The sequence below is a fragment of the Pristiophorus japonicus genome, chromosome 29 (genome assembly GCF_044704955.1).
Source record: "Pristiophorus japonicus isolate sPriJap1 chromosome 29, sPriJap1.hap1, whole genome shotgun sequence".
Lineage (NCBI taxonomy): Eukaryota > Metazoa > Chordata > Chondrichthyes > Pristiophoridae > Pristiophorus > Pristiophorus japonicus.
The window spans coordinates 731853-803941 of record NC_092005.1 but is presented as its reverse complement, the minus strand read 5'-3'; the positions used below and the strand labels follow the sequence as shown (position 1 = coordinate 803941).

The 72089-nt window shown below is 44.2% G+C and overlaps 1 protein-coding gene across 1 annotated transcript; it reads right to left on the bottom strand.

Annotated features, from left to right (window-relative positions):
* Window positions 1–37037: 37037 nt before the first annotated feature.
* LOC139239979 (probable G-protein coupled receptor 139) lies at window positions 37038–47839 on the bottom strand. The gene is given in 3 exon segments (XM_070868434.1): window positions 37038–37237; window positions 37240–37938; window positions 47773–47839. Coding segments are annotated over 3 exon segments (966 nt in total).
* Window positions 47840–72089: the final 24250 nt, after the last annotated feature.

Genomic DNA, 72089 nt, shown 5'->3' with positions numbered 1-72089 from the left:
TTCGCTGCAATCCCTCAATAGCAAGAACGTCCTTCCTCATGTTCGGAGATCAAAACTTTTCACAATATTCCAGTTGTGGCCTCACCAAGGCCCTGTACAACTGCAGTGACACCTCCCTTCCCCTGTACTTAAATCCTCTCGCTATGAAGGCCAACATGCCATTTGCTTTCTTAAAAACCTGCTGTACCTGCATGCCAACCATGAATGACGGATGTATCATGACACGCAGGTCTCGTTGCCCCTCCCCTTTTCCTAATCTGTCACCATTCAGATAATAGTCTGTCTCTCTGTTTTTACCACCAAAGTGGATAAACTCACATTTATCCACATTATACTTCATCTGCCATGCATTTGCCCACTCACCTCAGTTATCCAAGTCACTCTGCAGCCTCATAGCATCCTCCTCGCAGTTCACGCTGCCATCCAACTCAGTGTCATCTGCAAATTTGGTGATATTACATTTAATCCCCTCGTCTTAATCATTAATGTACAACGTAGAAAGCTGGGGCCCCAGCACAGAACCTTGCGGTACCTCGCTAGTCATTGCCTGCCATTCTGATAAGTAGCCATTTACACCTACTCTTTGCTTCCTGTCTGACAACCAGTTCTCATTCCACGTCAGCACACTACCCCCAATCCCATGTGCTTTAACTTTGCACATTAATCTCTTGTGTGGGACATTGTCGAAAATCTTCTGAAAGTCCAAATACACCACATCAACTAGTTGCCCCTTGTCCACTCTACTGGAAGCATACTCAAAAAATTCCAGTCGGAGTGAGGTCATAATCTGATCCCCCTCAATTAGCAGTTTGTTCATACCGCTCTCTCCATTTCTTATTCTCGGCTTCTGTCCCCTTACTTTTCTCTACTAATTGTTTGATTTTACTTTGTAACACACATAACTGATATACTAAAAGTACTCCGACTTTCTTTGCCTTTTTCTGTTTCTGTTTCTCCCACCAATTCTTTTGCTCCTGGGGGACAGCCAAGGGATCCCACCCGCCTTTAATCATTTTATTTATTAAGCCCTTCTGGTCGTCTGCATAGAACCTACTAAGAACCCTCCCGGCCTCCATTCAAGATCTTCCCCCGAGGCCATTATGTGATCTGACCATCCCTCGCTTCCTCTGTGAATGAGTCTCTTGTTCTACTCCGTCACTTATTTACTGAGATGGGATTATCCCTGAACTCTCTCACCAGTTCATGCGTATCACACAGTCACTCAAAGGTTTCCGCCGTCACTTTGTGCTCCCGGTGTTCCCTTCGACCTTAATCCTTGACCATTACGTGGGGCATTTACCCTCTTAATTCCGGCTCAAGTTAGGTGATTGAGATAGTGTGTGACAATTGATGAGAAGGGGACACTCGTTTCTCTTGCACACCACTTATCTTACTTATATTCTGCTTTATTTCTACTCACTCTGTCTGTTATCAAACCTCTCCGAGTCTCACTTGTTCGTTCGTAGTCCGGCAGCCTCACGCCTGCAGGTTGACGTTCCTATTTCTGGGATGTTGTGAAATCCGACCTTTTCCCCGTACATTCGATCCTCAGTCAGGAGGGCTTAACGTACAACTTGCTCACAGCGGTAAAACGTTTTGGGGAAAACCGCGAGGCAGAAATAAATCTACTCCGAGACTCGGTTAGAGAGTTTGAAAACACACACAGTTTATTAATACAAGGTACCTGGGAGTTTTATAGGCTGCAACTCAATTTGGGTTCACAAAAAATGAGTATTTAATGTCGTAAATCGCATAAGTCACATGTCACTGCTTCTACATCTGTCATTGCCATAAGTGTCGAGGCAAGGAGTTCATTTTCGTCTTTGTCGCACTTACTTCCACATCTTCCGCCAGCGTCTGGTGTGATTGGTTTCTTTCTTGCTCCGCGTCTTGTGACCTTTTTGCAATTGCTTATCTCATTCGGTCATGGTACATTTTCTAAAGCACAGCAATTTTGCACTAACGCGATAAACCCTTCAGGTTGTGACAGTATGAGTGAGGTCAGTGATGTACCTGAATGGGTAGAGACAATAAGAGTGACATCAGTCTTGTATCGAGATGGGCAGTAAAAGTTGTTGTGAGGTCCTGATGTGCGTGGATGGGCAATGAAGTACCAGTGACGTCAGTGATCTACCTGGAAGTGTAGTGTCAGTATGGGTGAGGTAAGTGATTTATCTGGATGGGTAGTGTCAGTATGAGTGAGGTCAGTGCTGTATCTGGATGGGTAGTGTCGGCATGAATGAGATCAGTGATGTATCTGGACCGTTAGTGAAAGTATGAGTGAGGTCAGTGTTGTATCTAGATGGGTAGCGATAGTATGACTGATGTCAGTGATGTACCTGGCTGGGCAGTGACAGTATGACTTAGGTCAGTGATGTATCTGGATGGTTAGTGAGAGTATGAGAGAGGTAAGTGATTTAACTGGATGGGCAGTGACAGTACGAGTGATATCAGTGATGTATCTGAATGGGTAGTGATAGTATGAGTGAGGTCAGTGATGTATCTGGATTGGTGGTGACAGTATGAGCTAGGCCAGTGATGTATCTGGATGGGTAGTGACAGTATGAATGAGATGAGTGATGTAACTGGATGTATTTTGAGTGTATGCTTAAGAGCAACCATAAACATTGAATGGTCTGTAACTGTTGATATTTTTCAGTGATATATCCAAATAGCCACAAAATCTTACCACTTCTTCTCTGTGAAGCGATAATTTGGTGTTGCAAATTCCAGCGAGTCTTTCAGATTAGATCACCATATTAATGCAGGTCGGTTGCACACAACAGCATCAGAAATTATTCCCGGTCATTTTATGAAATAACTGAATTTATTTAAGTACAGATATCGAGAAGGGGCAATCAGAATATTCCAATTCACCCAAAGATCAGTGTCTGAATACACCACATTTCCTAAAATAGTATGATTGTTAAATCGTACTGGACCAGATAATGTTAGTTGTGATCTGACTGGCACCATGGATCATGGACCGTCCTGAGTGAAACCTAATCATTATGATGTTCTGTCCCAGTGAATGTTAGTTATGAACTGACTTGCACCATAGTTCAAGGACCGACATTGTTACATTGGATGGACAGTCGCTGAAATGGCATGATTAAAATTTATGACCGAAATTCCCTAAAATCTCCCTGAAAATCTGCTCTCGGTACCCGCCAGTGCTATCAGAATGTAGTTCCCACATGCGCTACACTTCTCAGTAGGTAGTGAAATAGATGGATAGGCAATGGCAAACTTTTAAAGATCATATGACAGTGACAGGATCAGTCCAAGTCAACAATTGTACATCCCTGTCTGCAGTAAAAATAAAAGTGGGAAGATGGCTGAACCGTGGCTGACAAGGGAAATTAAGCATAGTGTTAAATCCAAGGAAGAGGCATTTAAATTGGCCAGAAAAAGCAGCAAACCTGAGGACAGGGAGATGTTTATAATTAATCAGAGGAGGACAAAGGATTTAATTAGGAGCGGGGAAATAGGGTATTTGAGGAAGCGTGCTTGGATCATAACAACTGACTGCAAAAGCATCTATAGATATGTGAAGAGAAAAAGATTAGTGAATACAAACGTAGTTCCCTTGCAGTCAGATTCAGGTGAATTCATTACAGGGAACAAAAAATTTGCGTTGCAGTTACACAAATTCTTTTGTTCTGACTTCACGAAGGAAGACACAAATAACTTACCAGAAAGACTAGGGGACTGAGAGTCGAGTGAGAAAGAGGAACTGAAGCAAATCTTTATTAGGTGGTGAAATTGTGTTAGGAAACTGATGGGATTGAAGACCGATAAATCACAGGGGCCTGATATTCTGTATCCCAGAGTACTTAAGGAAGTGGCCCGAGAAATAGTGGCTGCATTGGTGAACATTTTCCAACAGTCTATCGACTCTAGATCAGTTCCTATTGACTGGAGGGTAGCTAATGTAACACCATTTTTGAAGAAAGGAGGGAGAGTGAAAACAGGTAATTATAGACCCGTTAGTCTGACATCAATAGTGGGCAAAATGTCGGAAATAATTATTACAAATGTAATAGCAGCACATTTGGAAATCAATGACAGGACCGATCCAAGTCAGCATGGATTTATGAAAAGGAAATAATTTTTGACAAATCTTCTAGAATTTTTTGAGGATATAACAGATAGAGTGGACAAGGGAGAATCAGTGGATGTGGTTTATTTGGACATTGAAAAGGCTTTTGACAAGGTCCCTCACAAGAAATTGCTGAGCAAAGTCAAAGCACATGGTATTGGAGGTAATGTACTGACGTGGATAGAGAACTGGTTGGCAGACAGGAAGCAGAGAGTCGAAATAAATGGGTCCTTTTCAGAATGGCAGGCAGTGACTAGTGGGGTGCCGCAGGGCTCAGTGCTGGGATCCCAGCTGTTTACAATATACATTAATGATTTAGATGAAGGAATTAAATGTAATATCTGCAAGTTTGCAGATGACACAAAGTTTAGTGCCAGTGTGAGCTGTGAAGAGGACACTATAAGCTGCAGGTCGAATTGGACAGTTCAGGTGAGTTGTCAAATGCATTGCAGAAGCAGTATAATGTGGATAAATGTTAGGTTATCCACGTTGGTGACAAAAACACGAAGGCAGAATATTATCTCAATGGTGGCAGATTAGGAAAAGGGGAGGTGCAAGTGGACCTGGGTGTCATGGTTCATCAGTCACTGAAAGTGGGCATGCAGGCACAGCAGGCGGTAAAGAAGGCAAATGGTATGTTGGCCTTCATAGCTGGGGGATTTGAATATTGGAGTAGGGAGGTCTTACTGCCGTTGGACAGGGCCTTAGTGAGGCCTCATCTGGAATATTATGTTCAGTTTTGGTCTCCTAATCTGAAGAAGGATGTTCTTGCTATTGAGGGAGTGCAGCTAAGGTTCACCAGACTGATTCCCGGGATGGCAGTACTGACATATGAGGAGAGACTGGATCAACTGGGCCTTTATTCACTGGGGTTTAGAAGGGTGAGATTGGATCTCATAGAAACGTGTAAGATTCTGACGGGACGGGACAGGTTAGATGCAGGAAGAATATTCCCGATGTTGGGGAAGTCCAGAACCAGGGGACACAATCTTGGATAAGGGATAGGCCAATTAGGACCGAGATGAGGACAAACTTCTTCACTCAGAGAGTTGTTAACCTGTGGAATTCCCTGCCACAGAGAGTTGATGATGCCAGCTCTTTGGATACATTCAAGAGGGAGTTAGATATGGCACTTATGGCTAAAGGGATCAAGGGGTATGGAGAGAAAGCAGGAAACGGGTAATGTGGGAATGATCAGCCTTTATCATATTGAATGGCGGTGCAGGCTCGAAGTGCCGAATAGCCTGCTCCTGCTCCTATTTTCTCTTTTTCTGTGCTTGGAGCATCCTCCTTGCCAAATTGCATAGCCTCCCTAATTATATGCATATATATTGTATACCTTCTGTTTTATATGTAAAATGCCGGACCAGAACGGGTTAATATCCCCCTGTGCAATGACTATAATTAATACTAATTTCCATGGGAACTTATTATTGATATTAATTCCAGTCAGGAGAACACAGCAGGTCCATGCAGTATACTTCTTCATGCTTGTTATTTTGGAAAATATTTACAACATATTTCAGATCTGCATGTTGCTCACAGCAATAAATCAATTCCTATCTTTTAATCATTAAAACGCTGACTGTAAAGCACCAAGCGATTTTCATCTCACTCATTGAGGTTGCTTTGTGGGAATTGGGGTCAGTGTGCAGGATTGAATGTACAGACCTTGTGTGAGACTATTCGAGCCATGAACTCATTGAGTGGCCGTGCAGGTTCGAAGGGCCGAATGGCCTACTCCTGCACCGATTTTCCATGTTTCTATGATTAATAGCAGGAACTTCAAAATACAGTAACAGATTCTCCCATTGCAAACAACAGCGTTCATTGTTTCACTGTTCATCTTTATAATGTCAGTCTAAAGTGCATCAATTTGGAAATCCCAACCCTCCTAAAAAGGCAGGAACCACACAACACAAACAGTCCCTCATTGCGGGGAGGGAGATTGAGCTGAACGTTTGCCTACAATGGTGAGAATCTGGATCATATATTTTAATGCTCTGGTCCTGAACGAAAACTGTCCCACATAAGATCAATTTGATATTTCAAACACGAAGAGTCATGCTGAATTCCAGCAATAAACACGTCAGGTTACTTAACCGACCAGATGAGGATGGGTAGTGAAAGTTTGAGTGAGTTCAGTGATGCTCCTGAATGGGTAGTGACAGTATGAATGAGCTCAGTGATGTACCTGGATGGGTCGTGACAGTATGAGTGAGGTCAGTGATGTATCTTGATGGTAGTCACAGTATGAGTGAGGTCTGTGTTGTCTCTGGATGGGTAGTGACAGCATGAGTGTGGTCAGTGATGTACCTGGATGGGTTGAGACAATATGAGTGACATCAGTGTTGTATCTAGATGGGCAGTGAAAGTTTTTGTGAGGTCCTGATGTGTGTGGATGGGCAATGAAATACCAGTGAGGTCAGTGATCCACCTGGAAGTGTAGTGACAGTATGGATGAGGTTAGTGATGTTGCTGAATGGGTAGTGAGAGTAGGAGTGAGGTCAGTGATTTATCTGGATGGGTGATGACAGTATGAATGAGATCAGTGCTGTATCTGGATGGGTAGTGACAGTTTGAATGAGGTCAGTGATGTATCTGGATGTGTAGTGACAGTATGAGTGAGATCAGTGATGTATCTGGATGGGTAGTGACAGTATGAGTGAGGTCAGTGACTTATCTGAATGGGTAGTGACAGTATGAGTGAGGTCAGTGATGTATCTGGATGAGTAATGAGAGTATGAATGTGGTCAGTGATGTATCTGGATGGGTAGTGACAGTATGAGTGAGGTCAGTGATGTATTCGGATGAGTAGTGACAGTATGAGTGAAGACAATGATGTATCTTGATGGGTAGTGAAAGTATGAGTGAGGTCAGTGATGTATTCGGATGAGTAGTGACAGTATGAGTGTGGTCATTGACGTATCTGGAATGGTAGTGACAGTATGTGTGAAGACAATGATGTATCTTGATGGGTAGTGACAATATGAGTGAGGTCAGTGATGTATGTGGATGAGTAGTGACAGTATGAGTGTGGTCAGTGATATATCTGGATGGGTAGTGACAGTATGTGTGAAGACAATGATGTATCTGGATGGGTAGTGACAGTATGAGTGAGGTCAGTGATGTATCTGGATGGGTAGTGACAGTATCAGTGAGGTCAGTGATGTATCTGGATGGGTAATGACAGTATGAGTGAGATCAGTGATGTATCTGGATGGGTAGTGACAGTATGAGTGAGATCAGTGATGTCTCTGGATGGGTATTCCACCACAAATGTTGCAGCTGCGTGTTGATCTGGATATTTCCCCACACCCGGATTTGTATGTCGTGCCATCAGCCTGCACTGGCTTCAACACGCAGGCACACATTACAATCATATCCCACAGGCTCGGAGCTCACACCTGCTGGAGCAAACTTCGGTGCGAGCGGGCTGGTCCTATTTCGGACCCTGTTATCTGGAAACCGCTACAGGCCGGAGCCCTGTGCCACTGAGTATAAGAAAAGCACCCAAATGCAGATACTGTGCTGTGAATTGTGGCTTGAAAGAGGGTGCTCTTATAAAGCGCGTTGGCACACTGAACGCTTTAAGCCCTAGAATATCAGATGCAGTGGTGGAGAGAGAGTGGGAGAGAGAAAATGTTGGATATTGAGTTTGGGCAATTCGAGAGTGGGGAGAGAGATAGAGTGGGAGAGAATGAGATTGTGGAGAGAAAGTGGGAGAGATTGAGAGACAAATTTTGGGGAGTGAGAGATACTGGAGTGAGCATGGCTGAGGGAAATCGAGAGAGGGGCTCGAGATTGGGGGAAAGAGAGGGGAGAGAGAGAGGGAGCAGTGGACAGAGAGATAGTGGTTTGAGTGGGAGAGAGACTGAGAGAAACAGTGACAGAGACACAGACAGACATACAGTGAAAGATAGAGCGGGGGACAGAGAGATAGTGGTGTGAGTGAGAGAGAGACTGATAGAAACAGTGACAGAGACACAGACAGACATAAAGTGACAGGAGAGAGGGAGAGGGACAGATAGACAGTGGTGTGACAGAGAGAGACTGAGCGAAACAGACATCAGAGACACAGAAAGACATACAGAGATAGAGAGATAGCGGGGTTCATAGAGATAGTGGTGTGAGTGATAGAGAGACTGAGAGAAACAGTGACAGAGACACAGAGAGGCATACAGTGACAGAGAGAGATGGGAGAGGGACAGAGAGATAGCGGTGTGAGTGAGAGAGAGACTGAGAGAAACAGAGACAGAGGCACAGACAGACATACAATGACAGAGAGAGAGAGGGACAGAGAGATAGTGGTGTGAGTGAGAGAGAGACAGAGAGAAACAGAGACAGAGACACAGACAGACATACAATGATAGAGAGAGAGAGGGACAGAGAGATAGTGGTGTGAGTGAGAGAGAGACTGAGAGAAACAGTGACAGAGACACAGACAGACATAAAGTGACGGAGAGAGAGAGGGTCAGAGAGATAGTGGTGTGAGTGAGAGAGAGACTGAGAGAAACAATGCAGAGACACAGACAGACATACAGTGACAGAGAGAGCGGGGGACAGAGAGGTAGTGGTGTGAGTGAGAGAGAGACTGAGAGAAACAGTGCAGAGACACAGACAGACAAAGTGACAGAGAGGGAGAGGGACAGAGAGATAGTGGTGTGCGTGAGAGAGAGACTGAGAGAAACAGAGACAGAGAGACAGACAGACATAAAGTGACAGAGAGAGAGGGAGAGGGACAGATAGATAATGGCGTGAGCTAGAGGGAGACTGAGTGAAACAGAGACATAAACACAGACAGACATACAGTGACAAAGCAAGAGAGAGGGACAGAGACATCGTGGTGTGAGTTAGAGAGTGTCTTAGAGATACAGAGACAGAGACACAGACAGAAATACAGTGATAGTAAGAGAGAGAGGGAGAGGGACAGAGAGATAGGGGGGTGAGTAAGAGAGAGGAGAGAGAATGAGAGAAATTGTGACAGAGACACAGACAGACATACAGTGACAGAGAGAGAGATGGACAGAAAGGTAATGGTATGAGTGAGAGAGAGACTGAGAGAAACAGTGACAGAGACATAGAGAGACATACTGTAACAGAGAGAGAGGGAGAGGGACAGAGAGATAGTGGTGTGATTGAGAGAGAGACTGAGAAGTACAGAGACACAAAAAGACATACCGTGACAGAGAGAGGGACAGAGATGTAATGGTGTGAGTGACAGAGAAACTGAGAGAAACAGTGACCGAGACGCAGAAGACATACAGTGACAGAAAGAGAGTGGGACAGAGAGATAGTGCTGTGAGTGAGAGAGAGACTGATAGAAACAGTGACAGATCACAGACAGAAATACAATGACAGAGAGAGAGAGGGACAGAGAGATAGTGGTGTGAGTGAGAACAGACTGAGAGAAACAGTGACAGGGACACATACTGATATACAGTGACAGGTAGAAAGAGGGAGAGAGAGATAGTGGTGTGAGTGAGAGAGAGACTGACAGAAACAGTGACAGAGACATAGACAGACATAAATTGACAGAGAGAGAGAGGGACAGATTCATAGTGGTGAGAGTGAGAGAGAGACAGAGCGAAACATACATCAGAGACACAGACAGACATACAGAGATAGAGAGATAGCGGGGGTCAGAGAGATAGTGGTGTGAGTGAAGAGAGACTGTGAGAAACAGTGACAGAGACACAGAGATGCATACAGTGACAGAGAGAGAGTGGGAGAGGGACAGAGAGATAGCGGTGTGAGTGAGAGAGAGACTGAGAGAAATAGAGACAGAGACACAGACAGACATACAATGAAAAAGAGAGAGAGGGACAGAGAGATAGTTGTGTGAGTGAGAGAGAGACTGAGAGAAACAGTGACAGAGACACAGACAGACATAAAGTGACGGAGAGAGAGAGGGGCAGAAAGATAGTGGTGTGAGTGAGAGAGAGAATGAGAGAAACAGAGACTGAGATACAGACAGACATACAGTGAAAGAGAGAGAGGGAGAGGGACAGAGAGATAGTGGTGTGAATGAGAGGGAGACTGAGAGAAATAGAGACATAAACACAGACAGACATACAGTGACCAAACAAGATAGAGGGACAGAGAGATAGTGGTGTGAGTTAGAGAGTGTCTTAGAGATACAGAGACAGAGAGACAGACAGAAATACAGTGATAGAGAGAGAGAGAGGCAGAGGGACAGAGAGATAGGTGTGTGAGTAAGAGAGAGGAGAGAGAATGAGACAAACTGTGACATAGACACAGACAGACAAACAGTGACAGAAAGAGAGAGAGAGGGAGAGGGACAGAGAGATAGTGGTGTGAGTGAGAGAGAGTCTGAGAGAAACAGTGTCAGAGACACAGACAGACATATAGTGACAGAGAGAGAGAGGGACAGAGAGATAGTGGTGTGAGTGAGAGAGATTATGAGAGAAACAGTGACAGAGACACAGACAGACATACAGTGACAGAGAGAGAGATAGAGGGACAGAGAGATAGTGGTGTGAGTAGAGAGACTGAGAGAAACGGTGACAGAGACACAGACAGAGATACAGTGACAGAGAGAGAGAGGGACAGAGAGATAGTGGTGTGAGTGAGAGAGAGAATGAGAGAAACAGTGACAGAGACACAGACAGACATACAGTGACAGAGAGCGAGAGAGAGATGGACAGAAAGATAGTGGTGTGAGTGAGCGAGAGAATGAGAGAAATAGTGAGACACAGACAGACATTCAGTGACAGAGAGAGAGAGCGACAGAGAGATAGTGGTGTCAGTGAGTGAGAGATTGAGAGAAACAGTGACAGAGACACAGACAGACATAACTTGATAGAGAGAGAGAGGAACAGATTAATAGTGGTTAGAGTGAGCGAGAGACTGAGCGAAACAGAGACAGAGATACAGACAGAAATACAGTGACAGAGAGAGAGAGGGACAGACAGATAGTGGTGTGAGTGAGAACAGACTGAGAGAAACAGTGACAGGGACACAGACAGACATGCAGTGACAGGGAGATAGAGGGAGAGAGAGATAGTGCTGTGAGTGAGAGAGAGACTGAGAGGAACAGTGACAGAGACGGACAGACATACAGTGACAGGGAGAGAGAGGGAGCGAGAGATAGTGGTGTGTGTGTGAGAGAGACTGATAGAAACAGAATCAGAGACACAGACAGACATACAGTGACAGAGAGAGAGCGGGGGACAGAGAAATAGTGGTGTGCGTGAGAGAGAGACAGAGAGAAACAGTGACAGAGGCACAGACATACATACAGTGACGTAGAGAGAGAGGGACAGAGAGATAGTGGTGTGAGTGAGCGGGAGACTGAGAAAAAAAATGTCAGAGACACAGACAGACATACAGAGAAAGAGAGCGAGATAGACAGATTGCAGTGGTGAGAGTGAGAGAGAGACTGAGCGAAACAGAGACAGAGACACAGACAGACATACAGTGATAGAGAGAGAGCGGTGGTCAGAAAGATAGGGGTGTGAGTGAGAGACTGACTGAGAGAAATAGTGACAGAGACACAGAGAGGCATACAGTGACAGAGAGAGAGTGGGAATGGGACAGAGAGATTGCGGTGTGAGTGAGAGAGAGACTGAGAGAAACAGAGACAGAGACACAGACAGATATACAATGACAGAGAGAGAGAGGGACAGAGAGATAGTGGTGTGAGTGAGAGAGAGACTGAGAGTAACAGAGACAGAGACACAGACAGACATACAATGACAGAGAGAGAGAGGGACAGAGAGATAGTGGTGTGAGTGAGAGAGAAACTGTGAGAAACAGAGACAGTGACACAGACAGACATACAATGGCAGAGAGAGAGAGGGACAGAGAGATAGTGGTGTGAGTGATTGACAGACTGAGAGAAACAGTGACAGAGACGCAGAAGACATACAATGACAGGGAGAGAGGGAGAGGGACAGAGAAATAGTGGTGTGAGTGAGAGAGAGACTGAGATAAACAGTGACATAAACAAAGACAGACATACAGTGACAGAGAGAGAGAGGGACAGAGTAATAGTGGTGTGAGTGAGAGAGAGACTGAGAGAAACAGAGACAGAGACACAGAATGAGATACAGTGACAGAGAGAGAGTGGGGGACAGAGAGCTAGCGGTGTGTGTGAGAGAGAGAGACAGAGAAGCAGTGACAGAGACACTGACAGACATACAGTGACAGAGAGAGAGAGGGACAGAGAGATAGTGCTGTGAGTGAGTCAGAGAATGAGAGAAACAGAGACACAGACAGACATACAGTGACAGAGAGAGAGCAGCGGACAGAGAGATAATGGTGTGAGTGAGAGAGAGAATGAGAGAAACAGTGATAGAGACACAGACAGGCATACAGTGACAGAGAGAGGGAGAGAGGGACAGAGAGATAGTGGTGTGAGTGAGAGAGAGACTGAGAGAAACAGTGACTGAGACACAGACAGACATACAGTGACAGGGACAGAGACTGGGAGGGTCAGACAGAGCTAGGGAGACTGCGAGACAGTGTCACGCGTAAATGGAGAGAGAAAGATAGACAGCAAAAGAGGGTTAAAGAGAGAGAGAGAGAGAGTGAGAGAGTGAGAGAGGGAGCGGGACAGATTAATAGTGGCGAGAGCGAGAGATAGACTGAGCGAAACAGAGACAGAGACACAGACAGACATACAGTGACAGAGAGAGAGAGGGACATAAAAATACTGGTGTGAGTGAGGGAGAGACTGAGCGAAACAGTGACAGAGACACAGACAGACATACAGTGACAGAGAGAGAGAGAGGGACAGAGAGATAGTGGTGAGAGTGAGAGAGAAACTGTGAGAAACAGAGACAGTGACACAGACAGACATACAATGGCAGAGAGAGAGAGGGGGACAGAGAGATAGTGGTGTGAGTGAGAGAGAAACTGTGAGAAACAGAGACAGTGACACAGACAGACATACAATGGCAGAGAGAGAGAGGGACAGAGAGATAGTGGTGTGAGTGAGAGACAGACTGAGAGAAACAGTGACAGAGACGCAGAAGACATACAGTGACAGGGAGAGAGGGAGAGGGACAGAGAAATAGTGGTGTGAGTGAGAGAGAGACTGAGAGAAACAGTGACAGGGACACAGAGAGACATACAGTGACAGAGAGAGAGTGGGAGAGGGACAGAGAGATTGCGGTGTGTGTGAGAGAGAGACTGAGAGAAACAGAGACAGAGACACAGACAGATATACAATGACAGAGAGAGAGAGGGACAGAGAGATAGTGGTGTGAGTGAGAGAGAGACTGAGAGAAACAGAGACAGAGACACAGACAGACATACAATGACAGAGAGAGAGAGGGACAGAGAGATAGTTGTGTGAGTGAGAGAGAAACTGTGAGAAACAGAGACAGTGACACAGACAGACATACAATGGCAGAGAGAGAGAGGGACAGAGAGATAGTGGTGTGAGTGAGAGACAGACTGAGAGAAACAGTGACAGAGACGCAGAAGACATACAGTGACAGGGAGAGAGGGAGAGGGACAGAGAAATAGTGGTGTGAGTGAGAGAGAGACTGAGATAAACAGTGACATAAACAAAGACAGACATACAGTGACAGAGAGAGAGAGGGACAGAGTAATAGTGGTGTGAGTGAGAGAGAGACTGAGAGAAACAGAGACAGAGACACAGAAAGACATACAGTGACAGAGAGAGAGCGGGGGACAGAGAGCTAGCGGTGTGTGTGAGAGAGAGACTGAGAGAAGCAGTGACAGAGACACAGACAACATACCATGAAAGAGAGACAGGGAGAGGGAGAGAGAGATAGTGGTGTGAGTGAGAGAGAGAATGAGAGAAACATTGACAGAGACACAGACAGACATACAGTGACAGAGAGAGAGAGGGACAGAAAGATAGTGGTGTTAGTGAGAGACAGACTGAGAGAAATAGTGACAGAGTCACAGACAGACATACAGTGAAAGAGATGGAGAGAGGGACAGTGAGATAAAAGTGTGGGAGACTGAGAGAAACAATGACAGAGACGCAGAAGACATACAGTGACAGAGAGAGAGGGAGAGGGACAGAGAAATAGTGGTGTGAGTGAGAGAGAGACTGAGAGAAACAGTGAGCGAGACACAGACAGACATAAAATGACAGGGACAGAGAGCGGGAGGGTCAGACAGAGCGACGGAGACTGCGAGACAGTGTCACACGGAAATGGAGAGAGAGAGAGAGACAGCAAAAGAGGGGGAGAAAGAGAGAGAGAGAGAGAGAAAGGGACAGAGCAATAGTGGTGTGAGTGAGAGAGAGACTGAGAGAAACAGAGACAGAGACTCAGACAGACATAACTTGACATAGAGAGCGGGGGACAGAGTGCTAGCGGTGTGTGTGAGAGAGAGTCTGAGAGAAGCAGTGAGAGAGACACAGACAACATACCATGACAGAGAGACAGGGAGAGGGACAGATAGATAGTAGTGTGAGTGAGAGAGAGAATGAGATAAACATTGAGAGAGACGCAGACAGACATACAGTGACAGAGAGAGAGCGGGGAACAGAGAGATAATGGTGTGAGTGAGAGAGAGACTGAGAGAAACAGTGACAGAAACACAGACAGACATACAATGACATACAGAGAGCGGGACAGAGAAATAGTGGTGTGAGTGAGTGAGAGACTGAGAAAAACAGTGACAGAGACGCACACAGACATACAGAGACAGAGAGAGAGAGAGAGAGAGAGAGTGGGACAGAGAGATAGTGGTGTGAGTGAGAGAGAGACTGAGAGAAACAGTGACAGAGACACAGACTGACATACAGTGACAGAGTGAGAGAGAGAGAGGGACAGAGAGATAGTGGAGTGAGTGAGAGAGAGACAGAGAAACAGTGACTGAGACACAGACAGACATACAGTGACGGACAGAGAGGAGGAGGGTCAGACAGAGCGCGGGAGACTGCGAGACAGTGTCACACGGAAATGGAGAGAGAGAGATAGACAGCAAAAGAGGGGGAGAGAGAGCGAGAGAGAGGGAGAGGCACAAAGTAATAGTGGTGTGAGTGAGAGACAGACTGAGAGAAATAGTGACAGAGACACAGACAGACATAACTTGACAGAGAGAGAGAGGGACAGAGAGATAGTGGTGAGAGTGAGAACAGACTGAGAGAAACAGTGACAGGGACACAGACAGAAATACAGTGACAGAGAGAAAGAGGGAGAGAGAGATAGTGGTGTGAGTGAGAGAGAGACTGAGAGAAACAGTGACAGAGACACAGACAGACATAACTTGACAGAGAGAGAGAGGGACAGATTAATAGTGGTGAGAGTGAGAGAGAGACTGAGCGAAACAGATACAGAGACACAGACAGACATACAGTGACAGAGAGAGAGAGTGGGAGAGGGACAGAGAGATTGCGGTGTGAGTGAGAGAGAGACTGAGAGAAAATGAGACAGAGACACAGACAGATATACAATGACAGAGAGAGAGAGGGACAGAGAAATAGTGGTGTGAGTGAGAGAGAGACTGAGTGAAACAGAGACAGAGACACAGAGAGACATACAGTGACAGAGAGAGAGGGACAGAGAGATAGTGGTGTGAGTTTGAGAGAGACTGAGTGAAACAGTGACAGAGACACAGAGAGGCATACAGTGACAGAGAGAGAGTGGGAGAGGGACAGAGAGATTGCGGTGTGAGTGAGAGAGAAACTGAGAGAAACAGAGACAGAGACACAGACAGATATACAATGACAGAGAGAGAGAGGGACAGAGAGATAGTGTTGTGAGTGAGAGAGAGACTGAGAGAAACAGAGACAGAGACACAGACAGACATACAATGACAGAGAGAGAGAGGGACAGAGAGATAGTGGTGTGAGTGAGAGAGAGACTGAGAGAAACAGTGACAGAGACACAGACAGTGATAAAGTGACGGAGAGAGAGGATCAGAGAGATAGTGGTGTGAGTGAGAGAGCGACTGAGAGAAACAGAGACAGAGACACAGACATACATACAGTGACAGAGAGAGAGCGGGGGACAGAGAGATAGAGGTGTGAGTGAGAGAGAGACTGAGAGAAACAGTGACTGAGACACAGACAGACATAAAATGACAGGGACACAGAGCGGGAGGGTCAGACAGAGCGAGGGAGACTGCGAGACAGTGTCACACGGAAATGGAGAGAGAGAGATAGACAGCAAAATAAGGGGAGAGTTAGAGAGAGAGAGAGGGAGAGGGACAAAGTAATACTGGTGTGAGTGAGAGAGAGACTGAGCGAAATAGTGACAGAGACACAGACAGACATAACTTGATAGAGAGAGGGAGAGGGACAGAGAAATAGTGGTGAGAGTGAGAGAGAGACTGAGCGAATCAGAGACAGAGACACAGACAGACATACAGTGACAGAGAGAGAGCGGGGGACAGAGAAATAGTGGTGTGCGTGAGAGAGAGAGACAGAGAGAAACAGTGACAGAGGCACAGACAGACATGCAGTGACATAGAGAGAGAGGGACAGAGAGATAGTGGTGTGAGTGAGTGAGAGACTAAAAAAAAAATGTCAGAGACACAGACACGCATACAGAGACAGAGAGAGGGAGAGGGACAGAGAGATAGTGGTGTGAGTGAGAGAGAGACTGAGAGAAACAGTGACTGAGACACAGACAGACATACAGTGACGTGGACAGAGACTGGGAGGGTCAGACAGAGCGAGGGAGACTGCGAGACAGTGTCACGCGTAAATGGAGAGAGAGAGATAGTCAGCAAAAGAGGGTTAAATTGAGAGAAAGAGAGAGTGAGAGAGGGAGAGGGACAAAGTAATAGTGGTGTGAGTGAGAGAGAGACTGAGAGATACAGTGACAGAGACACAGACAGACATAACTTGAAAGAGAGAGAGAGGGACAGATTAATAGCGGTGAGAGCGAGAGTGAGATTGAGCGAAACAGAGAGAGAGGCACGGACAGACATACATTAATAAAGAGAGCTTCAGAAAGATGCTGGTATGAGTGAGGATGAGACTGAGAGAAACATTGCCAGAGACATAGAAAGACATACTGTGACAGAGAGAGAGGGAGAGGGACAGAGAAATAGTGGTGTGAGTGAGAGAGAGACTGAGAGATACAGAGACACAGACGGACATACAGTGACAGAGAGGGAGAGGAACAGAGAGATAGTGGTGTGAGTGAGAGAGAGACTGAGAGAAACAGTGACAGAGACACAGACAGACATAACTTGACAGAGAGAGAGAGGGACAGATTAATAGTGGTGAGAGTGAGAGAGAGACTGAGCGAAACAGATACAGAGACACAGACAGACATACAGAGATAGAGAGATAGCGGGGGTCAGAAAGATAGTGGTGTGAGTGAGAGAGAGATTTAGAGAAACAGTGACAGAGACACAGAGAGGCATACAGTGACAGAGAGAGAGAGTGGGAGAGGGACAGATAGATTGCGGTGTGAGTGAGACAGAGACTGAGAGAAACAGAGACAGAGACACAGACAGACATACAGTGACAGTGTGAAAGAGGAAGAGAGAAATAGTGGGGTGAGTGAGTGAGGAACTGAGAAAAACAATGACAGAGACACAGACAGGCATACAGTGACAGAGAGAGAGAGTGAGAGAGAGATAGTGGTGAGAGTGAGAACAGACTGAGAGAAACAGTGACAGGGACACAGACAGAAATACAGTGACAGAGAGAAAGAGGGATAGAGAGATAGTGGTGTGAGTGAGAGAGAGACTGAGAGAAACAGTGACAGAGACACAGACAGACATAACTTGACAGAGAGAGAGAGGGACAGATTAATAGTGGTGAGAGTGAGAGAGAGACTGAGCGAAACAGAGACAGAGACACAGACAGACATACAGTGACAGAGAGAGAGAGGGACATAAATATACTGGTGTGAGTGAGGGAGAGACTGAGCGAAACAGTGACAGAGATATAGACAGACATATAGTGACAGAGAGAGAACGGGGGACAGAGAGAAAGCGGTGTGAGTGAGAGAGAGTCTGAGAGAAACAGTGTCAGAGAAACAGACAGACATACAGTGGCAGAGAGTGAGAGGGACAGAGAGATAGTGGTGTGAGTGATAGAGTGAATGAGAGAAACAGTGACAGAGACACAGACAGACATGCAGTGACAGAGAGAGAGATAGAGGGACAGAGAGATGGTGGTGTGAGTGAGAAAGAGACTGAGAGAAACAGTGACTGAGACACAGACAGATATACAGTGACAGGGACAGAGAGGAGGAGGGTCCGACAGAGCGAGGGAGACTGCGAGACAGTGTCACACGGAAGTGGAGAGAGAGAGATAGACATACAGAGACACAGGCAGACATACAGAGACAGAGAGAGAGAGGGACAGCTTGTACTGGTGTAAGTGAGAGAGAAACTGAAAGAAACAGAGACAGAGACACAGACAGACATACAGTGACAGAGAGAGAGAGAGGGACAGAGAGATAGTGGAGTGAGTGAGAAAGAGACTGAGAGAAACAGTGACTGAGACACAGACAGACATACAGTGACAGGGACAGAGAGGAGGAGGGTCCGACAGAGCGAGGGAGACTGCGAGACAGTGTCACACGGAAGTGGAGAGAGAGAGATAGACAACAACAGAGGGGGAAAGAGAGAGAGAGAGAGAGAGGGAGAGGGACAAAGTAATAGTGGTGTGAGTGAGAGAGAGACTGAGAGAAACAGTGACAGAGACACAGACAGACATAACTTGAAAGAGAGAGAGAGGGACAGATTAATAGTGGTGAGAGTGAGAGAGAGACTGAGCGAAACAGAGACAGAGACACAGATAGACATATAGTGCCAGAGAGAGAGCGGGAGTCAGAGAGATAGTGGTGTGAGTGAGAGAGAGACTGAAAGGAACAGTGACAGAGACACAGACAGTCATTCAGTGACAGAGAGACAGGGAGAGGGACAAAGAGATAGTGGTGTGAGTGAGAGAGAGACTGAGAGATACAGAGACACAGACAGACATACAGTGACAGAGAGACAGTGAGGGACAGAGAGATAGTGGTGTGAGTGATAGAGACTGAGAGAAACAGTGACAGAGACGCAGAAGAAATACAATTACAGAGAGAGAGGGAGAGGGACAGAGAAATAGTGGTGTGAGTGAGAGAGAGACTGAGAGAAACAGTGACAGAGACACAGACAGACATACAGTGAAAAAGAGAGAGAGGGAGAGAGTAATAGTGGGGTGAGTGAGAGAGAAACTGAGAGAAACCGAGACAGGGACTCAGACAGACATACAGTGACAGAGAGAGAGCGGGGGACAGAGAGCTAGCGGTGTGTGTGGGAGAGAGAATGAGAGAAGCAGTGACAGAGACACAGACAACATACCATGACAGAGAGACGCGGATAGCTGTGAGTGAGAGAGAGAATGAGAGAAACAGAGACACAGACAGACATACAGTGACAGAGAGAGAGTGGGGGACAGAGAGATAATGGTGTGAGTGAGAGAGAGACTGAGAGAAACAGTGACAGAAACACAGACAGACATACAGTGACACAGAGAGAGAGAGAGGGACAGAGAGATAGTGGTGTAAGTGAGAGAGAGACTGAGAGAAACAGTGACTGAGACACAGACAGACATAAAATGACAGGGACAGAGAGCGGGAGTGTCAGACAGAGCGAGGGAGACTGCGAGACAGTGTCACACGGAAATGGAGAGAGAGAAATAGACAACAAAAGAGGGAGAGAGAGAGAGAGAGAGGGAGAGGGACAAAATAATAGTGGTGTGAGTGAGAGAGAGACTGAGAGAAATAGTGACAGAGATACAGACAGACATAACTTGAGAGAGAGAGAGAGGGACAGATTAATAGTGGTGTAAGTGAGAGAGAGACTGAGAGAAACAGAGACAGAGACACAGACAGACATACAATGACAGAGCGAGAGTGGGACAGAGAGATAGTGGTGTGAGTGAGAGAGAGACTGAGAGAAACAGATACAGAGACACAGACAGACATACATACAGTGACAGAGTTAGAGAGGGACAGAAATATACTGTTGTGAGTGAGAGAGAGAATGAGAGAAACATTGACAGAGAAACAGACAGACATACAGTGAAAGAGAGAGGGAGAGAGGGACAGAGAGATAATGGTGTAAGTGGGAGAGAGAGACTGAGAGAAGCAGTGACTGAGACACAGACAGACATAAACTGACAGGGACAGAGAGCGGGAGGGCCAGACAGAGCGAGGGAGACTGCGAGACAGTGTCACACGGAAATGGAGAGAGAGAGAGAGAAAGCAAAAGAGGGGGAGAGAGAGAGAGAGAGAGAGGGAGAGGGACAATGTAATAGTGGTGTGAGTGAGAGAGAGACTGAGAGAAATAGTGACAGAGACACAGACAGACATAACTTGACAGAGAAAGAGAGGGACAGATTAATAGTGGTGAGAGTGAGTGAGAGACTGAGCGAAACAGAGACAGAGACACAGGCAGACATACAGAGACAGAGAGAGAGAGCGACAGCTTGTAGTGGTGAAAGTGAGAGAGAGACTGAGCGAAACAGAGACAGAGACACAGACAGACATACAGTGATAGAGAGAGAGCGGGGGTCAGAGAGATAGTAGTGTGAGTGAGAGAGAGACTGAGAGAAACAGTGAAAGAGACACAGACAGGCATACAGTGACAGAGAGATAGCGGGGGACAGAGAGATTGTGGTGTGAGTGAGTGAGAGACTGAGAAAAACAGTGACAGAGACACAGACAGACATACAGAGACAGAGAGAGAGAGGAGGAGGGTCAGACAGAGCGATGGAGACTGCGAGACAGTGTCACACGGAAGTGGAGAGAGAGAGATAGACAGCAAAAGAGGGGAAAAGAGAGAGAGAGAGAGAGAGAGAGAGGGAGAGGGACAAAGTAATAGTGGTGTGAGTGAGAGAGAGACTGAGAGAAGCAGTGACAGAGACACAGACAGACATAACTTGACAGAGAGAGAGAGGGACAGATTAATAGTGGTGAGAGAGAGACAAAGACTGAGCGAAACAGAGACAGAGACACAGACAGACATACAGTGACAGAGAGAGAGTGAGGGACAGAGAGATAGTGGTGTAAGTGAGAGAGAAACTGTGAGAAACAGAGACAGTGACACAGACAGACATACAGTGACAGAGAGAGAGGGTGAGGGACAGAGAGATAGTGGTGTGAGTGAGAGACAGACAGAGAGAAACAGTGACAGAGACACAGACAGACATAAAGTGACAGAGAGAGAGAGGGACAGAGTAATAGTGGTGTGAGTGAGAGAGAGACTGAGAGAAACAGAGACAGAGACTCAGACAGACATACCATGACAGAGAGAGAGGGAGAGGGACAGAGAGATACTGGTGTGAGTGAGAGAGAGAATGAGAGAAACATTGACAGAGACACAGACAGACATAAAATGACAGGGACAGAGAGCGGGAGGGTCAGACAGTGCGAGGGACACTGCGAGACAGTGTCACACGGAAATGGAGAGAGAGAGATAGACAGCAAAAGAGGGGGAGAGAGAGAGAGAGAGAGAGAGAGCGAGAGAGAGAGGGAGAGGGACAGAGGGAGAGGGACAGAGAGATAGTGGTGTGAGTGAGTGTGAGACTGAGAGAAACAGTGACAGAGACACAGACAGACATACAGTGACAAAGAGAGAGACGGAGAGGGACAGAGCGAGGGCGACTGCGAGACAATGTCATACTGAAATGGAGAGAGAGAAATACACAACAAAAGAGGGGGAAAGAGAGAGAGAGAGAGAGAGTGGAGAGACTGTGGTTTGTGTAGTCCTTTCACGGGGACTGCACAGCAGTCACATGTTGGTCCTACAACACCTTCTATTTATATCGTGACTTTAACGTGGCAAAACATCCCAAGTTGCTCCATCGGTGTATTATGAGATAAAACAATCTTGACACAGAACCACACAAGTAGAAATTAGTGCAAGTGATCAAGAGGAAGCTTATAAGGAACATCTTTATGGGGAAAAAGAGGTCGGGAGGTGGAGAGGATAAGTGACAAACTCCAGAGCTTGGGGCCCAGGCAACAGAAGTCATGGCCACCAATGGTGGAGCGATTATAATCAGGAAAGTCCAAGAGAGCAGAATTAGCGGATTGCAGACATCTCTAGGGTTGTAGCGTCGAGGAGGTTAGATAGATAGAGAGGGGCTCAGGGCAATGGAGCGATTTTAAAACAAGGATGAGGATTTGAAATTGAAACGTTGTTTAACCGGGAGTCAATGTAGTTCAGCGAGCACAGGGGAGATGGGTGACAGGAATTTTGTGCGAGTTAGGTCATGGGCAGCAGAGTTTCGGATTACCTCTAGTATACGTCGAGTAGAATGTAGGAGGCCTGCCAGGGGTGTGTTGGAATAGTCATGTCTAGAGGTAACGGAGGAATGGACGAGGGTTTCAGCAGCGGATGAGATGAGGCAAGGGGCTGAGACGTGTGATGTTCCGGAGATGGAAATAGGTGGTCTTCCCTATGCTGCAGATATGTGGTGGAATGCTCATTTCAGGGTCACATGTAACAGCAAGGTTGTGAACAGCCTGGTTCAGTCTCAGAAAGTACATGGGGAAAGGGATGGTGTCAGGAGCTCGGGAACGGAGTTTGTGGCGGGGACTGAAAACAATGGCTTTTGTCTTCCCAATATTCAATTGGAGAAAATTTCTGCTCATCGTAAACAACACAGGTGGAGGTGAAGCACATGTTCTGTGACTGTTGGGAGGGGGCTAAATACAACAATCCTTAGGCTCACAGTGTCCCCAGCACAGTTCCAGTTACATTTTGCGAGGTTTTGTTCCCCTTTTTGAAAGTGTTTCTCCGGGTTATTCAAATCATGTTACGAGAGACGGGATATGGTTTATGGACCCGTTTGTACCTCAGAGTCTTTGAGAGACGGAGGGAACGGCAGCAGACAAAGATAAAACAACTTCTCCAAAACTGATCCCAACTCCTCCCCAAGTCTGAGGGGAGATAAGTTCACCGCCTTCTTAGGAAGTTTCACCACTTTATTCACCACCTTATTTGAGCTCCGTTTGGAATCCGTTTATTATATTATTCTTGTTGAGTGTTTAACGACAGCATTGAAGCGGGACAAGAAACTTGGTGCAAATTATTCTCACAATGCTACAACGAGACTAGAAACAGTTCAAAGATATTTAATGAGCCTTTCACAAAAAACGAGTGTTGAAAACACTTTTCCTCCGATTTTTCGCAAATGATTTCGGACGAAACAAGCAAAAATCAGTTTACGCCTCCTCCGAACAAGTCCCAACCTGGTCTTGAAATCCAAACGCTTCTAAAGAGGCACAGAATTGCTTAACACTTTTAATATTGAAGGTGTTCAATATTTGATGTTGAGCGATTGAATAAAGTGAGCAGCTTTACACAAACACGCTCCCCATGTTGTTGAGGAGGGGAGGGCGGGGGAGGAGGTGTCGGATTTACACGTTACCTGTTATTAACATTAAAAAGTATCAATAAGCCGTTTAGGAAGAGAAGCAAAAGAGTTAAAACACAAACCTTTTTATTTTATAGAACATAAAAACAGAAATTGCACGAAATAATCAGCAGGTCAGGCAGTAACTGTGGAGAGAGAAACAGAATTAATGTTTCAGGTCTGTCAACTTTCATCAGAACTGTAAAATGATCGAGATGTAACAGATTTAAACCAGGTGCAGAGGTAGAGAAAGTTGGGAGGGGAGTAAAGAACAAAAGGGAAGCTCTGTGTTGTGGTGGAAGACAGGAGAGGTTAAATCTTGCCTCTGCACCTGGTTAAAATCTGTTACATCTCTAACTTCTTCCAGTTCTGACCGAAAGCTCACAGACCTAAATGGTTACCTTAGTTGCTCTCTCCCCAGAAGCTGCCTGACCTGAGTAGTTCCAGCATTTTCTGGTTTAGTTTCTGATTCCAGCATCCGCTGATTATTGCTGTTGTGAACTATTTAATTTTGTCTGTCGTTCTACATTCCAAACAAGTCTCAGGGAAAATGTAAATATAGATTTACTCCTAAACATTTTATGGAATGTTAATAGAAACAAGAGATATATAACTATGTATAAAATAGCAGGAAGCGAGTTTAGAAGAAACCACTACTTGTTTTTTGACAACTACACAGAAAATACTTTGATAAACTGACAATGTACAATTTTGATTTTGTATATATGTTTGAAATAGGAGAATAAAAATTGAGAGTACAATGAAGTTTGTTTCCCAATATATAATTGGGAAGTACCTAAACTAATTCAACACTTTTGGTAATAAGAGCAGGGATTAATATCGTGCCGAATGTTTGAGAGAAAAACATTCGAAGCAACATTTGTATTTTAGCATCTTTAATTCACCATATTAGTAAACATTTCCAAGTCAGACTGGTTGTCCTGTCCAGGAAGAAAGATGAATGTTTATTTCAGTTAAATCATAGCTCTCCCTGCATTTGGTTTTTAATTCGGTGATGCACAGTGTGGATGTGTTTTTCTGCACTTGTGAAAAAGTGTCTCATTTCTGACATGTTACATGGCATGGTGCTGGTACAAGAAGGTCACCTTTATTAATGGAAGTTGTTGCAGTTGGAAATTGCGGTCCATTTTGTTCAATTCCTTTTTATACCTTTAACTAAAGAATTGCGGCAATTTAATGTGCTGTTTGTCTGTTTGTATTATGATTAATATTCTAATTACTTATGTGGACATACAGGATATCAGCATCCTAGGAAAGTCACTATTCCTGCTGCTTTTGCTGCTATTGCTATGGTCACATGAGAGATGCGGCTAATAAATTGACAACTTTAAAATTAATACAAATTGCACGAATATATAGGCCTCTTTCAGCTCACCTTGGGCGTTTGGATTGTCTGTCGATGCATAACCGTGTAACTGAGTAATGGTTATGTAGTGTTAATGCATTATTATGCAGTTCTTTTATATCCCACTCATTTGTGATCAGTTATCTTTTTTTTAATTGATTTTGTACATGAGGAACTAAAAACTTCTAATTAATTCTATCGTAAACAACATGCATAAGAGTCCTGCAAATATCAAACGATTTTCAATATGGATCAGTGTGAGTTGGTGAATTTTGGTAGTAGAGAAAATGACCCAACCTACCCTTGGAAACTTAGAGTACAAATGGGGTTGAAGTGCAAAGGGATCTCTGGGTACTGATACACAAGTCACTATATGTAGCAATGGAGGAGAATAAGGCCATACAAGTGCAAATGAAGCACTGGAGATCATTTAGAGGAATAACATTAAACAGTAAAGAAGTTATGTAAACACTGTACCGAACACTGTCTGATTTTCTAATGACCTGAGACGGTGGGCTGCCAATATGGTATAAAACTACATCTGATTTCAAGTGGTTGCTGCTGTTGTTGTTGTAAAAGTTGTTGTATATAATGTTGTTGCAAACTTTGCCCAAAGGTGAAAAGGTCGCGCAAAAAGGAGTTTCTGTTCCGCTCAGTAAAAACAATTAGAGGCAACATTACTGGGGAGGGTCTGAGGATATTGGGTGGGGTGGGGAGGGTCTGATGTTATTGGGTGTGGTGCGGAGGGTCTGAGGATATTGGGTGGGGTGGGGAGGGTCTGAGGATATTGGCTGGGGTGGGGAGGGTCTGAAGATATTGGGAGGGGTGGGGAGCATCTGAGGATATTGGGTGTGGTGGGGAGGGTCTGAGGATATTTGGTGTTGTGGGGAGGGTCTGAGGATATTGGGTGTGGTGGGGAGGGTTTGAGGATATTGGGTGGGGTGTGGATGGTCTTGAGGATATTGGGTGGGGTATGGATGGTCTGAGGATATTGGGTGGGGAGGGTGTGAGGTTATTGGTTGGCGAGGGTCTGAGGATATTGGGTGGGGTTTGGAGGGTCTGAGGATATTGGGTGGGGTGTGGAGGGTCTGAGGATATTGGGTGCGGTGAGGAGGGTCTGAGGATATTGGGTGGAGTGGGGAGGGTCTGAGGATATTGGGTGGGGTGGGGAGGGTCTGAGGATATTGGGAGGGGTGGGGAGGGTCGGAGGATATTGGGTGCATTTTTAGATACAGATTGACAAAAGGTGAGGCTGATGTTAAGAGGGCAGCGGTGCTTTTATTTGTAATTAATACTATCTTCACCAACTTTAATGAATATCAGCGGTACCCTGTGACATAACGTGAGGAATAGGAGCAGGAGTGGGTGATTTGTCTCGTCGAGCCTGCTGCACGTTTAACCTTTGGAATTACTGATCAAATTCCCACAACGCTGTGGGAGGCAGCCGTTATTAATTATTGTTTTTATTGAATAAACATATGCTCCCCATCCTATATTGAAGAGATATGTATCTAAAGGAGATTCACAATAGACATTAGAATACATGCAGACTGTGCAGTTGTGGCAAGTGAACTTTAATGGAAGAGAATGCGAGTGGTACAATGTGTTGGGAATCCATATATATATATATATATCCAGTTTTTGATGATGTGTATACAGACTTTCGAAGCGCGTATCACAAACTACCACCTAACTGTTGTGGATAAAATTCCAACCAATGGGATTAAATGGTCAGGGCAGCATGGACATGACAATGGCTCAGAGACAGATAGCAGAGAGCATTGATGACTGGTTGTTGTTCAGACTGGATGGAGCTATACTGCTCCCTCCAATCTTTTTAGGAGGCCTGTCCTTTTTGATATATATTCATGCACCCTAGATCTGGGTGTCTTTGGTACCATTTATAGTTTGTAGATGATACAAGATGACGAAGTGCAGTACACAATGAGGACAATAATAATAGTTTTCAGGATGCTTATAGACTGACTGGTGAACATGAGAAAGTTTAGGCTGACCATCAGTAAAAAGGACAATGATTTAACATTTTCCAACTAACTCTGAATATCAAGTTATCTCCTCACTCAGTTAAATGTTATATAGAAACATAGAAACATCGAACATCGATGCAGGAGTAGGTCATTCGGCCCATCTCGCCTGTACCGCCATTCAATAAGATCATGACTGATCATTCCCTAAGTACCCGTTTCCTTCTTTCTCTCCATACACCTTGATCCCCTTAGCCATAAAGGCCATAACTAACGCCCTCTCGAATATTTCCAATGAACTGGCATCAGCAGCTCTCTGCGGCCGGAATTCAACAGGTTAACATCTCACTGAGTGAAGAAGTTTCTCCTCATCTCGGTCCTAAATGGCCTGGCACTTATCCTAAGACTATGTCCCCTGGTTCTAAACTTCTCCAACATCGGGAATATTCTTCCCGCATCTACCCTCTCCAGTCCTGTCAGAATCGTATATGTTTCTATGAGATCCCCTCGCATACTTCTAAACTCCAGTGAATAAAGGCCCAGTTGATCCAGTCTCTTCATATCAAAGTCCAGCCATCCCTTGAATCAGTCTGTTGAACCTTCGCTGCACTCCCTCAATAGCAAGAACGTCCTTCCTCAGATTAGGAGACCAAAACTGAACACAATGTTCCAGCTGAGGCCTCACTAAGGCCCTGTGAAACAGCAGTAACACCTCCCTACTCCTATACTCAAATCCCCTAGCTATGAAAACCAACATAAGATTTGCCTTCTTCACCGCCTACTGTACCTGCATGCCCACTTTCAATGACTGATGTACCATGTTACCCAGGTCTCGTTGCACCTCCCCTTTTCCTAATCTGCCGCCATTCCGATAATATTCTGCCTTCGTGTTTTTAACACAAATGAGATAGCATCACATTTATCCACATTATACTGCATCTACCATGTATTTGCCCACTCACCTAACATGCCCAAGTCATCCTGCAGCCTATTAGCATCCTCCTCACAGCTCACCCCGCCACGCAGTTTAGTGGAATCCGCAAACTTGCAGATATTACAATCAATTCCTTCATCGAAATCGTTAATGTATATTGTAAAGAGCTCTGGTCCCAGCACTGAGCCCTGCGGCATTCCACTAGTCACTGACTGCCATTCTGAAAAGGACCCGTTTATCCCGACTCTCTGCTTCCTGTCTACCAACCAGTTCCCTATGTACGTCTGTGCATGACCCCAATACCATGCTCTTTGATTTTGCACACGAATCTCTTGAGAGGAACCTTATCAAAAGCCTTCTGAAATTCCAAATACACCACATCCACTGGTTCTCTTTTGTCCAGTCTGCTAATTACATTCTCAAAAACTTCCAGAAGATTTGTCAAGCATGATTGCCCATTCATAAATCCATGTTGACTTGGACCGATCCTGTCACTGCTTTCCAAATGCGCAGCTTAATGATTGATTCCAACATTTTCCCCACGACTGATGTCAGGCTTACCGGTCTATAATTACCCGTTTTCTCTCTCCCTCCTTTTACAAAAAGTGGTGTTACATTACCTACCCTCCAGTCCATAGGAACTGATCCAGAGTCGATAGACTGTTGGAAAATGATCGCCAATACATCCATTATGTCTAGGATCACTTCCTTAATTACTCTGGGATGCAGACTATCAGGCCCCAGGGATTTATTGGCCTTCAATCCCATCACTTTCTGAACACAATTTCCCGCCAAATAAGGATATCCTTCAGTTCCTCCTTCTCACTAGATCAATTGTCGCCTAGTACATTCGTGTCTTCATTCGTGAAGACAGAAATTAAGTATTTGCTCAATAGGTCTGCCATTTCTTTGTTCCCCATTATAAATTCACCTGAATCCGACTGCAAGGGACCTACGTTTGTCATCACTAATCTTTTTCTCTTCACATATTTAAAGAAGCTTTTGCAGTCAGTTTTTATGTTCCTTGCAAGCTTCCTCTCGTAATCTATTCCCCCCCTCTTAATTAAACCCTTAGTCCTCCTCTGTTGAATTCTAAATTTCTCCCAGTCCTCAGGTTTGTTGCTTTTTCTAGCCAATTTATATTCCTCTTCCTTGGCTTTAATACTATCTTTAATTTCCCTTGTTAGCCACGGTTGAGCCACCTTCCCCATTTTATTTTTACTCCAGACAGGGATGTACAATTGCTGAAGTTTATCCATGTGATCTTTAAATGTTTGCAATTGCTAATCCACCGTCAATCCTTTTAGTATCCAATGCCAGTCTATTCTCGCCAATTCACGCCTCATACCGTCAAAGTTCCCTTTGCTTAAGTTCAGGACCCTAGTTTCCGAATTAACTGTGTCACTCTCCACCTTAATGAAGAATTCTACCATATTATGGTCACCTTTCCCCAAGGGGCCTCGCACAACAAGATTGCTAATGAGTCCTTTCTCATTACACATCACTCAGTCGAGTATGGCCAGCTCTCTAGTTGGTTCCTCGACATATTGTTCTTGAAAACCATTCCAAATACACTCCAGGAAATCCTCCTCCACCGCAATTCTACCAGTTAGGTTAGTCCAATCAATATGTAGATTAAAGTCGCCCATGATAGCTTCTGTACCTTTATTGCGCACATCCCTTATTTCTTGTTTGATGCTGTCCCCAACCTCACTACTACTGTTTGGTGGTCTGTACACAACTCCCACTAACGTTTATTGCCCTTTGGAATTCCACAGCTCCACCCATACCGATTCCACATCATCCAGGCTAATGTCCCTCCTTACTATTGCTTTATTTTCTGCTTTAACCAGCAACGCCACCCAGCCTCCTTTTCCTTTCTTCGTAAGTGTTGAATACCCCTGGATGTTGAGTTCCCAGCCTTGGTCCCCCTGGAGCCATGTCTCCGTGATGCCAATTACATCATATCCGCTAACTGCTGTCTGCATCGTTAATTCATCCACCTTATTGCGAATACTACTAGCATTGAGGCACAGAGCCTTCAGGCTTATCGTTTTAACTCCCTTTACCCCTTTAGAATTTTGCTGTAATGTGGCCCTTTTGGTTTTTTGGCTTGGATTTCTCTGCACTCCACTTTTACTATTCTCCTTTCTATCTTTTGTTTGTGCCTCCATTTTATTTCCCTCTTTCTCTCTGCATCGGTTCCCATCCACCTGCCATATTAGTTTAACTCCTCCCCAACAGCACGAGCAAACACCCACCCACCCCTCTAGGACATTGGTTCCGATCCTGCTCAGGTGCAGACCCTTCGGTTTGTAATGGTCCCACCACCCACAGAACTGGTTCCGATGTCCCAGGAATTTGAATCCCTCCCTTTTGCACCACTGCTCAAGCCACGTATTCATCTGCGCTATCCTGCGATTCCTACTCTGAATTGCACGTGGCACTGGTAGCAATTCTGAGATTACTACTTTGAGGTCCTATTTTTTTAATTTAGCTCCTAGTTCCCTAAATTTGAATCGGAGGACCTCATCCGTTTTATACCTATACCGTTGTTACCTATATGCACCACGACAACTGGCTGTTCAACCTCCCTTTATAGAATGTCCTGCACCAGCTCCGAGACATCCTTGACCCTTGCACCAGGGAAGCAAAATACCATCCTAGAGTCTCGGTTGTGGCCGCAGAAACGCCTATCTATTCCCCTTACAATTGAATCTCCTATCACTATCGCTCTCCGACTCATTTTCCAGCCCTCCTGTGCAGCAGAGCCAGCCACGGTGCCATGAACCTGTCTCCTGCTGCTCCCCTCCCCTGATGAGTCATCCCCCTCAACAGTTCCCAAAGGGGTGCATCTGTTTTGCAGGGGGATGCCCGCAAGGGACTCCTGCACTACTTTCCTTGTACTGCTCTTCCTGCTGGTCACCCATTTTCTATCTGGCTGTGTGCCCTTTACCTGCGGTAAGACCAACTCACGAAACGTGCTATTCACGTCATTTGCAGCATCTTGGATGCACCAGAGTTCATCCACTCGCAGCTCCAGTGCCGCAATGCGATCTGTTAGGAGCTGGAGGCGGATGCACTTCCCGCACACGTCGTCGTCAGGGACACCGGAGGCGTCCCAGACTTCCCACATAGTACAGGAGGAGCATAACACGTGTCCGAGCTGTCCTGCCATGACTTAACCCTCAGATAAACTTAATTTGGCAACAACAATGCTAAATGTTACTTACTGACAGAGAAAAAAAAAGAAAAGCTACTTACCAACTTTGCATTAATCGAAGCACATAATCAGTGAAGCCTAAAACAGGCCCTAAATGCGCAGCAACTGTATTCACGCTAGAGGGCCTGAGAGTTACAGAGAAGTCCATGACCTGATCCTACCCTTCCAGGATGGTGTTTCAATCGAAATCCAAACCCTTCGCTTACGACATAACCCTAACTCTGATTCAAATGGGCAGACGCATGGCAGATTAAATTTAACACAGAGAATTGTGAAGTAAGGTATGTTGGTAGGAAGATTGAGGAGGGGCAATATGAACTAAATTTTACAATTTAAAGGGAGAGCAAGGACATAGCGACCTGGGGGTGTATTTACACAAATCTTTGAAGGATGCCGGACAAGTTGAAAACGATGTTAATTGTCCTTCTGTGCCTTATGCTTCATTAATAGAGCAATAGAGCACAAAAGCAGGGAAATCATGTTAAGATATTATAAAACACTGCTTAGGCTTCAGCTGGGGTATGGTGTTCATTTCAGGCACCTCACGTTGGGAAAAATGTCAAGGCATTGGAGCATGTACAGAAGAGAAATTCTAGAGTGGTTCCATGGATGAGGGTCTTCAGTTATGTGAAGACACTGGAGAACTGGGGTTCTTCTCCTTAGAACAGAGGATGTTAAGGGCAGATTGATCAGAATAGTACCAGTAATGGGGACGTCAGTTATGTGGATTGACTGGAGAAGCTGGTGTTGATCTGATTTGAGCAGAGATGACCAAGAGTTTCTCTAGGTATGTCAAATGAAAAAGTTGCTAAAGTAAATGTTGGTCCCTTAGAGGACGAGACCGGGGAACTAGTAATGGGGAACATGGAGATGGCAGAAACTCTGAACAATTATTTTTTATCAGTTTTTACGGTAGAGGATACTAACAATAATCCAACAGTGGATAATCATGGGGCTATAGCGGGGGAGAAACTTAATACAATCACAATCACAAAGGAGGTTGTTCTCAGTAATATAATGGGACAAAAGGCAGGTTAATCCCTTGGACCTGATGGCTTGCTTCCTCGGGACTTACGAGAAGCAGTGGCAGGGATTGTGGATGCATTGGTCCGAATTTACAAAAATTCCCTGGATTCTGGGGAGGTCGCACAGATTGGAAAACTGCAAATTGAACGCAACTATTTAATAAAGGAGGCAAACAAAAAGCAAGAAACTATAGACCAGTTAGCCTAACATCTGTGCTTGGGAAAATGTTGGAGTCCATTATTAAAGAAGGAGTAGCAGGACATTTGGAAAATCAAAATTCGGACAGGCAGATTGAGCATGTATTATGAAGGGGAAGTCATTTTGATAAACTTGCTGGAGGTCTTTGAGGATGTAACGAACAGGGTACATGAAGGGATGTGGTGTGTTTCAAATCTCAGAAGACATTTGACAAGGAGCCACAAAAAAGGTTACTGCACATGATAAAAGTTCACAGGGTTGGAGGTAATATTTTATCATGGATAGAGGATTGGCTAACTAAGGGAAAACAGAGAGTCGGGATAAATGGTTCATTTTTTAGTTGGCAATCAGTTACGAGTGGGGTGCCGCAAGCATCTGTGCTGGGACGCCAGCTATTTACAATCTATATTAACGAATTGGAAGAAGGGACTGAGTGTAACGTAGCCAAGTTCACTGATGATACAAAGATGGAAGGAAAAGCAAAGTGTTGAGGAGGACACGTAAAATCTGCAAAAGGACATATACAGGCTAAGTGAGTGGGCAAAAAAATGGCAGATGGAGTATAATGTTGGAAAGTGTGAGGTCATGTACTTTGGCAGAAAAAATCAAAGAGAAAGTTATTATTTAATGGAGAAAGTTTGCAAAGTTCCACAGTACAGCGGGAACGTGGGTTACTTGCGCATGAAACACAAAAGGATAGTATACAGGTACAGATAAATATCAGGAAGGCCAATGGTATCTTGGCCTTTATTGCAAAGGGGATGGAGTATAAGAGCAGGGAAGTCTTGCTACAGTTATACAGGGTATTGGTGAGGCCACACCTGGAATACTGCGTGCAGTTTTGGTTTCCGTATTTAAGAAAGGATATACTTGCTTTGGAGGCAGTTCAGAGAAGGTTCACCAGATTGATTCCGGGAATGGGGCAGTAGACCTATGAGGAAAGGTTGAGTAGGTTGGCGTCTCTTCATTGGAGTTCAGAAGAACGAGAGGTGATCTTATCTAAACGTGTAAGATTATGAGGGGGCTTGACAAGGTGGATGCAGAGAGGATGTTTTCACTGATGTGGGAGACTAGAACTAGGGGGCATGAAATTAGAATAAGGTGCCCCCCCATTTAAAACTGAGATGAGGAGGAATTTCTTCTCTCAGAGGGTTGTAAATCTGTGGAATTTACCGCCTCGGAGAGCTGTGGAAGATGGGTCATTGAATACACAAGACAGAGATAGATAGTTTCTTGAGCGATAAGGAGATAAGGGGATATGGGGAGTGGGCGGGGATGTGGAGCTGAGTCCAGGATCAGATCAGACATTATATTATTGCATGGCGGAGCAGGCTCGAGGGGCCGAATTGCCTACTCCTGTTCCTATTTCTTAAGTACTCATGTTCTTATGTTAACGAGAGATTGACCAGAAAGGTTCCCGGAATATGGGCCTTCAGTTACGTGGAGAGACGGGCGATGCTGGGGATGTTCTCCTTTGAGCTGAGATGGTTAAGGAAGATTGACCAGAATTGCTCCAGGGATGGGGGATTTCAGTTATGTGGAGAGAATGTAGAAGCTGTGTATATTGTGCTTCGAGCAGAGAAGGTTAAGAAGAGATTCAATAGAGGTCTTCAAAGTCCTAAATAGTTTCAATAAAGTAGTAAAGGAGCAACTGTTTCCGAAGACAAGTGGGCCAGTAACCAGAGGACACAGATTTAATGTGATTGCCAAAAGAACCAGAAGCGACTGAAGGAAGATTTTGTTTAAACAGCGAGATGTTGTGATCTGGAATTAACTGTCTGAAAGGGAGGTGGAAGCAGATTCAATAGTAACTTTCAAAAGGGAATTTGCCAAAAATACTTGAAGTAAAAAAGATACAGGGGATAGAGCAGAGGAGTGGGATTAATTGGAAAGCTCCACAAAAAGGGACAGAGCCGGCACGATTTGACAAATGGACTCTCACTGCGCTGTACAATTCTATGATTTTACAATCACCTACACTTTAACAAATAAGATACTGAATGCGTCAGAAGATCAACGTGAACTTGTGGTTCAGATGAACAAATCATTAAAAACTGTATCACAGGTCAGCAAAGCGATTCAAATGAAACAGTGAATTAGTGTGTATTTCTAAGCCAATTTAAATCAAAAGCAGCGAAACTGGCAAAGGTGAGAAGTAATGTTCCACAACCATCGGTGCTGGGACAACTCCTGTTCAACATTTACATAACCAATTCGGACTCGGGAATCGGGAGTGACATTTCAAACTTTGTGGATGCTTCCACAATGGGCGTGTATCGTTAAGACTGAGGAGTTAAGCGGCAAAAACATTCAATACAATAATAAACTTGCAGACTGGGCGTGTAATTGGCAAAGAAACTTCGGTTCTGTATCTGTAAAGCAATGCACTCCCATGTTCCGCCAGCAGGGCGCGCAACCCCTGAAGTCCCAAGGGATCCCAGCATCCTTTCGAAGCATTGTATATAAGCCGGCCTCTAAGGCTTGTTCCTCAATCTGGAGTGTCTTAATAAAGACTGAGGTCACTGTTACATTAACCTCCCTGTGTGCAGTCTCATCTGTGTTTGAACACAATACATCAATATAGAGGAGTGTGAGTTAGGGCGTTTTAATAGGAAGAATATGAAGGTGATATTCTCCTTGGAAAATAATTATCTAAACAGGACTGAGGAACAGAGGGATGGGACAGTACAGTTACACCAATCCATAAATGCAGCGATGGACGTTCATCAATCCATAAAGAACAAAGAACAGGCTTGTGTTCGTGTCTAGAGGGATAGAATTGTAAAACATTGAAGTTATGTAAACTTGTTTGTATCCTTGGTGTAAATATTATAAAATGACATCGAGGCACTGCAGAAGGTGCAAAGTGTATTCCCTGGAATGTTACCAGAACTGAGAGGGTGTATTATCAGGAAATGTTCAACAGGCCGTGGCTCTTTTCTTTAGCAAAGAGAAGACTGAGGGATGGTCAGATTGTGTCTTTCAGGATATGAAAGGATTTGATAGGGTAAAGGGAGAAAATATGTTTCCACTTGTGGGAGATACCCAAACTCAGGGACATATATTTTAGACAGCCATTAATAAATCCAACAGGGAATAGAGGTCATCTTGACATCGAGGCACAAAAGGAGGTTTTAGCAAATACTCTTCATCAAATATTTAGTGTTAAGGGGAATCTTAAAGGAGGAGGAGAGTTAGAGAGGAATAGAGGTTTAGGGAGGGAATCTCAGAGCTTGGGACCCAGGTAGCTGAAGGAGGAGGAGAGTTAGATGTGGAGAGGTTTAGGGAGAAAATCCCAGAGCTTGGGACCCAGGTAACTGAAGGAGGAGGAAAGTTAGAGGTGGAGAGGTTTAGGGAGAGAATCCCAGAGCTTGGGACCCAGATAGCTGAAGGAGGAGGAGAGTTAGAGGTGGATAGGTTTAGGGAGAGAATTCCAGAGCTTGGGACCCAGGTAACTGAAGGAGGAGGAGAGTTAGAGGTGGAGAGGTTTAGGGAGGGAATCTCAGAGATTGGGACCCAGATAGCTTGATGGAGCAGTTTAAATCGGGGATGTGCAATCTGCCAGATTTGGAGCAGCACAGAGATCTCGGGAGGTCTAAGTGCTGGTGCAGGTTACAGGGGCCGTGAAGTGATGTGAAAACAAGAATGATCATTTTAAAATTGAGGCGCTGTGGGACAGGGAGCCAATGTATGTCAGCGAGCACAGGTATGATGGGGTATTGCGATCAGGTGCAAGTTAGGGAAACAGGCAGCAGAGTTTTGGATGAGCTGAGGTATATGGATGGTGGGAGATTGGACGCCACCCAGGAGAGCATTGAAGGAGTCATATCTAGAGCTAGTAAAGGCACGTATGAAGTTTTGAGCAGCAAATTAACTGTAACAGAGGCACAAAGATGCCGTCCTGGTGATAGAGTGGATGTGGGGACGGAAGACCACCTCCTGCTCAAATAAGACACTAAGATTGCGAACGGCTGGGTTCAGCCTTAGACTGCTGACAGGAAGAGGGATGGAGTCGGTGGCTAGGGCAATGGAGATGGTGATGTGGGCCTCTAGTACGGTCTCACAAATATTTGGTTGAACTGCACCAGAATTGTAAGATAACAGTTATCAGGAAGAATTGAACAGGTTGTGCTTGGTTCCTGTAGAAGACAGAGAACATAGAGGAGTCCTGATCGAAGTCTTGTAAATTATGATTGTTTTGGACCGGTTCGATGGGGAGAGAAAAGTTTATACTCGTGGGAGCATCCAAATCTTGGAGCCATAAATGCAAAATAATCACTAATAACACCAATAGAGAAATAAAGAAAAATTTCTTTACTCAGAGAGTGGTTAGAATGTGGCATTCCCTCCGACAGGAAGTGGTTGAGATACATAGTTCAGATGCTGTCAAAGGGAAACTAGAAGAGTAAATGAGAGAAAATGAAATAGAAAGATATGCTGAGAGGCTGAGACGAAGTACTTGCAATGGGATGAGTCTGGTCTGGATCATAAACACCAGCACAAACCAGTAGGCCCGAAGTGTATTTTTCTGTGCTGTATATTCTATGCAATGTATTCTCTGAACTACAGCTCCACTCTGCCTACCTATCTATTGACGAGCATCTCACTCTGGAAGCTGCAATGAATTCCCTCACTAAATAGCTGCAGTGAACCTTTACAGAAGAACTCGGACAGAATGCAACAAGCTCGTGGTGCTGACCAGAAAGACAAGGTGGGAAATGTCAATCAGAAAATGTGCCGTGTCCTGAACATGTCGCTGGGTGTATTATCAGATCACCAGCCATTCCTGGTGTAATTCAGTGGATGAAAGTCTGTGGCTAAATATTATATTCCTGGACTGGAAACACTGGGACCCGCCTCTGGGCTGTGCTCAGTTGTTCTATTTATTAATTAATTGTATAATTGAGGTAACCGGATATTTCAACGCACTCTTCAACTGCTCTCTGAACTTGGTCTGAGTCACCCCGTAAATAAATGTATTTGTGCAGCAACTTAAATTCTGTAGAATATATCCGACTTGTCGAAACATATATAAAGAAACACTGTAATGAGTGGGATTTATTCCTGCAATGGTATAATTAAAAAATTATTTTTAATTACCAGTCACAGCAGTATGAAGCTGCCAGATATGGTGAAGAGTAAAATCATAGACTTCCTCCTGCTCTCCATCTCTGGGTCACTGCCATTCTCCCCCTTGCTCTCGCCCCTCAGTCCCTTCCGGACTCGACTGGCCACTAAAATGTGTCTGACTGTCAGAGCATTGAGCAACAAAATTAGAGCGAATGGGAGCAGTGGGGTTAAAACCGTATCAACCCAGTCAAATGCCACCCATCCGGGCTCAGTGTAATAGGCTGTGATTGTGAGACAGAGCCACGGAACATTGTCGATTATATATCCAGTTTCTAATGTAAAGTAGTGAGGAATGTTTTTTGAACAGAGCAGAATGCAACTTGTTGCCAGAACCACAGCCGCAGTTCTCCCGGTGCAATATTTGGTTTTCAGCTTCTGCCAACAAATGGCCACAAATCGGTCAAAGGTGAAAGCGACGGTGAACCAGACAGAACAGTTTGTGGCTGCACGGGCCAGGACAGCTATAACAGTACACACAGGGGTGATATCCAGGAAAGATCCCGGGAAATAATACCAACTGATCCGCCACAGTATGACCTCAGTGATGACCACCAGTAGATCCGCCGCTGCCATGGCCACGAGGTAGCGAGTGGTGCAGGTGGACAGCCCGCACTTTCCCCGGGACAGGATCACAATCGCCACTAAATTCACTGAAATAAACAAAAGGGAAAAGAGACGGTCAATTATTGGTCAAACATTGTCGGTGACTGAGCCCAGACAGTAAGGCCTCTGATTTAGCACAAAAACAGCCGGGTGGACATCGGCTCAGGGGTTAACATGTAAAGTACATCATCCCAACCCAACCTACCTGAAACCCGCTGCTTCCCAATTTAGCAGAGACGGTGCAGTGGGAGGGATGCCGAGCCATCATAGAAACATAGAAAATATGTGCAGGAGTAGGCCATTCGGCCCTTCTAGCCTGCACCGCCATTCAATGAGTTCATGGCTGAACATGCAACTTCAGTATCCCATTCCTGCTTTCTCGCCATACGTCTTGATCCCCCTAGTAGTAAGGACTTCATCTAACTCCTTTTTGAATATATTTAGTGAATTGGCCTCAACAACTTTCTGTGGTAAAGAATTCCACAGGTTCACCACTCTCTGGGTGAAGAAGTTTCTCCTCATCTCGGTCCTAAATGGCTTACCCCTTATCATTAGACTGTGACCCCTGGTTCTGGACTTCCCCAACATTGGGAACATTCTTCCTACATCTAACCTGTCTAACCCCGTCAGAAATTTAAACGTTTCTATGAGGTCCCTCTCATTCTTCTGAACTCCAGTGAATACAAGCCCAGTTGATCCAGTCTTTCTTGCTAGGTCTGTCCCGCCATCCCTGGAATCAGCCTGGTGAATCTTCGCTGCACTCCCTCAATAGTAAGAATGTCCTTCCTCAGGTTAGGAGACCAAAACTGGACACAATACTCCAGGTGTGGCATCACCAAGGCCCGGTACAACTGTAGCAACAGCTCCCTGCCCCTGCACTCAAATCCGCTCACTATGAAGGCCAACATGCCATTTGCTTTCTTAACCGCCTGCTGTACCTGCATGCCAACCTTCAATGACTGATGTACCATGACACCCAGTTCTCGTTGCACCTCCCCTTTTCCTAATCTGTCACTATTCAGATAATAGTCTGTCTCTCTGTTTTTACCACCAAAGTGGATAACCTCACATTTATCCACATTATACTTCATCTGCCATGCATTTGCCCACTCACCTAACCTATCCAAGTCGCTCTGCAGCCTCATAGCATCCTCCTCGCAGCTCACACTGCCATCCAACTTAGTGTCATCCGCAAATTTGGAGATACTACATTTAATCCCCTCGTCTAAATCATTAATGTGCAGTGTAAACAGCTGGGCCCCCAGCACAGAATCTTGCATTACCACACTCGTCACTGCCTGCCATTCTGAAAAGTCCCCATTTACTCCTACTCTTTGCTTCCTGTCTGACAACCAGTTTTCAATCCATGTCAGCACACTACCCCCAATCCCATGTGCCTTAACTTTGCACATTAATCTCTTGTGTGGGATCTTGTCGAAAGCCTTCTGAAAGTCCAAATAGACCTCATCAACTGGTTCTCCCTTGTCCACTCTACTGGAAACATCCTCAAAAAATTACAGAAGATTTTCCAAGCATGATTTCCCGGTCACAAATCAATGCTGACTTGAACCTATCATGCCACCTCTTTGCAAATGCACTGCAATGACATCCTTAATAATTGATTCCATGATTTTACCCACTGCCGATGTCAGGCTGATCGGTCGATAATTCCCTGTTTTCTCTCTCCCTCCGTTTTTAAAAAGTGGGGTTACATTGGCTACCCTCTACTCGATAGGAACTGATCCAGAGTCAATGGAATGTTGGAAAATGAATGTCAATGCATCTGCTATTTAAAAGGCCACCTCCTGAAGTACTCTGGGATGCAGTCCATCAGGCCCTGGGGATTTATCGGCCTGCAATCCCATCCATTTCCCCAACGCAATTTCTCGACTAATAAGGATTTCCCTCAGTTCCTCCTCCTTACTAGACCCTCTGACCCCTTTTATATCCGGAAGGTTTGTATGTGTCCTCTTTCGTGAATACCGAACCAAAGTACTTGTTCAATTGGTCCGCCATTTCTTTGTTCCCCGTTATGACTTCCCCTGCTTCTACGTTTGTCTTTAACAACCTTTTTCTCTTTACATATCTATAGAAACTTTTGCAATCCGTCTTAATGTTCCCTGCAGGCTTCTTCTCGTACAGCATTTTCCCTGCCCTAATCAAACCCTTTGTCCTCGTCTGATGAGTTCTAAATTTCTCCCAGTCCCCGGGTTCGCTGCGATTTTTGGACAATTTGTATGCCACTTCCTTGGCTTTAATACTATTCCCTCGATAGCCACGGTTGAGCCAATTCCCTTTTTTATTTTTATGCCAGACAGGAATGTACAACTGTTGTAGTTCATCCATGCGGTCTCTAAATTTCTGCAATTGCCCATCCACAGTCAATCCCTTACGTATCATTCGCCAATCTATCCTAGCCAATTCACGCCTCATACCTTCAAAGTTACCATTCTTTAAGATCTGGACCATGGTCTCTGAATTAACTATTTCATTCTCCATCCTAATGCAGAATTTCACCATATTATGATCACTCGTCCCCAAGGGGCCTCGCACAACGAGATTGCTAATTAATCCTCTCTCATTACACAACACCCAGTCTAAGATGGCCTTCCCCCTAGTTGGTACCTCGACATATTGGTCAAGAAAACCATCACTTATGCACTCCAGGAAATCCTCCTCCACCGTATTGCGTCCAGTGGGCGGGTGGGCAAAATAAATCGAAACATCGAAACATAGCAAATAGGTGCATGAGTAGGCCATTCGGCGCTTCGAGCCTGCACCACCATTCAATAAGATCATGGCTGATCATTCCCACAGTACCCCTTTCCTGCTTTCTCTCCATACCCCTTGATCCCTTTCGCCGTAATGGCCATATCTAACTCCCTCTTAAATATATCCAATGAACTGGCATCAGCAACTTTCTGCGGCAGGGAATTCCACAGGTTAACAACTTTCTGAGTGAATAAGTTTCTCCTCATCTCGGTGCTATATGGCTTAGCCTTTATCCTTAGCCTATGTTCCCTGGTTCTGAACTTCCCCAACATCAGGAACATTCTGAATCTGTGTCCCCTAGTTCTAGATTCCTCCACGAGGGGCAACACCCTCTCTGCATTTACCCTGTCGAGCCCCCTCAGAATCTTATACTTTTCAATAAGATCAACGCTGATTCCTCTAAACTCCAACGATTATAGTCCCAGCCTGCTCAACACTTCCTCATAAGACAAGACCTTCATCTCAGGAACCAGCCTGGTGAATCTTCGCTGAACAGTGCATGGTCACTGCGGGAAGATAATCAACCAGAGGTGGTCGGGGACTGGGGAACCACCCCACTACTGTAGCCCCTGAGCCCGAGTTATGGACTCAACCGGTCACTGTCTCCATGACTCTGCCTCCTCCCTCCTCTCCTACCCACTCAACGCTCGGTTACAGGCTCACAGGATCAGGACCACAGAGGACGGGTATCCTCAGCTCAGAAAAAGGAAGCCATGTTGTCAGCACTGGTGTGGGAGGTGGCATCCTCGGGACAGATGCAACGCAGGCAGCGACACTAGGAGAATGTAATCGAGATCCTTCCAGCAAGCAGGGTGAGAGGTCATATAATCAAGGTAGCTGGAGGAGTCGGCCGGATTATGGTAGATATTTGTGGAGAGGCTAGCCTTGGAAAAGGACTTAGAGATGTCCAGGAAGGCAAGGGTAATGTCAGATGGAGCATGTGAAGGAGCCAGAAGGGCGTAAATTAGAAGCAAGGTTGACTACATAATTACAATTATTATTGATAATATTAATAATAACTAATATTATTGACAGTAATAACAATAACTTTTATTTATATCACGCATTTAATGTAGTTAAACATCGCAAGATGCTTCAGAACAGTGTTAACCAGACAACACAGATACATATGACACCGAGATAAAAAAAGAAGAAATTAAGGCATATGACCAAAGCTTGGTAAAAGGAGGTTGCTTTTCAGGATATCTTTAAAATGGAAAGATGGTTAGAGAAGCGGAGAGTTTTAGGAAGGGACTTCCAGAGTTTAGGGCACAAACAGCTGACGATAATGCCACCGATGGTTGAGTAGTATAATTAGGGATGTTCAAGAGTGCAGAATTTGAAGAGCGGAGATATCTTACGAGGCAGAATAAAATTACAGAGTTAGGGAGGAACAAGACAAAGGAGAGATGTGTAAAAAAGGATGAGAATTTTCAAAAGCGTGGCGTTCTTTAACCAGGAGACAATGTCGGTCAGAAAGCATAGGGCTGAGGTGATGGGTGATCATGACATTGTGCGAGTTCGGACACTTTCCAGTTCATGGAGAAAAGGAAATTGCGCGAACACATTCACCAATGTACCTGAACAATATGTGAAGGAGGGGACCGGAGTAGAATTGGAACAACGAATGTTCCCTGTATCCCAAGAAAAGGCAGCAGAGCTAGGGGCCATCCGAGCTCCCATACCGACACCAGTGGAGTGTGGGGATAGAACATTGTTCAGGCCAGAGATCCAGCACTTGTACTTTCAGCAGGGGCAGTGCACTGAGGTCAGTATCAGGATCAGCAACATGCAAGGATTTTCATTCGCAGCCCAAAGCTGGAGAGGGCAAGAGGACTTCCAGTGTGAATGGTGAGTGAATTAAATTGTAAATGGGGCCCTCAGAATGTATCAGTGGCGATAGGCGCAGGGAAACTCGCCATGCGCTGCGAGTTTCAGTGGAGCTCGGGTTTACTGGGCTATACACTGTACAATGTGAACCATTTCCCATACCTCGGGAGCCTACTGTCAACAAGGGCAGACTTTGATGGCAAAGTCCAAAAACTGCATTCAATGTGTCAGTGCAGCCTTCGGAGGCCTGAGGAAGGAAGTGTTTGAAGACCAGGACCTCAAACCCCGGACCAGGCTCATGGCCTACAGGGCAGGAAAGATACACGCCCTTCTATATGGTTCAGAGACATGGAATATGTACAGCAGGCACCTCAAAGCACTGGAGAAATACCAACGCAGTCTTCGAAATTCCCTGCAAATTAATTGGCTGGAGTGGTGCACCAACATCAGTGCTCTCGGTCAGGCAAACATCCCCAGCATCGAAGCATTGACCACAGTCGACGAGCTCTGTTGTCCGACCACAGCGTCGTTATGCCTCACGAGATTCAAAAAGCAAACGCTCTGTTCGGTATTTCGTTATTGCAAGCGAGCCACAGGTGGGCAGTGGAAACGGACCATGACACACTCAAAACATGCTTGAAGAATTGCAAAGTCCCCAACCTACACCTAGCAATCCCTGGCCCAAGCCAGGCCAAAATGGAGGGAAAGCATCCGTATGGTGCAGAGCACCTCGAGTCTTATCGCGCACAGCAAGCTGAAGCCAAGCGTAGATAGCGGAAGGAGTGCGCGGCAACCCAGTCACCCAACACTCCCGTTTGTTCAACCGGCGTCTGCCCCACCTGTGACAGAGAATGTAGGTCATGCATTGGAAACTTCAGCACTCTGGGAAATAACTGTTAATGTGGAATCCAGTCATCCCCGAGTCCGAGGGTATGCCTCAGAAGCGAAAAGCGGAAGAAATAGTGACCCACATTGACGACATCCTGCAATGAAAGACACTCCCATGAATACATGGTCACTGGGGTGCGGTGTTCTACACCGGTTAGTGACCCACACTGAGTATATCCTACAGTACACGCACTCCCATTAATACATGCTCACTGGGGTACGGTGATCCACACCGGTTAGTGACCCACATTCAGTATAACCTACAGTGACACACACTCCCAGTAATACATGCTCACTGGGGTACGGTTTTCCATACCGGTTAGTGACCCACACTCGGTACATCCTACAGTGGCACACACTCCCAGTAATACATGCTCACTGGGGTACAGTGTTCCACACCGGTTAGTGATCCACACTGAGTATATCTTAGTGACACACACTCCCAGTAATACATGGTCACTGGCGTACAGTGTTCCACACCGGTTAATGATCCACACTCATAATATCGTACGGTGACACACACTCTCAGTAATACATGGTCACTTGTGTACAGTGTTCCACACCGGTTTTTGAACCACACTCAGTATATCCTGCAGTATCAGACACTCCCAGTAATAGATGGCTACTGGGATACAGTGTTCCACACCGTTTAGTGACCCACACTCAGTATATCCCACAGTGAAACACGCTCCCAATAATAAATGGTCACTGGGCTATGGGGTTCCACACCGGTTACTGACCCACACTGAGTAGATCCTACCGTGAGAGACACTCCCAGTCATACATGGTCATTGGGGTACAGTGTTCCACACCGGTTAGTGACCCACACTCAGTATATCCTACAGTGACACACACTCCCAGTAATGCATCATCTCTTGGGATGGTACACAACACATGTTAATGACCCACACTTAGTATAATTGCAGTGACACACACTCCCAGTAATACATGGTCACTGGGGTACTGTGTTCCACACCGGTTAGGGACCCACACTGAATAGATCCTACCGTGACAGACTCTCCCAGTAATACATCATCTCTTGGGCATGGTATCCAACACATGTGAGTGACCCACACTCACTATATCCAACAGTGCCACACACTCCCAGTAATAGATGGCCACTGGGGAACAGTGTTCCACACCGGTTAGTGACCCACACTCAGTATATCCTGCAGTGTCAGACAATCCCAGTAATAGATGGCCACTGGGATACAGTGTTCCACACCGTTTAGTGACCCACACTCAGTATATCCTACAGTGCCACACACTCACAGTAATACATGGTCATGGGGTACAGTGTTCCACACCGGTTAGTGACCCACTCTCAGTATATTCAACAATGAAACACACTCCCAGCAATAAAAGGTCACTGGGGTACAGTGTTCCACACCGGTTAGTGACCCACACTCAGTATATCCTACAGTGACAGACACTCCCTGTAATACATGGTCACTGGGGTACAGTGTTCCACACTGGTTAGTCACCAACACTCAGTATATCCTACAGTGACAGACACTCCCTGTAATACATGGTCACTGGGGTACAGTGTTCCACACTGGTTAGTGACCAACACTCAGTATTTCCTACAGTGACAGACACTCCCTGTAATACATGGTCATAAAAACATAAGAATTAGGAACAGGAGTCGGCCATCTAGCCCTTCGAGCCTGCTCCACCATTCAACAAGATCATGGCTGATGGCTGGGTTACAGTGTTCCACCCTGGTTGGTGACCCACACTCAGTATATCCTACAGTGAGAGACACCCCAGTAATAAATGGTCACTGATGTACGGTGTTCCACACTGTTAAGTGACCCACACACAGTATATCCTAGAGTGATACACACTCCCAGCAATATATTGTCACTGGGAACAGTGTTCCACACCGGTTCGTGACCCACACTCAGTATATCCGACAGTGTCATAGACTCCCAAAAATACAAATGTCACTGGCGTACGGTGTTGCACACCGGCTAGTGACCCACACTCAGTACATCCAACAGTGACACACACTCTCAGTAATAGATGGCTACTGGGGTACAGTGTTCCACACCGGTTAGTGACCCACACTCAGTATATACCACAGTGAACCACAGTCCCAGTAATACATGGTCAGTGGGGTACAGTGTTCCACACCGCTAAGTGACCCACACTCAGTATATCCCACAGTGAACCACAGTCCCAGTAATACATGGTCAGTGGGGTACAGTGTTCCACCCCGCTTCGTGACCCACACTCAGTATATCCTACAGTGACACACACTCTCAGTTATACAGGTCACTGGGGTACAGTGTTCCACACCAGTCAGTGAGCCACACTCAGTATATCCTCCAATGACACACACTCCCAGCAATACAAGGTCACTGGGGTACAGTATTCGACACCGGTTAGTTACCCACACTCAGTAGATCCTAGAATGACACACATTCCCAGTAATATTGGGTCACTGGGGTACGGTGTTCCCTACCTGTTCGTGACCCACACTCAGTATATCCTACCCTGCCAGACACTCCCTCTAATACATGGTCATAAGAACATAAGAATTAGGATCAGGAATAGGCCATCTCGCCCCTCGAGCCTGCTTCTCCATTCAACAAGCTCATGGCTGATGGCTGGGGTACAGTGTTCCACCATGTTAGTGACCCACACTCAGTATATCCTGCAGTGAGAGACACTGCCAGGAATACATGGTCACTGATGTACGGTGTTCCACACTGGTTAGTGAACCACACTGAGTCTGTCCTACAGTGACACACTCTCCCAGTAATACATGGTCACTGGGGTACGGTGTTCCACACTGGTTAGTGACCCTCACTGAGTATATGCTACAGTGACACACAAAGCCAGTAGTACATGGTCACTTGGATTCGTTGTTCCACTCTTCTAGTGACCAACACTCAGTATATCCTACAGTGACACACACTCCCAGTAATACATGGTCACTGTTTTACGATTTTCCACACCAGTTAGTGATCCACACTCAGTATATCCTGCAGTGACAGACACAGCCAGTAATACTTGGTCACTTGGGTATGGTGTTCCACACTGGCTTGGGACCCACACTCAGTATATCTTAGTGATACACACTCCCGTTAATAAATTGTCACTGGGGTACAGTGTTTCACATGGTTACTTACACACTCAGTATATCCTACAGTGACAGACACTCCCAGTAATACCTGGTCACTGATGTACATGTTCCACACTTGTAAGTGAAGCACACTCACTATATCCTGCAGTGACACACACTCCCAATAATACATGGTCACTGGGGTACTGTGTACCACACTGGTAAGTGAACCACACGCAGTATATCCTACGGTGACACACACTCCCAGTAATAAATGGTATCTGGGGTACATGTTACACACCTGTAAGTGATGCACACTCAGTATATCCGACAGTGAAACACACTCCCGGTAATACATGATCACTGGGGTATGGTGTTCACAGCTGTTAGTGACCCACACTCAGTATATGCTACAGTGACACACACTCCCAGTGATACATCGTCACTGGGTTACGGTGTTCCACACCGGTTAGTGATCTACACTCAATATATCGTACAGTGACACACAGTCCCTGTAATACATAGTCATAAGAACATAAGAATCAGGAACAGGAAAAGGCCATCTAGCCCCTCGAGCCAGCTCCGCCATTCAACAAGATCATGCTGATGGCTGGGGTACAGTATTCCACCCTGGTTATTGACCTACACTGAGTATATCCTACAGTGAGAGACACTCCCAGCAATACATGGTCACTGGTGTACGGTGTAAAACAACGGTTAGCGACCCACACACAGTACATCCAACAGTGACACACACTCCCAGTAATAGATTGTCACTGGGGTACTGTGTTCCGCACCGGTTAGTGAGCCACTCTCACTATATCCTACAGTGACACACACTCCCACTAACGCATTGTCACTGGGGTGTGGTGTTCCACAGCGGTTAGTGACCCACACTCAGCATATCCGACAGTGACAGACGCTCCCAGTAATAAATGGTCACTCGGGTACAGTATTCCACACCGGTTAGTGACCCACACTCAGTATATCCTAAAGTGACACACAATCCCAGTAATACCTTCTCTCAGAGATTTTCTGCACTGAGGAATGTTACAACTACACGATATTCCACTGAAGAAGGCAATAACTTGATAATTCAATGAGCCTTTTAGTTGCAAGCAGATGTTTATATTCAGATGAGGCAATTGAATCAAACCGCCGATGCAATTGAGCACAATTGACTTTATAGAATGTGATTACTGATCCGGTGTCTGTATAAAAGTGACCACGACATCAATATTTAACATTATCAGTGACAGAGTAAAACCAGAGACCAGTCGACACAGAGATTGACACACCTTGAATGGTTATAGTCACTTACCAGGAACGCCTATGACAGCAATGATCAAGTAGCATATTTTCTTGGCTATATCAACAGGCAGATTCATTTTGTGTGTGATGCAATGTGCCCCTTCGCTCTGCAGGCAATCTCCGCATATTATACTCTGCGTCGATAGAATTCCAGAGCCTTCAATTTGTACCCTGCAGAATCACCACAGGGACATTGAGGTTACGACATCGCTCTAATTGCTTATTGTTATAATTTGAGCAAACAGATTACGACATTGGAGATAAGTCCCTGTTGTGATGGAATCCATTGACAGCTGAAATTTAGAAAAGCAAAGACTCGACAATTCGGATTACAACCATCAACAAATGAAGATTGCCTTCTATATCCAGCCAGTAATAGATTGTTGTTTGAAACAACAACATCAGGTCCATCTCTCGATATGATAATCATCCATTGATGAATTGCACTCTGCTGTGTCCATTCAGAAACTACATTCCAAATGTTCGAGTGCCCTCTCAATGTTACTCTACTGCAAACTAATACAGCCCCTCAAATTAAAACAGTCTCTCAAACTAATACAGTCCATCAAACTAACAGAGACCCTCAAAGCAACACAGCCACTCAAACTAATACAGGCCCTCAAACTAATACAGATCTTCAAACTAACACAGGCCCTCAATCTAATACAGTCAATCAAACCAATAAAGCCCCTCACACTAAAACAGTCCATCAAAATTATAGAGACAATCAAACTAATACAGTCCATCAAATTAACACAGACCTTCGAACGAATACAGCCCCTCAAACTAATACAGCCCCTCAAACTAATACAGCCCCTCAAACTAATACAGCTCCTCAAACTAATACAGCCCCTCAAACTAATACAGCCCCTCAAACTAATACAGCCCCTCAAACTTATACAGCCCCTCAAACTTATACAGCCCCTCAAACTTATACAGCCCCTCAAACTTATAACAGCCCCTCAAACTTATACAGCCCCTCAAACTTATACAGCCCCTCAAACTTATACAGGCCCTCAAACTTATACAGCCCCTCAAACTTATACAGACCCTCAAACTTATACAGCCCCTCAAACTTATACAGCCCCTCAAACTTATACAGCCCCTCAAACTTATACAGTCCATCAAACTAATACTGTCGATCAAGCTAATACAGTCCATCAAACCAATACAGTCACTCAAAATAATACAGTCACTCAAACTAATGAAATCCATCAAACTAGTACAGTCCATCAAACTAATACAGCCTCTCAAACTAATACAATCCATCAAACTAATAAAGTCCATCAAACTAATATAGTCCATCAAATTAATACAGTCCATCAATCTAATACAGTCCATCCATCTCATAAAGTCCATCAATCTCATACAGTCCATCAAACTAATACAGTTCATCAAAGTAATACAGTCCATCAAACTAATACAGTCTATCAAACTAATACAGCCCATCACACTAACACAGTCCATCACACTAATACAGACCCTCAACCTAATACAGTCCATCAAACTAATACAGTCCATCAAACTAATACAGTCCATCAAACTAATACAGACCCTCAAACTAATACAGTCCATCAAACTAATACAGTCCATCAAACTAATACAGCCCCTCAAACTGATACAGTCCATCAAACTAATACAGCCTCTCAAACTAATAGTCCATCAAACTAATACAGCCCATCAAATTAATACAGTCCATCAAACGAATAGTCCATCAAACTAATACAGCCCATCAAATTAATACAGTCCATCAAACTAATACAACCACTCAAACTAATACAGCCCCTCAAACTAATACAGCCCCTAAAACTAATACAGCCCCTCAAACTAATACAGCCCCTCGAACTAATACAGCCCCTCAAACTAATACAGCCCCTCAAACTAATACAGCCCCTCAAACTAATACAGCCCCTCAAACTAATACAGTCCATTAAACTAATACAGTCCATCAAACCAATACAGTCACTCAAAATAATACAGTCCATCAAACTAATAAAATCCATCAAACTAGTACTGTCCATCAACCTAATACAGCCTCTCAAACTAATAAAATCCATCAAACGAATAAAGTCCATCAAACTAATGCAGTCCATCCCACTAATACAGTCCATCCCACTAATACAGTCCATCAAACTAATACAGTCCATCAAACTAATGCAGTCCATCACACTAATACAGTCCCTCAAACTAATATAGACCCTCAAACTAATACAGTCCATCAAACTAATACTTTCCATCAAACTAATACAGTTCATCAAACTAATACAGGGCCTCAAACTAATACAGCACATCGAACAAACTAATACAGTCCATCAAACGAATACAGTCCATCAAACCAATATATTCCATCAAACAAATACAGACCCACAAACTAAAACAGTCCATCAATAGAATAAAGTGCATCAAACTAATAGAGACACTCAAACAAACACAGTTCATCAAAATAATACAGTCCCACAAACTAATACAGCTCCAAAAACGAATGCAGTCTCTTAAACGAATACAGACCCACAAACTAACACAGTCCCTCAAACTAACACAGTCCATCAAATTAATACAGTCCGTCAAACTAATACAGTCCATCAAACTAATAGAGCTTCAAACTAATACAGAGCTTCAAACTAATACAATCCCTCAAACAAATAAAGTGCATCAAAATAAAACAGTCCCTCAAACTAACACAGTCCCTCAAACTAATACGGCCCTTCAAACTAATACAGCCCCTCAAACTAATACAGCCCCTCAAACTAATACAGTCCCTCAAACTAATACAGACCCTCAAACTAATACAGTCCATCAAACTAATACAGTCCATCAAACTAATACAGCCCCTCAAACTGATACAGTCCATCAAACTAATACAGCCTCTCAAACTAATAGTCCATCAAAGTAATACAGTCCATCAAATTAATACAGCCCATCAAACTAATACAGTCCCTCAAACTTATACAGTCCATCAATCTAACAAAGACCATCAAACTAATACAGCCTCTCAAACTATTACAGTCCATCAAACTAATACAGTCCATCAAACCAACACAGACCATCAAACTAATACAGCCCATCAAACTATTACAGTCCATCAAAATAATACAATCCATGAAACTAAAGAGACCATCAAACGAATACTGCCCATCAAACTAAGAATGACCATCAAACGAAAACAGCCTCTCAAACTAATACTGTCCATCAAACTAATGCAGTCCATCAAACTAATACATTCCATCAAACTAATAAAGACCATCAAACGATACAGCCTCTCAAACTAATACAGTACCATCAAACTAATACAGCTTCTCAAACTAATACAGTCCATCAAACTAATACTGTTCTAAAAACTAATACAGCCCCTCACACTAATGCAGTCCATCAAACTTTTAGAGTCCATCAAACTAATACAGCCTCTCAAACTAATACAGTCCATCATACTAATGCAGTCCATCAAACTAATACAGTCCATCAAGCTAATACAGTCCATGAAACTAATACAGTCCATCAAACTAATATTGTTCTAAAAACTAATACAGCCCCTCAAACTAATACAGTCCATCAAACTAATAAAGACCATCAAACGATACAACCTCTCAAACTAATACAGTACCATCAAACTAATACAGCTTCTCAAACTAATACAGTCCATCAAACTAATACTGTTCTAAAAACTAATACAGCCCCTCACACTAATGCAGTCCATCAAACTTTTGGAGTCCATCAAACTAATACAGCCTCTCAAACTAATACAGTCCATCAAACTAATACAGTCCATCAAACTAATACAGTCCATCAAGCTAATACAGTCCATGAAACTAATACAGTCCATCAAACTAATATTGTTTTAAAAACTAATACAGCCCCTCAAACTAATGCAGACCATCAAACTTATAGAGTCCATCAAACTAATACAGCCCCTCAAACTAATACAGTCCATCAGACTAATACAGTCCATCAAACCAATACAGACCATCAAACAAATACAGTCCAACAAATTAATACAGTCCATCAAACTAATACAGTCCATCAAACTAATACAGTCCATCAAACTAATACAGCTTCTCAAACGTATACAGCCCATCAAACTAAGAGAGTCCATCAAACTAATACAGTCCCTCAAACTAATACAGTCCATCAAACGAATACAGTCCCTCAAACTAATACAGTCCATCAAACTAATGCAGTCCATCAAACTAGTACAGTCCATCCCACTAATACAGGCTATCAAACTAATACAGTCCATCAAACTAATACAGTCCATCACACTAATACAGTCCCTCAAACTAATACAGACCCTCAAACTAATACAGTCCATCAAACTAATACAGTCCATCAAACTAATACAGTCCCTCAAACTAATACAGTCCATCAAACTAATACAGTCCATCAAACTAATACAGACCCTCAAACGAATACAGTCCATCAAACTAATACAGTCCATCAAATTAATACAGTCCTTCACACGAATACAATCCCTCAAATTAATACAGACCCTCAAATTAATACAGCCCATCAAACTAATTCAGTCCATCAAACTAATACAGTCCATCAAACTAACACAGTCCATCAAACTGATACAGTCCCTCAAACTAATGCAAACCCTCAAACTAATAAAGTCCATCAAACTAATATCGTCCGTCAAACTAATCCAGTCCCTCAAACAAATACAGTGCATCAAACTAATAAAGTCCATCAAACTAATAAAGTCCATCAAACTAATACAGAGCTTCAAACTAATACAGTCCCTCAAACAAATAAATTGCGTCAAAATAAAACAGTCCATCAAACGAATACAGTCCCTGTAACTAATACAGCCCCTCAAACTAATGCAGTCTCTCAAACTAATACAGTATCTCAAACTAATGCAGTCTCTCAAAATAATACAGTCCATTAAACTAATACTGACCATCAAACTAATACAGGCCCTCAAACTAATTCAGGCCCTCAAACGAATACAGCCCCCCAAACTAATACAGACCTTCATGCTAACACAGGCCCTCAAACTAATACTGTCCCTCAAACTAATACAGTCCCTCAAACTAATGCAATTCCTCAAACTAATACAGTCCATCAAACTAATACAGCCTCTCAAACTAATAAAATCCATCAAACTAATACAGTTCATCAAACTAATAAACCCTCTCAAACTAATACAGTCCATCAAACTAATACGGTCCATCAAACTAATACAGTCCATCAAGCAAATAAAGTCCATCAAACTAAACAGTCCATCAAACTAATAAAGTCCCTCAAACTAACTCAGACCATCAAACTAATAAAGCCCATCAAACTGTTACAGTCCATGAAACTAATACAGTCCATCAAACTAAGAAAGAACATCAAACTAACATAGCCAATCAAACTAAGAAAGACCATCAAACTAATACGGCCCCTCAAACTAAAACAGTCCATCAAACTAATACAGCCCCTCAAACTAATACAGTCCATCAAACTAATACAATCCATCAAACTAACACAGTCCATCAAATTAATACAGTCCATCAAACTAATACAGCCTCTCATACTAATACAGTCCATCAAACTAATACAGTCCCTCAAACTAATACAGTCCCTCAAACTAAAACAGTCCATCAAACTAATACAGCCCATCAGACGAATACAGTCCATCAAACTAATACAGTCCCTCAAACTAATACAGTCCATCAAACTAATAAAGTCCCTCAAACTAATACAGTCCATTAAACTAATACAGTCCAGCAAACTATTACAGTCCATCCAACTAATACAGTCCATCAAACTAATAGAGTCCATCAAACTAATACAGTCCATCACACTAATACAGTCCCTCAAACTAAAACAGACCATCAAACTAATACAGTCCATCAAACTAATACAGTTCATCAAACTAATACAAGGCGTCAAACTAATACAGTTCATCAAACTGATACAGTCCTTCAAACTAATACTCCATCACACTAATAGAGTCCATCAAACTAATACAGTCCCTCAAACTAATGCAGACCCTCAACCTAATACATTCCATTAAACTAATAAAGTCCATCAAACTAATACAGCCCCTCAAACTAATATAGTTAATCAAACTAATACAGGGCCTCAAACTAATACAGTTCATCAAACTAATACAGTCCATCAAACTAATACAGTCCATCTAACCAAAAAGACTATCAAACTAATACAGCCCATCAAACTAATACAGTCCATCAAACTAATCCAGCCTCTCAAACTAATACAGTCCATCAAACTAATACAGTCCATCAAACTAATACTGCCCCTCAAACTAATACAGTCCATCAAACTAATAAAGACCATCAAACGATACAGCCTCTCAAACTAATACAGTACCATCAAACTAATACAGCTTCTCAAACTAATACAGTCCATCAAACTAATACTGTTCTAAAAACTAATACAGCCCCTCACACTAGTGCAGTCCATCAAACTTTTAGATTCCATCAAACTAATACAGCCTCTCAAACTAATACAGTCCATCAAACTAATACAGTCCATCAAACTAATACAGTCCATCAAGCTAATACAGTCCATGAAACTAATACAGTCCATCAAACTAATATTGTTCTAAAAACTAATACAGCCCCTCAAACTAATGCAGTCCATCAAAATTATAGAGTCCATCAAACTAATATAGCCCCTCAAACTAATACAGTCCATCAGACTAATACAGTCCATCAAACTAATACAGGCTCTCAAACTAATACAGTGCATCAAACTAATACAGCCCCTCAAACTAAAACAGTCCATCAAACTAATACAGCCCCTCAAACTAATACAATCCATCAAACTAATACAGTCCATCAAACTAACACAGTCCATCAAACTAATACAGTCCATCAAACTAATACAGCCTCTCATACTAATACAGTCCATCAAACTAATACAGTCCCTCAAACTAATACAGTCCCTCAAACTAAAACAGTCCATCAAACTAATACAGCCCATCAGACGAATACAGTCCATCAAACTAATACAGTCCCTCAAACTAATACAGTCCATCAAACTAATAAAGTCCCTCAAACTAATACAGTCCATTAAACTAATACAGTCCATCAAACTATTACATTCCATCCAACTAATACAGTCCATCAAACTAATACAGTCCCTCAAACTAATACAGACCCTTACACTTATACAATACATCAAACTAATACAGTCCATCAAACTAAAACAGACCATCAAACTAATACAGTCCATCAAACTAATTCAGTTCATCAAACTAATACAAGGCGTCAAACTAATACAGTTCATCAAACTGATACAGTCCTTCAAACTAATACTCCATCACACTAATAGAGTCCATCAAACTAATACAGTCCATCAAACTAATACAGTCCATCACACTAATACAGTCCGTCAAACTAATGCAGACCCTCAACCTAATACAGTCCATTGAACTAATAAAGTCCATCAAACTAATACAGCCCCTCAAACTAATATAGTTAATCAAACTAATACAGGGCCTCAAACTAATACAGTTCATCAAACTAATACAGTCCATCAAACTAATACAGTCCATCAAACCAAAAAGACTATCAAACTAATGCAGCCCATCAAATTAATACAGTCTATCAAACTAATCCAGCCTCTCAAACTAATACAGTCCATCAAACTAATACAGTCCATCAAACTAATACTGCCCCTCAAACTAATACAGTACCATCAAACTAATACAGCTTCTCAAACTAATACAGTCCATCAAACTAATACTATTCTAAAAACTAATACAGCCCCTCACACTAATGCAGTCCATCAAACTTTTAGATTCCATCAAACTAATACAACCTCTCAAACTAATACAGTCCATCAAACTAATACAGTCCATCAAACTAATACAGTCCATCAAGCTAATACAGTCCATGAAACTAATACAGTCCATCAAACTAATATTGTTCTAAAAACTAATACAGCCCCTCAAACTAATGCAGTCCATCAAACTTATAGAGTCCATCAAACTAATATAGCCCCTCAAACTAATACAGTCCATCAGACTAATACAGTCCATCAAACTAATACAGACCATCAAGCAAATACAGTCCAACAAATTAATACAGTCCATCAAACTAATACAGCCCATCAGACGAATACAGTCCATCAAACTAATACAGTCCCTCAAACTAATACAATCCATCAAACTAATAAAGTCCCTCAAACTAATACAGTCCATTAAACTAATACAGTCCATCAAACTATTACATTCCATCCAACTAATACAGTCCATCAAACTAATACAGTCCCTCAAACTAATACAGACCCTTACACTTATACAATACATCAAACTAATACAGTCCATCAAACTAAAACAGACCATCAAACTAATACAGTCCATCAAACTAATACAGTTCATCAAACTAATACAAGGCGTCAAACTAATACAGTTCATCAAACTGATACAGTCCTTCAAACTAATACTCCATCACACTAATAGAGTCCATCAAACTAATACAGTCCATCAAACTAATACAGTCCATCACACTAATACAGTCCGTCAAACTAATGCAGACCCTCAACCTAATACAGTCCATTAAACTAATAAAGTCCATCAAACTAATACAGCCCCTCAAACTAATATAGTTAATCAAACTAATACAGGGCCTCAAACTAATACAGTTCATCAAACTAATACAGTCCATCAAACTAATACAGTCCATCAAACCAAAAAGACTATCAAACTAATACAGCCCATCAAACTAATACAGTCCATCAAACTAATACTGCCCCTCAAACTAATACAGTACCATCAAACTAATACAGCTTCTCAAACTAATACAGTCCATCAAACTAATACTATTCTAAAAACTAATACAGCCCCTCACACTAATGCAGTCCATCAAACTTTTAGATTCCATCAAACTAATACAACCTCTCAAACTAATGCAATCCATCAAACTAATAAAGTCCATCAAACTAATATAGTCCGTCAAACTAATCCAGTCCCTCAAACAAATACAGTGCATCAAACTAATAAAGTCCATCAAACTAATAAAGTCCATCAAACTAATACAAAGCTTCAAACTAATACAGTCCCTCAAACAAATAAATTGCATCAAAATAAACAGTCCATCAAACGAATACAGTCCCTGTAACTAATACAGCCCCTCAAACTAATGCAGTCTCTCAAACTAATACAGTCCATTAAACGAATACAGACCATCAAACTAATACAGGCCCTCAAACTAATACAGGCCCTCAAACGAATACAGCCCCCCAAACTAATACAGACCTTCAAACTAACACAGGCCCTCAAACTAATACAGTCCCTCAAACTAATACAGTCCCTCAAACTAATGCAATTCCTCAAACTAATACAGTCCATCAAACTAATACAGCCTCTCAAACTAATAAAATCCATCAAACTAATACAGTCCATCAAACTAATACAGTCCAGCAAACTAATACAGTCCATCAAACAAATAAAGTCCATCAAACTAAAACAGACCATCAAACTAATACAGTCCCTCAAACTAACACAGACCATCAAACTAATACAGCCCATCAAACTATTACAGTCCATGAAACTAATACAGTCCATCAAACGAATAAAGAACATCAAATTAATATAGCCCATCAAACCAAGAAAGACCATCAAACTAATACAGCCTCTCAAATTAATACAGTCCATCAATCTAATACAGGCTCTCAAACTAATACAGTGCATCAAACTAATACAGCCGCTCAAACTAAAACAGTCCATCAAACTAATACAGCACCTGAAACTAATACAGTCAATCAAACTAATACAGTCCATCAAACTAATACAGTCCATCAAGCTAATACAGTCCATCAAACTCATAAAGCCACTCAAACTAATACAGTCCATCAAACTTATACAGTCCATCAAACTAATAGAGTCCATCAAACTAATACAGCCTCTCATACTAATACAGTCCATCAAACAAATACAGTCCCTCAAACTAATACAGTCCCTCAAACTAAAACAGTCCATCAAACTAATACAGCCATCAAACGAATACAGTCCATCAAACTAATACAGTACCTCAAACTAATACAGTCCTTCAAACTAATGCAGCCTCTCATACTAATACAGTCCATCAAACTAATACAGTCCCTCAAACTAATACAGTCCCTCAAACTAAAACAGTCCATCAAACTAATACAGCCCATCAAACGAATACAGTCCATCAAACTAATACAGTCCCTCAAACTAATACAGTCCATCAAACTAATAAAGTCCCTCAAACTAATACAGTCCTTCAAACTAATACTTCATCACACTAATACAGTTCATCAAACTAATACAGTCCATCAAACTAATCCAGTCCATCACACTAAAACAGTTCCTCAAACCAATACAGACCCTCAACCTAATACAATCCATTAAACTAATAAAGTCCATCAAACTAATACAGCCCCTCAAACAAATATAGCAAATCAAACTAATACAGGGCCTCAAACTAATACAGTTCATCAAACTAATACAGTCCATCAAGCTAATACAGTCCATCAAACCAAAAAGACTATCAAACTAATACAGCCCATCAAACTAATACAGTCCATCAAACTAATACTGTCCCTCAAACTAATACAGTCCATCAAACTAATACAGTCCATCAAACTAATCCAGCCTCTCAAACTAATACAATCCATCAAACTAATTCAGACCATCAAACTAATACAGTCCATCAAACTAATACAGTTCATCAAACTAATACAGTCCATCAAACTAATATAGTCCATCAAACTAATCCAGCCTCTCAAACTAATACAGTCCATCAAATTAATACAGTCCAACAAACTAATACAGTCCCTCAAACTAATACAGTCCATCATCTAATACAGTCAATCAAATTAATACAGACCCTCAAACTAATACAGTCCATCAAACTAATCCAGCCTCTCAAACTAATACAATCCATCAAACTAATACAGTCCCTCAAACTAATACAGTCCATCAAACTAATACAGTCCATCAAATTAATACAGCCCATCAACTAATACAGTCCATCAAACTAATACTGTCCATCAAACTAATAGAGTCCATCAAACTAATACAGTCCCTCAAACTAATGCAGTCCATCAAACGAATACAGTCCCTCAAACTAATACAGTCCATCAAACTAATGCAGTCCATCAAACAAATACAGTCCATCCCACTAATACAGTCTATCAAACTAATACAGTCCATCAAACTAGTTCAGTCCATCACACTAATACAGTCCCTCAAACTAATACAGACCCTCAAACTAATACAGTCCATCAAACTAATACTTTCCATCAAACTAATACAGTTCATCAAACTAATACAGGGCCTCAAACTAATAAAGTTCATCAAACTAATACAGTCCATCAAACCAGTACAGTCCATCACACGAATACAGTCCATCAAACTAATACAGTTCATCAAACTAATACAGTCCATCACACTGACACAGTCCCTCAAACTAATACAGGGCCTCAAACTAATACAGTCCATCAAACTAATACAGTCCATCATGATAATACAGTCCATCAAACGAATACAGCCCCTCAAACTAATACAGTCCCTCAAACTAATACAGTCCATCAAATTAATACAGTCCATCAAACTAATACAGCCCATCAAACTAATACAGCCTCTCAAACTAATACAGTCATTAAACTAATACAGTCCATCAAACTATTACAGTCCATCAAACTAATACAGTCCATCAAACTATTACCGTCCATCAAACTAATACAGTCCATCACATTAATACAGTCCATCAAACTATACAGCCCATCAAACTAATACAGCCTCTCAAACTAATACAGTCCATCAAACTAATACAGACCCTCCAACTAATACAGCCCCTCAAACTAATACAGTTCATCTCACTAATACAGTCCATCAAACTAATACAGTCCTTCAAACGTATACAGACCGTCAAACTAATGCAGTCCATCAAACTAATACAGCCCCTCAAATTAATACAGTCCATCAAGCTAATACATCCCCTCAAACTAATACAGTCCATCAAACTAATACTTCCCCTCAAACTAATACCGTCAAACAAACGAATGCAGATCCTCAAACTAATTCAGTCAATCAAACTAATACAGTCAATCAAACTAATGCAGTCCATCAAACTAATACAGTCCATCAAACTAATACAGTCCATCACACTAATACAGTACATCAAACTAATACAGTCCATCAAACTAATCCAGCCCCTCCAACTAATACAGACATTCAAATTAATACAGGGCCTCAAACTAATACAGTCCCTCAAACTAATACAGTTTCTCAAAGTAATACAGTCCCTCAAAATAAATCAGTGTCTCAAACGAATACAGTCTCTCAAAGTAATACAGACCCTCAAACTAATACAGTCTCTCACATTAATACAGAACTTCAAACTAATACAGACCCTCAAACTAATACAGTCGCTGAAACTAATACAGGCCTTCAAACTAATACAGTCCCTCAAACTAATAAAGGGTCTCAAACTAATTCAGTCACTCAAACTAATACAGTCCCTCAAACTAATACAGATTCTAAACCTAATATAGCCACTCAAACTAATAAATTTACACAAACTTATACAGACCCTGACACTAATAAAGTCCATCAAACTAATACAGACCCGCAAACTAATACAGACCATCAAACTAATACAGTCCATCAAAGTAATACAGACACTCAAACTAATACAGCCGCTCAAAATAATATAGTCCATCAAACTAATACAGTCTCTCAAAGTAATACAGACCCTCATTGTGATACAGTCTCTCAAACGAATACAGTCTCTCAAACTAATACCGAAACTCAAACTAATATAGACACTCAAACTAATACTGTCTCTCAAAGTAATACAGACCCTCAAACTAATAGTCTCTCACAGTAATACAGACCCTCAAACGAATAGAGACCCTCAAACTAATACAGTCGCTGAAACTAATATAGTCCTTCAAACTAATACAGTCCGTCAAACTAATAAATGGTCTCAAACTAATACAGTCCCTCAAACTAATACAGGTTCTAAAACTAATAAAGCCACTCAAACTTATAAATTCCCCCAAACTTATACAGACCCTGACACTAATAAATTCCATCAAACTAGTACAGACTCGCAAACTAATACAGTCCATCAAACTAATCCAATCTCTCAAAGTAACACAGACCCTCAAACTAATACAGTCCAACAAACTAATACAGTCCCTCAAACTAATACAGTCCATCAAACTAATACAGTCAATCAAACTAATACAAACCCTCAAACTAATACAGTCCATCAAACTAATCCAGCCTCTCAAACTAATACAATCCATCAAACTAATACAGTCCCTCAAACTAATATAGTCCCTCAAACTAATACAGTCACTCAAACTAATACAGTCCATCAAATTAATACAGCCCATCAAACTAATACAGTCCATCAAACTAATACTGTCCATCAAACTAATAGAGTCCATCAAACTAATACAGTCCCTCAAACTAATGCAGTCCATCAAACGAATACAGTCCCTCAAACTAATACACTCCATCAAACTAATGCAGTCCATCAAACAAATACAGTCTATCCCACTAATACAGTCTATCAAACTAACACAGTCCATCAAACTAGTTCAGTCCATCACACTAATACAGTCCCTCAAACTAATACAGACCCTCAAACTAATACAGTCCATCAAACTAATACTTTCCATCAAACTAATACAGTTCATCAAACTAATACAGGGCCTCAAACTAATAAAGTTTCAAACTAATACAGTCCATCAAACCAGTACAGTCCATCACACGAATACAGTCCATCAAACTAATACAGTTCATCAAACTAATACAGTCCATCACACTAACACAGTCCCTCAAACTAATACAGACCCGCAAACTAATACAGTCCATCAAATTAATACAGTCCATCAAAGTAATACAGACACTCAAACTAATACAGCCCCTCAAATTAATATAGTCCATCAAACTAATACAGTCTCTCAAAGTAATACAGACCCTGATTGTGATACAGTCTCTCAAACGAATACAGTCTCTCAAACTAATACCGAAACTCAAACTAATAAAGACACTCAAACTAATACTGTCTCTCAAAGTAATACAGACCCTCAAACTAATAGTTTCTCACAGTAATACAGACCCTCAAACTAATAGAGACCCTCAAACTAATACAGTCGCTGAAACTAATATAGTCCTTCAAACTAATACAGTCCGTCAAACGAATAAATGGTCTCAAACTAATACAGTCCCTCAAACTAATACAGGTTCTAAAACTAATATAGCCACTCAAACTTATAAATTCCCCCAAACTTATACAGACACTGACACTAATAAATTCCATCAAACTAGTACAGACCCGCAAACTAATACAGTCCATCAAACTAATCCAGTCTCTCAAAGTAATACAGACCCTCAAACTAATACAGTCTAACAAACGAATACAGTCCATTACACTAAAACACAGCCTAAAACTAATACAGACCCTCACATTAACACAGACCCTAAAACTAATACTGTCCATCAAACTAATACAGCCCCTCAAAATAATATAGTCCATCAAACAAATAAAATCCTTCAATGTAAAAGAGTCCCTCAAACTAATACAGTACAACAAACTAATACAGTCCATCAAACTAATACTATCCATCAAACTAATACAGTCCATCACACTAATACAGTCCATCTCACTAATACAGTCCATCAAACTAATCCAGCCCCTCAAACTAATACAGAACTTCAAACTAATACAGGGCCTCAAACTAATACAGTCTCTCAAACAAATACAGAACCTCAAACTAATACAGACCCTCAAACTAATACAGTCTCTCAAAGTAATAAAGACCCTCAAACTAATACAGTCTCTCAAACGAATACAGTCTTTCAAACTAATACAGAAACTCAAACTAATACAGACCCTCAAAATAATAATGTCTCTCAAAGTAATACAGACCCTCAAACTAATACAGTCTCTCACAGTAATACAGACCCTCAAACTAATACAGACCCTCAAACTGATGTCGTCCATCAAACTAAAAGAACCCCTCAAATTAATTCAAACCCACAAACTAATTCAGGTCCTCAAAATAATACAGTTCCTCAAACTAATACAGTCCCTCAAACTAATACAGGCAATCACACGAATACAGTTCCTCAAACTAATACAATCCATCAAACTAATACAGACTCTCAAACTAACACAGCCCCTCAAACTAATGCAGTCCATCGAACTAATACAATCCATCAAACTATTACAGCCACTCCAACTAATACAGCCGCTCAAACTAATACAGTTCATCTCACTAATACAGTCCATCAAACTAATACAGTCCTTCAAACGAATACAGACCGTCAAACTAATGCAGTCCATCAAACTAATACAGCCCCTCAAACTAATACAGTCGCTCAAACTAATACAGTCCATCAAACTAATACTGTCCCTCAAACTAATACAGAGCCTCAAACTAATACAATCCATCCAAATAATTCAGCCGCTCAATCTAGTACAGTATCTCAAGCTAATGCAGTCCATCAAACTAATACAGTCCCTCAAACTAATGCAGACAGTCAAACTAATACAGTCCATCAAACTAATAAAGCCACTTAAACTATTACAGTCCATCAAAATAATACATCCTCTCAAACTAATACAGTCCATCAAATTTATACAGTCCATCAAACTAATACAGTCCATCAAACTAATACTTCCCCTCAAACTAATACCGTCCAACAAACGAATGCAGATCCTAAAACTAATTCAGTCAATCAAACTAATACAGTCAATCAAACTAATACAGTCCATCAAACTAATACAGTCCATCACACTGATACAGTACATCAAACTAATACAGTCCATCAAACTAATCCAGCCCCTTAAACTAATACAGACATTCAAACTAATACAGGGCCTCAAACTAATACAGTCCCTCAAACTAATACAAACCCTCAAACTAATACAGTCTCTCAAAGTAATACAGACCCTCAAACTAATACAATCTCTCAAACGAATACAGTCTCTCAAACTAATACCGAAACTCAAACTAATAAGGACCCTCAAACTAATACTGTCTCTCAAAGTAATACAGACCCTCAAACTAATACAGTCTCTCACAGTAATACAGACCCTCAAACTAATACAGACCCTCAAACTAATACAGTCGCTGAAACTAATACAGGCCTTCAAACTAATACAGTCCCTCAAACTAATAAAGCGTCTCAAACTAATACAGTCCTTCAAACTAATACAGTCCCTCAAACTAATACAGGTTCTAAACCTAATATAGCCACTCAAACTAATAAATTCGCACAAACCTATACAGACCCTGACACTAATAAAGTCCATCAAACTAATACAGACCCGCAAACTAATACAGTCCATCAAACTAATACAGTCCATCAAAGGAATACAGACACTCAAACTAATACAGCCCCTCAAGTTAATATAGTCCATCAAACTAATACAGTCCATCAAACTAATACAGACCCTCTAACTAATACAGTCCATCTAACGAATACAGTCCCGGTAAATAATACAGTCCATCAAACTAATACAGGCGCTCAAACTAATATAGTCCTGAAACTAATACTGCCCCTCAAACTAATACAGGCACTCAAACGAATACAGTCCATTAAACTAACACAGAGCCTTAACTAATACAGACCATCAAACTAACAATGACCATAAAATTAATAAAGTCAATCAACGAATACAGACCCTAAAACTAATACAGTCCATCAAACCAATACAATCCTTCAAACTATTACAGACCATCAAACTAATATAGTCCATCGAATTAATACAGCCCCTCAAACTAATACAGTCCCTGAAACTAATACAGTCAATCAAACGAAGACAGACCCTCAAACGAATACAGTCCATCAAATTTATACAGTCCATCAAACTAATACAGTCCATCAAACTAATACTTCCCCTCATACTAATACCGTCCAACAAACGAATGCATATCATCAAACTAATTCAGTCAATCAAACTAATACAGTCAATCAAACTAATACAGTACATCAAACTAATACAGTCCATCAAACTAATCCAGCCCCTCCAACTAATCCAGTCCCACAGGGATCACAGTCCAGTCCCACAGGGATCAAAGTCCAGCGCACAGGGATCAGAGTCGAATCACAAAAGGATCATAGTCCAGTCCCACAGGGGTCACAGTCCAGTCCCACAGGGATCACAGTCCTGTCCTACAGGAATCACAGTCCAGTCCAACAGGGATCACAGCACTGACGCACAGGGATCACAGTCCACTCCCACAGGGTCACAGTCCAGTGCCAAAAGGATCACAGTCCTGTCACAAGCGCGGGCATAGACCAGTCGCACAGTGGTCACAGTCAAATCGCATAGGGATCGCGGCCAAGTCCCACAAATTTCACAGTCCAGACCCACAGGGATCACAGTCCAGTCCCAGAGGGATCACGGTCCAGTCCCACAGGGGTTAGAGTCCAGTCCCACAGGGATCACAGCTCAGTCCCACAAGGACCATAGTCCAGTCCCACAAGGATCACAGTCCAGCCCACAGGGATCAGAGTCGAATCCCACAAGGGTCAGAGTCCAGACCCACATGGGTCACAGTCCAGTACCACAGGGATCACAGTCCAGAACCACAGGGATCATAGTCCAGTCGAACAGGGATTATTGTTCTGTTCCACGGGGATCAGAGGCCAGTCCCACAGGGATCACAGTCCAGTCCTACAGGGATCACAGTCCAGTCCCACAGGGATCAATCACAGCACTGACGCACAGGGATCACAGTCCGCTCCAACAGGGTCACAGTCCAGTGCCACAAGGATCGCAGTCCTGTCACAAGCGCGGACATAGACCAGTCGCACGGTGGTCAATGTCCAATCGTATAGGGAACACGGCCAAGTCTCACAGAGTTCACAGCCCAGACCCACAGGGATCACAGTCCATTCCCACAGGGATCACGGTCCAGTCCCACAGGGGTCAGACTCCAGTTCCACAGGGATCATAGTCCAGTCCCACAAGATCATTGTCCAGTCCCACAGGGATCACAGTCAAATCCCACAGGGATCAAGTCCTGTCGCACAGGGAGAACAGTCCAGTCCCACAGGGATCACAGTCCTGTCCCACAGGGATAACAGTCCAGCGCACATGGATCAGAGTCGATTCCCACAAGATCATAGTCCAGTACCACAGGGATCACAGAGCAGTCCCACAAGGATCATAGTCCAGACCCACAGGGATCACAGTCCAGCCCACAGGGATCAGTGTCGAATCCCACAAGGATCAGAGTCCAGACCCACAGGGGTCACAGTCCAATACCACAGGGATCACAGTCCAGAATCACAGGGATCACAGTCCAGTCGAACAGGGATCATTGTTCTGTCCCACGGGGATCAGAGCCCAGTCCCACAGGGATCACAGTCCTGTCCCACAGGGATCACAGTCCAGTCCCACAGGGATCACCGCACTGACGCACATGAATCACAGTCCACTCCCACAGGGTCACAGTCCAGTGCCGCAAGGATCACAGTCCTGTCACAAGCTCGGGCAGAGACCAGTCGCACAGTGGTCACAGTCCAATCGCATAAGGATCAAGGCCAAGTCCCACAGGGTTCACAGTCCAGACCCACAGGGATCACAGTCCAGTCCTACAGGAATCACGGTCCAGTCCCACAATGGTCAGAGTCCAGTTCCACAGGTATCACAGTCCAGTCACACAACATCATTGTCCAGTCTCACAGGGATCACAGTCCAACCCCACAGGGATCATAGTCCTCTCATACAGGGATCACAGTCCAGTCCCACAGGGATCACAGTCCTGTCCCACAGGGATCAGAGTCGAATCCCACAAGGATCACAGTCCTGACCCACAGGTATCACAGTCCAGCCCACAGGGATCAGAGTCGAATCCCACAAGGATCATAGTCCAGTCCCACAGGGATCACAGTCCAGCCCACAGGGATCAGAGTCGAATCCCACAATGATCAGAGTCCAGACCCACAGGGGTCACAGTACAGTCCCACAGGGATCACAGACCAGTCCCACTGGAGTCACAGTCTAGTCCCACCGGGATCACAGTCCAGTCACACAGGATTCACAGTTCAGTCCCACAGTGGTCACAGTCCAGTCCCACAGGGATCAGAGTCCAGACCCACAGAGGTCACAGTCCAGTGCCACAGGGATCAGAGACCAGTCCCACTGGGATCACAGTCCAGTCCCACAAGGGTCACAGTCCAGTCCCACAGGGATTACAGTCCAGTGACACAGGATTCACAGTCGAGACCCACAGGTATCACAGTCCTGACCCACAGGGATCACAGTCCAGTTCCACAGGGATCACAGTCCTGTCCCGCAGAGATAACAGTCCAGTCCCATACGGCTCAAAGTCCAGTCCCACAGGTATCACAGTCCAGTCCCACAGGAGTCAAAGTCCAGTCCCACAGTGTTCACAGTCCAGTCCCACAGGGACAACAGTCCAGTCCCACAGGGGACATAGTCCAGTCCCACAGGGATCGCAGTCCAGTTCCACAATGACAACAGTCGAGTCCCACAGGGATCAATGTCCAGTCCCACAGGGATCAAAGTCCAGTCTCACAGGGATCACAGTCCAACCTACAGGGGTCACAGTCCTGTCCCACAGGGATCACAATCCAGTCCCACATGGATCACTGACCAGTCCCACAGGGATCACAATCAAGTACCACAGGGGTCACTGACCAGTCCCACAGGGATCACAATCAAGTACCACAGGGGTCACTGTCCAGTCGCATAATGATAAAAGTCCAGTCCCACAGAGATCAAAGTCGAGTCCCAAAGGTTTCACAGTCCAGTCCCGCAGGGGTCGCAGTTGAGTCCCACAGGGATCACAGTCGAGTCCCACAGGTATCACACATCCTGTCCCAATGGGATCACAGTCCCGTCCCACAGGGATCACAGTCCAGTCGCACAGGGATCACAGTCCAGTCATTCAGAGATCAAAGTCAAGTCCCACAGTTATCAGAGTCCAGTCCCACAGGAGTCACAGTGCTTTCCCAAAGGGATCACAGTCCAGTCCAACAGGGATCAGAGTCCAGTTCCACATGGATCACATTACAATCCCACAGGAATCACAGTCAAATTCCACAGGGATCACAGTCCAGTCCCACAAAGATCTCAGTCCAGTCCCACAGGGATCACAGTCCACTCCCACAGGGATCACAGTCCAGTCCCTCAGGTATCGCAGTTCAGTCCCAAAGGGGTCACAGTCCAATCCCACAGGTGTCACAGTCCAGAACCGCAGCGATCATAGTCCACTCCCACTGGGATCACATTCCAGTCCCACAGAGGTCACAGTCCAGTCCCACAGGAGTCACATTCCGTCCCACAAGTATCACAGTCCAGTCCAACAGTTGTCACAGTCCAGTCCCACAGGTATGACAGTCCAGTGCCACAGGGATCACAGTTCAGTCACACCGGGATCACAGTCCATCCCACAGGGTTCACAGTTCAGTCCCACAGAGATCACAGTCCAGTCCCGCAGGAGCCACAGTCCAATCCCACACTGATCACGGTCCAGTCCCACAGGGGTCTGAGTCCTGTCCCACAGCGGTCAGAATCCTCTCCCACAGGGATCACAGTCCACTCCCACAGGGTCACACCTCAGTTCCACAGTGTTGACAGTCCAGTGCCAGAAGAATCACAGTCCTGTGACAAGCGCGGGCATAGACCAGTCGCACAGGGGTCAAACTACGGTCCAACAGGTATCGCAGTCCAGTCCCACAGGGATCACAGTCCAGTCGCCAAAGGGATCACAGTCCCGTCCCACAGGTATCACAGTCCAGTCCCACAGGGATCATAGTCCAGTCCCAAAGGGATCACAGTACCGTCCCACAGGGATCAAAGTCCAGATCCACATGTATGACAGTCCAGTTCGACAAGGATCACAATCCAGTCCCTCAGGCACCAATGTCCAGTCACACAGGGATCATTGTCCAGTCCCACGGGGATCACAGACCAGTACCACAGGGATCACAGTCCTGTCTGTCAGGGATCATAGTCCAGTCCCATTGGGGTCACAGTCCTGTCCAACAGGGATCACAGTCCAGTCCCACAGGGATCACAGTCCCGTCCCACAGGGATCACAGTCCAGTCCCACAGTGATCACAGTCCAATCCCACAGGGTTCACAGTCAAGGCCCACAGAGATCACAGTCCAGTCCCACAGCTGTCATAGTCCACTTCCACTGGGATGACAGTCCAGAGGCACAGGTATTACAGTCCAGTTCCACAGGGATCACAGTCCAGTCCATTAGGGATTACAGTCCTTTCACACAGGGATCACAGTCCTGTCCCACAAAGACCACAGTGCTGTTCCACAGGTATCACTGTCCAGTCCTACACGGATCACAATACAGACCCACAGGTATCACAGTCCAGTTCCACAGAGTTCACAGTCGAGTCCCTCAGGGATCACAGTCTGATCACACAGGGATCATTGCCCAGTCCCACGGGGATCACAGACCAGTTCACAGGGGTCGCAGTTCAGTCCTACAGGGGTCAAACTCCGGTCCCACATGTATTGGAGTCCAGTCCCACAGGGATCACAGTCCAGTCTCACAGGAATCACAGTCCAGTCCCAAAGGGGTCACAGTACCGTCCCACAGTGATCGCAGTCCAGACCCACAGGTATAACAGTCCAGTTCCACAGGGATCACAATCCAGTCCCTCAAGGGTCACAGTCCAGTCACAGAGGGATCACAATCCATCCCACAGGGTTCACAGTCCAGTCCCACAGAGATCACAGTCCAGTCCCACAGGAGTCACAGTCAAGTCCCACAGGTATCACAGTCCAGTCCCACAGTTGTCTCAGTCCAGTCCCACAAGTATGACAGTTCAGTCCCACACGGATCACGGTCCAGTCCCACAGGGGTCAGAGTCCTGTCCCACAGCGATCAGAATCCACTCCCACAGTGATCACAGTCCACTCCCACAGAGTCACATTCAGTTCCACAGGGTTCACAGTCCTACTGGAATCACAATCCTGTCCCACAGAAGTCACAATCCAGTCCCACAGGTATCCCAGTCAATCCCACAGGGGTCACAGTCAAGTGCCACATGCGTCACAGTCCAGTCCCTCAGAGATCACAGTCAAGTCCCACAGGGATCACAGTCCTGTCCCACAGGGGTCACTGTCCAGTCGCATAATGATCACATTCCAGTCCCACAGAGATCACAGTCTAGTCCCACAGGGTTCACAGTCCAGTCCCACAGGGATCGCAGTCCTGTCCCACAGGGATCAGAGTCCTATCCCACAGGGGTCACAGTCCTGTCCCACAGGTATCACAGTCCAGTCCCACAGTTGTCACAGTCCAATCCCACAGGTATGACAGTCCAGTGCCACAGGGTTCACAGTCCAGTCCCACAGGGATCACTGTCCATCCCACAGGGTTCACAGTCCGGTCACACAGAAATCACAGTTCAGTCCCACAGGAGTCACAGTGCAGTCCCACTTGTATCACAGTCCAGTCCCACAGCTGTCGCAGTCCAGTCATACAGGTATGACAGTCCAGTCCCACAGTGATCACGTTCACTCCAAACAGGGTTCACAGTCCACTCCCACAGTGTGACAGTTCAGTCCTACAGGAATCACAATCCTGTGCCACAGAGGTCACAATCCAGTCCCACAGGTATCCCAGTTAAGTCCCACAGGGGTCACAGTCAGGTCCCACATGCGTCACAGTCCAGTCCCTCAGGGATCACAGTCAAGTTCCACAGGGATCACAATCCAGTCCCACAGGAGTCACTGTCCATTCGCATAATCATCACATTCCAGTCCCACATAGATCACAGTCTAGTCCTACAGGGTTCACAGTCCAGTCCAACATGGAACACAGTCTAATACCACGGGGATCAATGTCGAGTCCCACAGGGATCACAGTCCAGTCCCACAGTGATCACAGTCCAGTCCCTCAGGGATCGCAGTTCAGTCCCACAGGGTTCACTGTCCAGTCCCTTAAGGATCACAGTCCAGTCCCACAGGGGTCACAGTCCAAACCCACAGGTATCACAGTCCCGTACCACAGGTATCACAGTCCAGTCCCACAGTTGTCACAGTCCATTCCCACAGGTATGACAGTCCAGTGCCACAGGGATCACAGTCCTGTCCCACAGGGATCACAGTCCATCCCACAGGTTTCACAGTCCGGTCACACAGAAATCACAGTTCAGTCCCACAGGAGTCACAGTCCAGTCCCACAGGTATCACAGTCCAGTCCACCAGTTGTCACAGTCCAGTCCCACAGGTATGACAGTCCAGTCCCACAGGGATCACGGTCCAGTCCCACAGGGTCACAGTTCAGATCCACAGGGTTCACAATCCAGTGCGACAAGGATCATAGTCCTGTCACAACCGCGGGCATAGACCAGTCGCACAGGGGTCACAGTCCAATCGCATAGGGATCACAGCCAATTCCCAGAGTTCACAGTCCAGACACACAGTGATCACAGTCCAGTCCAAAAAGTATCACAGTCCCGTCCCACAGAGATCACAGTCCAGACCCACAGGTATGACAGTCCAGTTCCACAGGGATCACAATCCAGTGCCTCCGGCATTACAGTACAGTCACACAGTGATCATTGTACAGACGCACGGGGTTCACAGACCAGTCCCACAGGGATCACAGTCCTGTCCCACAGGGATAACATTCCAGTCCCATTGGGGTCACAGTTCTGTCCAACAGCGATCAAAATCTAGTCCCACAGGGATAACAGTCCAGTCCCACAGTGATCACAGTCCAGTCCCACAGGGGTCACAGTCCAGTACCACAGGGGTCACAGTCCAGTCCCACTGGAGTCACAGTCCAGTCCCACAGGTATCACAGTCCAGTTCCGCAGGCTTCACAGTCCAGTTCCACAGGTATGAATGTCCAGTCACAGGGATCATATTCCAGTCCAACAGGGATCACGGTACAGTCCCACAGTGGTCAGAGTCCAATTCATCAGGGATCACAGTCCGGTCCCACAGGATCCTTGTCCATTCCCACAGGGATCACTGTCCAATCTCACAGGGGTCACAGTCCTGTCCCACAGGGATCGCAGTCCAGTCCCACAGGAGTCACAGTCCAATCCCACAGGTATCACACTCCCGTCCCACAGGTATCACAGTCCAGTCCCACAGTTGTCACAGTCCAGTCCCACAGGTATGACATTCCAGTGCCTCAGGGATCACAGTCCAGTCCCACAGGGATCACAATCCATCCCACAGGGTTCACAGTCCGGTCACAAAGAAATCACAGTTCAGTCCCACAGGAGTCACAGTCCAGTCCCACAGGTATCACAGTCCAGTCCCACAGTTGTCACAGTCCAGTCCCACAGGTATGACAGTCCAGTCCCACAGGGATCACGGTCCAGTCCCACAGGGTCACAGTTCTGTTCCACAGGCTTCACAATCAAGT